General features: G+C 44.2%; 1 protein-coding gene across 3 annotated transcripts; it reads left to right on the top strand.

Annotated features, from left to right (window-relative positions):
- Positions 1–1,172: 1,172 nt before the first annotated feature.
- LOC141121744 (uncharacterized) lies at positions 1,173–54,020 on the top strand. Of its 3 annotated transcripts, none has more exons than XM_073611452.1 (10): positions 1,173–1,239; positions 4,884–4,998; positions 5,126–5,260; positions 5,347–5,470; positions 5,587–5,684; positions 5,764–5,982; positions 48,208–48,435; positions 48,512–48,718; positions 49,861–49,996; positions 52,297–54,020. In XM_073611452.1, the coding sequence occupies exons 2-10, from the start codon at positions 4,903–4,905 to the stop codon at positions 53,418–53,420; spliced, it is 2,367 nt and encodes a 788-aa protein (XP_073467553.1). In that variant the 5' UTR covers positions 1,173–1,239; positions 4,884–4,902; the 3' UTR covers positions 53,421–54,020. The 3 variants fall into 3 exon arrangements, with proteins under 3 accessions (XP_073467553.1, XP_073467554.1, XP_073467555.1); XM_073611453.1 differs by lacking the exons at positions 1,173–1,239; positions 4,884–4,998; positions 5,126–5,260; ... (1 more) ...; positions 5,587–5,684; positions 5,764–5,982 and adding exons at positions 29,937–30,018; positions 40,345–40,461; positions 46,319–46,419; ... (1 more) ...; positions 47,780–47,903; positions 48,020–48,117; XM_073611454.1 differs by lacking the exons at positions 1,173–1,239; positions 4,884–4,998; positions 5,126–5,260; ... (1 more) ...; positions 5,587–5,684; positions 5,764–5,982 and adding exons at positions 29,941–30,018; positions 40,370–40,461; positions 46,319–46,419; ... (1 more) ...; positions 47,780–47,903; positions 48,020–48,117.
- The last annotated feature ends 7,788 nt before the right edge of the window (positions 54,021–61,808 follow it).

The raw sequence follows: 61,808 nt of genomic DNA, 5'->3' as shown, positions 1-61,808 counted from the left end.
TCTCCGACTTTGTGGTGTCTCGTAGCAGTGACACCTATGCCGAAATTAGGAGATGGGGTCTCCTCCAGCCCCTCCCACTTCACATTCCTCACCAGTCAGCTGCCCTTTAGTCTCTGCCCCCAGCCATGCCGTGAACTGAATGGGCAGCTGCGAAGAGGCTAAGTGGGCGGCCATGGGCTCCAGGAACAGCCCTGCTGGGCGGCTGCAAAAAGGTTGGGAGAGTGGTGCGGGATTCAGAAACAGCCCAGGATTCGGTGACCCCTGGCAAATCATCATTTGACCCCCAAGGGTGTCCCGACCCCCTGGTTGAGAACCACTGCTTTAGACCAAGTATAGGGAAAACTCACTCACTGCAGCCAGGAGGCGGAGAGTCTCTCTGTTCTATGGCTGGGCTGAGCTGTGCTCTCTCATCTCCCTCCATGTCCTCTCCTCTGTACATCTCAGAACTCAAAGAAGGCGGGCTGGAGAAGGGGGCGGGTTCAGCACTTTCCTATTGGATGAGAAGGCAGAAAAGAGTCTGTATATCAATCTGCCTGCCGGGTCTAGCTAAAGATCATTGGCTCATGTGGCCGGAGCCGCTGTATCCCTCCACAGGAAAAAAAGAGTCCCCAGGTTCCTGGCATCAGTACAGGATTTACAAGTAGAATACAATTTTAAAAAACACTGTGATACATACAAGAACTGGTATGTGAATTTTAAGGGTGCTGTGTGGGGTGCTTAAAGAATTTGTGAAGGTGCTTGAGAACCCCCAAACTCCTATCTGGCACCGCCCCTGAATCCAGGGACAAAACCAGGGACAGACTTGGTCCGGGGACAGTGTCCTCAGTTCGGGGACTGTCCCCGGAAACCGGGGATGTCTGGTCACCCTAGCCAAGGAGGAACTCTGCGTGAACCGCAAATCCAGGAAGTGTGGGTTGTCTGAGATGCCAGCAGGCTTGTGGCAGCATCCCTCTGCTCATCCTGAGCAGTAATATATTTCTATCCCCCTTGGTGGGAGTGGAGATGACTCCATCTATAAGGATATACAGTACATACACACCCAGCACAAGACCGTGTTCACACTACCAGACGTTTCTCAGAGCTGCAGTTCCTCTGAGCTCCACAAGATGGTGATCTCACTTTTACGGAGATAGAACATCTCTATGGAATACAGACAGGAAGTGGTGTCAGCTACAGACAGGAAGTTCCGGGTGAGAGGTGAGTTGAGAGGAGACATTGCTGGAACTGGCAGCAGAGGAGGTAATAAGATCTTATTATTATACAGGATTTATATAGCTCCAACAGTTTACAACATAAGGGCACACTGTACAATTACAATACAATATAATACAGTTGGAATCAGAGGACACTGCTATTTTTTTTTTATTTAAACCCAGTAACCCCCCCGTCATGTCCGTCCTCTTCCTCCATAGTCACTGTGATGTCTTTTATCTCCAGCAGATGATGATACACACATATATAGTGTGGAAACCTAGATTAACCCCTTCAGGGGCAGAGCATTTCCCCACTTTACTCCAGTCTCTTGTAACGAGGGATTCGGGTTGTGCGGAACTTGCCAGGATTCTAATTTTGGTTTGAATTTGTGGAGGATTAGTTTCGGTGCTCAGGTTCAGATCCGTATCATGATATGAAGTGAAACAAAACAATACATATACCCACAAAAACCCTCCCATCATTACCACCCACATGTGTTGACATCATCAAGTGCAAAGATCAGAGTCCCAGCTGAAAAGTGGTGGGCAAATGTCTGCATTGAAAGCACTGCAAGATTATTATTATTATTATTATTATTATTATATATTTTCAGCAGTTTACACAGCTCTTTACAATGTAAAAAGGGAGACTGTAAAGTTACAATACAATGAAAAACAAGAGGGTTTGGAGGGCCCTGCTCGAAAGAGCTTACAATCTAAGAGGGTGGGGCAAGAGGTACAGAAGGTTATAATAACTATGGAGAATGAGCTGATGGAAGTAATAAAGGCATGATAGGCTTCCTTGAAGAGGTGAGTTTTCAGGTATTGCCTAAAGGCAGCCAGAGTTGGAGGTAGCCGGACAGATTGAGCTAGAGAGTTCCAGAGGATGGGAGAGTCATGGAAACGAGCAAGGGTGCAGGAGGTCTTGAGAGGACTGTTTGGGTGATATTTGAAGAGTAGGTTAGTGATGTAGCTTGGGGCCGAGTTGTGAATGGCTTTGTATGTTGTTATTAGTATTTTGAATTAAATTTGCTGGGCAATCGGAAGCCAGTGTAGGGATTGGCAGAGAGGGGTGGAGGGCACTGAGCAGAGGCCAGTGGAGGGATTGGTAGTGGGGGTGGAGGACACTGAGCGGTGGCCAGTGGAGGGATTGGTGGAGAGAGGTGGAGCACACTAAGCGGAGGCCAGTGTAGGGATTGATGGAGAGGGGTGGAGGTAGGGTTGCCACTAAGGATGAGTGTTCGCACACTCCACGTGCCGAGCCCACCAGGAAGTCGGCACGGTGATGCGCTAATCACAGGCAGTGAGACATTTCATCCTTAGTTGCCACCTCATCCCTTTAAACCCGAACACATATGAATTACACAGATTCTGAAGCTAATGTAATGCAGATAAGGCACCTAGTGAGTTTAATTACCACCTTAATCAATTACAGAACCTGTGTAATTAATATGTGTTCGGTTTTAAAGGGATGAGGTGGCAACCCTAGGTGGAGGACACTGAGCAGAGGCAAGTGGAGGGATTGGTGGAGAGGGGTGGAGGACACTGAGCAGAAGCCAGTGGAAGGATTGGCGGAGAGGGGTGGAGGACACTGAGCAGAAGCCAGTGGAAGGATTGGCGGAGAGGGGTGGAGGACACTGAGCAGAAGCCAGTGAAAGGATTGGCGGAGAGGGGTGGAGGACACTGAGCAGAAGCCAGTGAAGAGGGGTGGAGGACACTGAGCAGAAGCCAGTGGAAGGATTGGCGGAGAGGGGTGGAGGACACTGAGCAGAGACCAGTGACGAGAGGTGGAGGACACTGAGTGGAGGCCAGTGGAGGGATTGGTGTAGAGGGTTGGAGGACTCTGAACAGAAGCCAGTGGAAGGATTGGTGTAGAGGGGTGGAGGACACTGAGCAGAGACCAGTGAAGAGGGGTGGAGGACACTGAGCGGAGGCCAGTGGAGGGATTGGTGTAGAGGGGTGGAGAAAACTGAGCAGAAGCCAGTGGAAGGATTGGTGGAGGGGTGTGGAGGACACTGAGCGGAGACCAGTGGAGGGATTGGTGGAGGACACTAGGCAGAAACCAGTGGAGGGATTGGTGGAGGACATTGAGCAGAGACCAGTGAAGAGGGGTGGAGGACACTGAGCGGAGACCAGTGGAGGGATTGGTGGAGGACACTGAGCAGAAGCCAGTGGAAGGATTGGCGGAGAGGGGTGGAGGACACTGAGCAGAAGCCAGTGAAGAGGGGTGGAGGACACTGAGCGGAGGCCAGTGGAGGGATTGGTGGAGAGGGGTGGAGGACACTGAGCAGAGACCAGTGAAGAGGGGTGGAGGACACTGAGCGGAGACCAGTGGAGGGATTGGTGGAGAAAACTGAGCAGAAGCCAGTGGAAGGATTGGTGGAGAGGAGTGGAGGACACTGAGCAGAGACCAGTGAAGAGGGGTGGAGGACACTTAGCGGAGACCAGTGGAGGGATTGGTGGAGGACAATGGGCAGAAACCAGTGGAGGGATTGGTGAAGGACACTGAGCGGAGACCAGTGAAGAGGGGTGAAGGACACTGAGCGGAGACCAGTGGAGGGATTGGTGGAGGACACTGAGCGGAGACCAGTGGAGGGATTGGTGGAGGACACTGAGCGGAGACCAGTGAAGAGGGGTGGAGGACACTGAGCGGAGACCAGTGGAGGGATTGGTGGAGGACACTGAGCAGAGACCAGTGAAGAGGGGTGGAGGACACTGAGCGGAGACCAGTGAAGAGGGGTGGAGGACACTGAACGGAGACCAGTGGAGAGATTGGTGGAGGACACTGAGCAGAAGCCAGTGGAAGGATTGTTGGAGAGGGGTGGCAGACACTGAGTGGTTGGGTAAGGTAAATGAATCTGACAGCAGCATTCGTGATAGACTGAAGAGGGGATAGCTTGCAGAGAGGTAGGCCTATGAGAAGGGAGTTGCAGTAGCCAAGGAGAGAGATAACAAGGGAGTGAATGAGTAGCTTGGTGGTTTCATTAGTTAAAAAGATAGTCATAAATCAAGGATGGAGCCAAATCCAGGCACTAGACATGTGCAATTCACTTTGTTATGAATCAAAATTCGGATGAAGTTTTCATTATTATAAAGATTACGAAATAAATTATAACAAAAAAAAATAATAATTCATTTGTTTCATTTCAGAGACATGATGCAATCATTTGGGCCTTTTGTTAATGTTTGAAATAACGGAATAACAAATGATCCAAATTGATTCTGACCCATTTTGTTTCTATTCTAGTGAGTGTAGAGTGAATATCCTAATAATATTTTTTTTTGTATTGAGGTTGAACTTGAAAGACCACTCATTTAATTTGTATGTGCACAACCCATTAAAATTGCTTTTATTTAAGTTTGTTATTTTTATTTAAAAGAAAACGACTTTACAATCACTTTAATTCGGATTCATTTGTTTTACCCTTAACTCATGGTTGAGGCAAGCCAGAATCTCATCCCTATATTTCAGTTCAGAGATCAGACAGACTTTACTTGGAAAATGTAATTTCTAATCAGACAGGTAGGACAGGATATAACAGGTGTGCAGGGTGCGAGAAACCCAACAAATACAAAGTAATCCAATCTATATGTACTACTGGGGGCAGCCTGCCTGTTATCCCTTTATATTTTCATCCTAATATTGTACAACCAATACAGTCCAGATCATTTTCCACTATCCATCTACAGAAAAACCCGCACAGATCACATGACCATATCAGTGAGGATGGAGGAGGACTGGAGTCACATGACTGAGAAGATAATAAACCTCACCCTGGAGATCATCTACCTGCTAACCGGAGAGGTGAGGAGGATTCTGGGAAGTCACATGACATCACTCTTATCACTACTAATAAAACACAGACCTGACCGGAGAGGTGAGGAGGATTCTGGGATTCTAACATGACATTACTATTGGTTCTCCAATACAGAGATTTCCTCTTATGAAGTCAGGTGATCATATGACCATCACAGTGCCTCCATGTGACTCCCTAAAACCTGAGAGACACAACATGCAGAAGATTCTAGAAGTCACCAAGAAGATGATGGAGCTGCTGACAGGAGAGGTGAGCGGTGCTGGGAATTCTGGGACATTATCCAGTAACAGACAAGGGATGTGTCTGGATGGTGACTGTATCATTGTGTGTGTCAGGTTCCTATAAGGTGTCAGGATGTCACTGTCTATTTCTCCATGGAGGAGTGGGAGTATTTAGAAGGACACAAGGATCTCTACAAGGACTTCATGATGGACAATCAGCCACCCCTCACATCACCGGGTAAGAGGAGACTTTATTGTAAAGGAGAGAGCAGTATGGAGGGTCCACCTAGATCCCCCATCATCTGATAAACACATAGAAACAATGTATTCAGTCAGTGTGTGTGTTTCCTACAGATGGATCCAGTAATGGGAACCCACCAGAGAGATGTCCCCGTCCTCTGTATTCCCGAGATTCCACACAGGAAGATCACACCATCCCTCACCATCATCAGGTAGATGAGGAACAATCACTGATAGTTATGATTTATACACAGCATGTTTGTTACAATAAATGTTTATTATATATTTTAGAGTGGACACTTTAGGGAGTTCAATATTGTTGTTAAAGAAGAGTATAAAGAGGAGGATGAGGAGTATGGAGTAGAGGAGCTTTCAAAAGGACACAATGATCTTCACAATGACATTATGATGGAGTCACCTAATACCAGGAACCCACCAGAGAGATGTCCCCGTCCTCTGTATTCCCGGGATTCCACACAGGAAGGTCACACCATCCCTCACCATCATCAGGTAGGTGGGATTGAGTGTCTGGAACATAAAGTGATTGAACACTCTGACATGTGGAGACAATATGTGGACTTTACAAGATGATATTTTCTTTGAGATCTCACATCATAAATACTTCTATTTTACTGATGTTATTTTCTGCCATTCTGTTGGTTTAGGGTGAAGATCTGATGAACATAAAAGTTGAAGGTGAAGAAGAGAGGTATGTGAGGGATGATGAGCAGTCTATGGAGGAGGATGGAAAATTGGGAACATTTGTAGAGGAGGACACTCCTACAGAGTTCAGCACAGGTGAGCCAAAATATATTCTTCTGTTTTCTCTAGGGCTGAAACAACTAATGGGCTTAATCAATTATGAAAATAGTTGTCAACTATTTTCATAATTGATTAGTTGGCCAGCTGATTAGTTGGCCTGCAAACAGAATGCATTATTTGTTTACATATCAGAAAAAAACAGTGCAACACACATACAGCTCAGTACACCCTCCATACATGCCAGTAAGTGCCTGAGAACTTGTGAATGTGTGAGGAACAATGCCTCATGGGACATGTAGTCCTGGGCAGGAGAAGGAAGTGAGGGATTCTATAGGCAGACGTTTTTTACCTTGCTATAGGAGAACTCTATACTATATTTTGTGGCTTCCTATAGGGAAACTCTATACTATACTTTGCAGCTGCCTATAGGGGAACTCTATACTATACTTTGCAGCTTCCTATAGGGGAACGCTATACTATACTATACTTTGCAGCTTCCTGTGCAATTGTCAGTTATAGTAACGCAGTGCCGTTTTGCAAAAAAAAGGCCTGGTTATGAAGGGGGGGGGGGGTAAACCTTCCGGAGCTGAAGTGGTTAGCATAAAAAGATTTATATCCCCCCCCCCCACCCCTCATATAGCTTTATGTCTGACTACCAGTTTAATTTACCCTGTATTTCCTACTTCTGGGTATATTTATATATATTATCTGTTATTCTCAGAGTGGATTCATTATTTTGTTCTGTAACCATATAGCGGGTTACTTATATTTACCACTGCATATAGGTATTCAAGAACAAATTGTCTTTTTTTTTTTAAACTATTTGGATTCGGCGTCAAACATATACCCATGTTCACCATAATCTACTTAAACCAAACCCCAGTGTTTTGTCTCATCCCTACTATCAATTATGTTTTTATCTTTTTCCAGGACATGCCATGGAGAAACCCTCAAAGGATCATCTCACTTTATCTCTAATCTGCAAAATGGAAGCTGAGGACATCACAAGAGATTGTGCAGGAGAAAAGACAATGAGCTCAGCTATGGACGGAGGACTTCACAGTGTGGATAGTCCATGGAATCCCTCTGACTCTGAACAACCTCGTACTGTGAGGGATGGTGCCGGAATTCAGGGGGAGGAGAAATTTTCCTGTCCTGAATGTGGGGAAAGTTTTATTTCTGAATCAAGCCTTACTGTACATCAGAAATCTCACACGGGGGAAAAGCTTCATTCCTGTTCTGAATGCTGGAAATGTTTTACACGGAAATCAGAACTTATTAGACATCAGAGATCTCACACGGGAGAGAAGCCCTATTCCTGTGCCGAGTGCGGAAAACGTTATACACAGAAATCAGCTCTTGTTATACATCAAAGATCTCACACCGGTGAGAAGCCGTATCCTTGTCTAAAGTGCGGAAAATGTTTTTCCAAGAAGGCCCTTCTTACCGCACATCAGAGGTCTCACACAGTGGAGAAACCGTATTCCTGCCATGAGTGCGGGAACAGATTTTCACAGAAATCAGACCTGGTTGCACATCAGAGACTACACACGGGGGAGAAGCCGTATTCCTGCCCTGAGTGCGGGAAATGTTTTCCATGGAAATCGCAACTTGTTATACATCAAAGATCTCACACAGGGGAGAGGCCATTTCCATGTGCTGAGTGTGGAAAATCCTTTTCACAGAAGTCTGGTCTTAATAAACATCAGATATGCCACTCACAGGAGAAGCCTTATTCCTGCCCTGAGTGTGGAAAATGTTTTTCAAGGAAGGCCTATCTTAATGAACATCAAAGAACCCACCAGAAAATTATTTCTATCTCACTCTAGTGTAGACTCCGCCTAATAATCAAGGATCTCTCATGTGGCAAGCCCACGTCAGGTTAACCTGGATCACCAAGGAAGTGGTTGCAACATAATAGACTCCCATGGGGAATCCTCTAAAATCGCTTTCCTATTTCTCTGGAATTTGTGGAATGGTAGGAGTATGAAAGGGGATTACATGCTTTCCCATTTCCGATGCATGGTCCTGGAAGCTGAGTGACCTAGCTTGGCCTGGGCTTGACAGCTGATTGGGCTAGCTGGGTTTGGACTTGACAGCTGATTGGGCTAGCTGGGTTTGGACTTGACAGCTGATTGGGCTAGCTGGGTTTGGACTTGACAGCTGAGTGGACTAGCCAATTCTGGTCTTGATGGATAAGTGAACTAGCTGGGCCTTGCCTTGACAAATGATTGGGCTAGCTTGGGTTGGCATGAAAAGTGGGGGTAAGGCTACCTGGATCTGAGTTCAACAGCTTGGGTGGGCTAGCTCGACTTTTGTTGGGACACCTAGACCTGGTCTTGGCAGTATGATAGCTGGGCCTGGGGGAGGCGCCGGGTGGGCCGATGTGCTGGTGGGACAGCCTAGACTGAGGGATGCTAATAAATGACAGTTGGCATCCTTCACACACAGGCAGGGAAGAGCGATTAGAAGAGGAGGATATGGCTATGCTCCACAGAGGAGGATTTTGTCTCTGTTGGCCACTGGCTCCCTCTGCTTTTTTGCTAACCCATCGCCAATGTACAGTCACTCCTGGGAAAGGTCCAGTGTGGAGCTGCTCCGCAATCATTACCCAGGCCGTTGTCTTCACTCAGGTAAAAGAACGATCTAGAGGCAGATGCATACATGTAGCACCCTGTCCTAAACAGGGGCTATTACCCAAAGTTTTGGCTGGGTGGTATTCAGCCCAGACTGATTTTTATAGTTTTTGCCTTGTCTTTCCCTAAGCTCAGTGGGGCTGTGATCTCACTGCTGCCAGTAGGTGTCACTGGTAATAGCATGAGATTCCACAACAAGACTGAGTTATGAATATTTATATTTCCTTCAACCAATCCAGCAGAAGATTCATTACCACTGGTGCATGCTGGAGGGGAAATAAATATTGGGGGACAGGCCTTGTGATCTCTCACTTTTTCCAGGCTGAAGTCTGAGGGGGTGCTGCTGGACTAATCTGTCTGTTAGACTCATAGCCTGTGTAGGGCGTGCCATGTACTAGGGATGTGGGCCTGAAGTGGTCCTGCCTGTCAATGGGGGATACCGAGATCCAGGCCTAGGGGAGGACCTCTCTGGAGAAAGCCAGGAAGAAGACTTCTTGCCTGGCCTGGTCACTTCAGGATGCACTGAAGCCTTATGCCGCGTACACACGACCGGACTTTCCGGCAGAAAAGGGCCGACGGAATCATTCCATCGGACATTCCGATCGTGTGTGGGCTTCATCGAACTTTTTCTTTTTAAAATTCTGACGGACCTAGAAATAGAACATGTTTCAAATCTTTCCGACAGAATCAGTTCCTATCGGGAAAACCAATCGTCTGTATGCTAGTCCGACAGACTAAAAACGATGCAAGGGCAGCTATTGGCTACTGGCTTTTGAACTTCCCTTTTCTAGTCCCGTCGTACGACATTGCGTTCTAAACGATCGGACTTTGGTGTGATCGTGTGTAGGCAAGTCCGTTTTAGCGGAGTTCATTCCGACGGAAAAAACGGTTGTGTGTACGCGGCATAAGAAACAGTACAGAGGGTACTGGAACCAGCAAGATAGAGGAAAAAATCATGTACCAGCTAGGATGCTGCCTACAGTGTTGCTGGTTTGGCTTAACCACTTCAGCCCCAGAAAAATTTACCCCCTTCCTGACCAGAGCACTTTTTGCGATACGGCACTGCGTCGCTTTAACTGACAATTGCGCGGTCGTGCGACGTTGCACCAAAACAAAATTGAACTCCTTTTCTTCCCACAATTAGAGCTTTCTTTTGGTGGTATTTAATCGCCTCTGTGGTTTTTATTGTTTGCGCTATAAACAAAAAAGAGCGACAATTTTGAAAAAAAAAGCAATATTTTTTACTTTTTGCTATATTTATCCCCAAAAACTATATAAAAAAACAAATTTCTTTCTCAGTTTAGGCCGATATTTATTCTTCTACATATTTTTGGTAAAAAAAAAAAAAAAAAATTATATATATATATATATATCTATATATCTCTCTCGCAATAAGCGTATATTAGTTGGTTTGCGAAAAAGTTATAGCGTCTACAAAACAGGGGATAAATTTATGGCATTTTTATTATTTTTTTTATCAGTAATGGCGGCGATCTGCGATTTTTATCGTGACTGCGACATTATGGTGGACACATTGGACACTTTTGACACTATTTTGGGACCATTGTCATTTATACAGCGATCAGTGCTATAAAAATGCACTGATTACTGTATAAATGACACTGGCACGGAAGGGGTTAAACACTAGGGGGCGATCAAGGGGTTAAGTGTGTCCTAGGGAGTGATTCCAACTGTGGGGGAAAAAAAAAAAAAAAAGTTGCTCGTCTTTCAAAGCACTCGTTAACCGCGTTACTCGTTAACCAAGGTTCCACTGTAGCTACTTTAATTTCCAAGGCTTTCTCCTTGTGTGATCTGCCATGGTATCTGAGACCCCTAACCCTCACCTCCTTGTGTGTGATGACCAATCAAATCCTTGAAAAGACAGAAAGCGACTGGTTCCCAATGTTGTTTTCAGTCCTCAAAAAGGGTTCTGTGAATCTTGTTTGTAATTCAGCAAAACGCAAACTTATAGGCAAATCCCATTGAAGTCTATGGGGGAAAGGGTGGGGGGTGGGGGGTGATTCTTCTTTATAAATTCTGGCTGTTTTAAGAGGTAATAGACAAACTACTGTTTAAAGAAATGCATGGTAAACTGGATGCTACCATGAGGGACATCTACCAATGCAAACAGAGAAAAAAAAACGTATAGCTTGGAGAGAGACTTTTTACGCATCTTCGAGGGAAACATTGAAAATACATCAATCCTTAAAAGGCGGTGTTATGGAGCAGTATGGATTTAACCTAAAATATAGGACCTATCAGCATAAAGTAAAACCAATATAGCCCCCAAAATACCCTCCTTCAGGAAAGGTGAATTGTTTTTGTCTCAGCAGCTCATCAGGATGAGCGATCTTAATGAGGTTGGTTCGACACTTCTGGATGAAGCGAATGAGGATGAATTTACATTGTGGGACTTTTTTTGGTAAAGAACTTTATTATGGTAAGTGTGTTTTTTTTTTTTTTCCCCCATCACAAATTCTTTTTTGATACTTATTTACATGGGAGAGGCAGCTGTATGCCCCCCCCCCCCCCCCCCACACACACACACACAGATTTCCACATCATTAAGGGTACCGGATCTGGGGATGAGGCCCTTATCCCTATCAACATGGGGACATGGTGGCCTCCCCCCTGGCAAGCTGCCCTTGCAATGTTGAGGGCATGTAACTTGGTATGGTTCAGGAGGGTGGCGCACACTTGCCGAGCCCCCCTTCAATGGCTGCCAGACTGCATGCATCCCATTTTTTTCGCATGGGGCTCCCCCTCAAAGCAGAGTTCCAGCCAAAATATATATATATTTTTTTTAAATCAGCAGCTGCAAACACTGTAGCTGCTGACTTTTAATAAGGACACTTACCCGTCCAGGGAGCCCGCGATGTCGGTCCCCCAATGCCGATCCGTCCATCGGATCGGGTGCAGGCGCCGCCATTCCAACTAAGGGAAACCGGCGGTGGAGCCTTGCGGCTTCACTGCCGCTTTCCGACTGCGCATGCGCCAGTCGCGCGGCGCTTTGTGAATGGCCACCTTGTCTTCTGGGACACACACAGGTCCCAGAAGACAACGGGGGGGGGGCTCACCGCAGGAGAGGATGCGATGTCTTCGGCCGCGGCCCGGCTGGATCAGAAGTACTCATAGTACTATTTTGAGAGAAAATAGTTACGAGAGAAAGAAAAAAAAAATTTAAATATCCAAAAACGAGGGGTGGAGAGGTGGTCTTTCGTTTAAGACCACCTCTCAAAATTGGGTGGAACTCCGCCCCAAAAATGGAACTTCCACTTTAAGTGCTGGTGACCCCCTGACATTTGGCATGTCATTTTTTGGGGGGAGGAGTGGGTACCCTGTTTTTACAGGCACCCAGCTCCCACTTCCTCCCCTAGCGTCGGAAGGAAGATCACCTCCCCCCCCCCCTCACTTCCTGCATTCTTCTAGGCCACGTCACATCGCGCATGCGCACTGCGCGCCCGGCTGTGAAGCCACAGCCGGGTTCCTGCAGTTAGAATGCCAGCGCTGCAGAGAGGAAGGAGAAAGGAGCGAGGCTTTGTGTGCCCACATCGTTGGACCGTGGGACAGGTGAGTGTCTGATTATTAAAAGATAGCAGCTACACTTTTTGTATCTGCTGACTTTTAAATGGGTGGAACTCCGCTTTAAATTCCTTACTAGTCCCTCATCAAAGGTAAAGGCCCGGTATGGATTTTTGGGGGGGCGGCGTGCTGTTTTTTTATGTTTGTCAATCTTCTGTAAGACATACACAAGCAAAAGTGGCATTTTACAAAGAAAAAAAAAACATTTGCCAGTAAATTACATTTCCATGCTGGCTTCATTCTTTTTTTTTTTTTTTTTTTAACAGCATTAGGCTCCCCCTCCCCACATACCAGACCGTTTCTGCTAGACATGTGCACTGACAAAAAATTTGTTCATTTTCATTTCATTCGTTTTTTTTTTTTTTTTTTTTCGGTAATCCAAAAATTCGGATTTTCAAATTTCCGAATTTTTGAATTCCGAATTTTTTGGAATTCGGAAATTCGAAAATCTGAAAAAAAGAAAGAAAATCAGTAAATTTCGAAATAATAACGAATAATAACTAACTATAAAATTATAGGTATTGGAATTTCCTTTCAAATTTGGCTGATTGTGAACGTAACAAATACAAATTTACCTGAAGATACGAATTATCCGAAATAACAAATCCCGCATCTAAACAAATGGAATGGAACAAATTAATAATAATAATTAAAAGGTTTTATTATTATTATTATTGTTTATTATTATTAGATCGTTACATTCCATTCGTTTAGATACGGCATTCGTTATTTCAGATAATTCTACTTTCAGTAACAGCTAAATTTGAAAGGAAATTCCAATACCTATAATTAAATATTTTTTATTAGTTATTATTTCGGGTTTTCAGATTTTCATTCTTTTGAATGTTCAGATTTTCATTCTTATTTTTGGATTTTCAAATTTCCAAATTTTTGAAGTTAACGAATTTGTCATATTTCGTTAAAAAACTAATTTGGAACTAAACAAATTGCACATGTCTATTTTCTGCCTTTATACAGGCCTGCTATGTATTTTGGGGGGTCCCCATACAGTTTTTCCCTTCTAATGTTATTGCTGTAGTGCATCGTACAGATCGTACTCCAAACATGTTATTTAACCACTCCAAGACTGGAATGCAGGCCATTTTACATGTTTCAGCATTAGGATAGTTTGACTGACAGTTGTTTGTTCATGCAACACTGTACCCAAATGATTTTTTTTGAGACAGTTATAAAGCAAAAAATATAGAAAAAAAATGAAACGTGCCCCTTAGTATCTGTTGTAACTTTGCAAATATTTAATCTTTCTTCATAGATTTAGGCCAGAGTGTATTCTGCTACATTTCTTTGGCATAAAGATCCCCCCCAAAAAAATCAGTGTATATTATTTAGTCTGTGTGGAAGTAATAGAGTCTACAAACTATGGGATAGATAGATACAGTGGCTTGCAAAAGTATTCGGCCCCCTTGAACTTTTCAACCTTTTGCCACATTTCAGGCTTCAAACATAAAGATATAAAATTTTTATTTTTTGTGAAGAATCACCAACAAGTGGGACACAATTGTGAAGTGGAACGAAATCTTTTGGATTTTTGAAACTTTTTTAACTAATAAAAAAATGAAAAGTGGGGCGTGCAAAGTTATTCGGCCCCCTTGCGTTAATACTTTGTAGAGCCACCTTTTGCTGCGATTACAGCTGCAAGTCGCTTGGGGTATGTCTCTATCAGTTTTGCACATCGAGAGACTGAAATTCTTGCCCATTCTTCCTTGCAAAACAGCTCGAGCTCAGTGAGGTTGGATGGAGAGCGTTTGTGAACAGCAGTTTTCAGCTCTTTCCACAGATTCTCCGTTGGATTCAGGTCTGGACTTTGACTTGGCCATTCTAACACCTGGATACGTTTATTTGTGAACCATTCCTTTGTAGATTTTGCTGTATGTTTGGAATCATTGTCTTGTTGGAAGATAAATCTCCGTCCCAGTTTCAGGTCTTTTGCAGACTCCAACAGGTTTTCATCCAGAATGGTCCTGTATTTGGCTGCATCCATCTTCCCCTCAATTTTAACCATCTTCCCTGTCCCTGCTGAAGAAAAGCAGGCCCAAACCATGATGCTGCCACCACCATGTTTGACAGTGGGGATGGTGTGTTGAGTGTGATGAGCTGTGTTGCTTTTACGCCAAACATATCCTTTTGCATTGTGGCCAAAAAGTTCGATTTTGGTTTCATCGGACCAGAGCACCTTCTTTCACATGTTTGGTGTGTCTCCCATGTGGCTTGTGGCAAACTTTAGACGAAACTTTTTATGGATATCTTTGAGAAATGGCTTTCTTCTTGCCACTCTTCCATAAAGGCCAGATTTGTGCAGTGTACGACTGATTGTTGTCCTATGGACAGACTCTCCCACCTCAGCTGTAGTTCTCTGCAGTTCATCCAGAGTGATCATGGGCCTCTTGGCTGCATCTCTGATCAGTCTTCTCCTTGTCTGAGCTGAAAGTTTAGAGGGACAGCCAGGTCTTGGTAGATTTGCAGTGGTCTGATACTCCTTCCATTTCAAAATGATCGCTTGCACAGTGCTCCTTGGGATGTTTAAAGCTTGGGAAATCTTTTTGTATCCAAATACGGCTTTAAACTTCTCCACAACAGTATTACGGACCTGCCTGGTGTGTTCCTTGGTCTTCATGATGCTCTCTGCGCTTTCAACAGAACCCTGAGACTATCACAGAGCAGGTGCATTTATACAGAGACTTGATTACACACAGGTGGATACTATTTATCACCATCAGTCATTTAGGACAACATTGGATCATTCAGAGATCCTCGCTGAACTTCTGGAGTGAGTTTGCTGCACTGAAAGTAAAGGGGCCGAATAATTTTGCACGCACCACTTTTCAATTTTTTAATTGCTAAAAAAGTTTAAAATATCCAATAGATTTCGTTCCACTTCACAATTGTGTCCCACTTGTTGGTGATTCTTCACAAAAAATTAAAATTTTATATCTTTATGTTTGAAGCCTGAAATGTGGCAAAAGGTTGAAAAGTTCAAGGGGGCCGAATACTTTCGCAAGCCACTGTATATATATATATTTGAAAATGTATCAATCCTGCCGTGCTGACATCATGTCTCATTTCCTGAGGCCCTAAAATGTCAGGACGGTACAAATACCCCCAAAATGGCCCCTTTTGGAAAGTAGACATAGACAGTCCAAGGTATTTAGTAAGAGACATGGCGAGTTTATCGAAGATGTAATTTTTTTATCACAATTTTTGGAAAATGAAGACAGTAAATAAAATCTGATGTTATAAAGTTGTCATTTTAGAAAGTTATTTCTCACACACACCACAGACATACTTACACTGTACAATTACACCCCAAAGCACATTCTGCTACTCTTCCCTAGTATGGTGCTACCACATGCTCGAGGCTTTTTCACTCCAGAGAGGGCCCAAAATCAAAGGAGCACCTTCATAGAAAGAAACAGAAAAATGCCTCTGTGTGCAATGTTTAATGTGCAGTAGTATAAAATATCCAACACTTACATCAAGGTAAGGAATGGTGTGCTCATGGGAGATCATATCTCCTGGGATCGTCTACAGCGTCGATAGCGTGTCCTGGGTGAGCAGTGAATCCAGCTGCAGGAGCTGCGATGAACCAGAGAGGAAGCCAGCTGATCCTTACGGATGGCTGGAGGAGATGGAGATGATCAGCTCAGGGAGCGACGCTTCTGGGTGTGTGATGTCAGCGGGGTGTAGAGGAACCACAACACGTTTCAGAGCATGCGCGCTCCTTTCTCTAGTGTAAATAGCTGGTTAACCACTTCGTTCCTACGTGTAAAAATCTAAAATTACTTAGAACCTCCAAACATTTTATATATATATATATATATATATATATATATATATATATATATATATATATATATATATATATATATATATATATATATATTTTTTTTTTTTTTTTAGCAGAGACCCTAGAGAATAAAATGGAGGGTCTTGCAATTTTTTTATATCACATGGTATTTGCGCAGCAGTTTTTCAAATTTTTTTGGAAAAACATTTTTATGAATTAAAAAAAAAAAATTAAAGTTAGCCCCGGCAGGTCGGGAAGATGAGCGCCCCCCCTCCTGAACCATACCAGGCCACATGCCCTCAACATAGGATGGTTCTTTGGGACAAGGGGCTTCTCCCCAAAGCACCTTGTCCCCATGTTGATTGGGACAAGGGACTCTTCCCCACAACCCTGGCCAATTGTTGTGGGGGTCTGCGGGCGGGAGGCTTATCGGAATCTGGAAGCCACCTTGAACCAGCGAGCCCCCAGATCCCAACCCCCCAGATCCCAAGTCCTTTTTTTTAAAAAATGTCTTCCAGTGTAGCTCCATCGTTGCCAGAGGTTTAGACATTAATGGCTGTGTGTTGAGTTATTTTGAGGGGACAGCAAATTTACACTGTTATACAAGCTGTACACTCACTACTTTACATTGTAGCAAAGTGTCATTTCTTCAGTGTTGTCACATGAAAAGATAGAAGAAAATATTTACATAAGTGTGAGGGGTGTACTCACTTTTGTGAGATACTGTATATATCTCCTCTACTGATGTGTCCCTACTGAAGGAACTCTCTGTCCATTCACCATCACCAGCTCCAACACACTGACGCTATGGCTGCTCTTACACCCAACTCTGGGTTTAGGGACATTCCCTGCGAGGCCTGAAGCTTCTGACTCTGCATTTAAGTCTATTGGCTCTTCATACAAACATGCATGACTCCAGTCAACGGACAAGAAAAAGTTGGAGCTGAAACTGTGCTGGTTCCTGTACACCATGTATAGCTTTAAGGCTTCCACCCAAACCTGTTATTTAAAAGATTTGTGTTTTTCCCATGTTCCCCTCAAAGCTGTGTAAGAAGGACCCCCCTAAAACCCTATAAAAAATTCCACAGCTAAAGTAGGTGCTACCTAAGCATACTGCTGCTTCTGATGTTCTGCATCCCTGTTAAAACTAAGCAAAAATAGTTCAGAAAACACCTGAATCACGCTAATATATAACCATAGAAAATAAATTAATAATCTCAACCCAAATTAGGGATTCCATATACCCCAGACTGAATTGCTGAGATGCATAGAGTCAAATGGGTATATATAATATATTACATAATGTAAATCTCTGTGATCGCTAATGATGTGATCTATAACCAAATTGGATAAATGATACACAAAATAAACCAAAATAAGTCTCTGAATAGGTGATAAAAAAATTGTCCACCTGTGCAAAACAAAAGAAACCGCATAAAAGTCCACAAAAGGAGGGTCTTCAACTGTTGTATAGTGTAGAAATGTGATCCACCACCAGTGTAGAAGGGGTTACTCCTTACCAGGCAGAGATCATCACCCATTACAGGGGATCGTGGAAGGCATGTCAGCTGTGATGGTAAGTGTATCTCCTGTGTTGGACTGCCGCTGTACCTCGGATCGTCACATTGAACAGATCGTCTCAGATGGAAAGCGTAGCATGTGACAAAAATGGGAAAACTCCGATCGTGTAAAACCTTTTACATTTATTCAGTATAAAAAGACAAAAACGGCCCCTGGATGACGTGACCTATCTCGAAACGCGTAGGGCAGAGCAGGACGACGCGCTGACGTCATCTCCAGTCTTTGCTTTTACTTCCAGCAGGACGGGTCTGTCCGTGTGTGTTCGGCCGACACAATGGACTTTAGGCTTGTTTATGATACAGCATCTGTAAGTGTGTTTTTGTCGTGTCTGATCTGTCCGCCATAATGTTGTAGTCCTGATAAAAAAAAAAAAAAGCCGCCATTAAAAATAAAAAAAAAAAAATATTATAATAAAAATGCCATAAATCTATTCCCTATTTTTGTAGACGCTATAACTTTTGCGCACTTATTGCGATTTTTTTTTTCTACCAAAAATATGAAGAATACATATCGGCCTAAACTGTGGAAGAATTTTTTTTATTTTTTTATTTATTATATCAAAAAGTATAGTTTTTAAAAAAAAAAATTGATGTTATTTTTTGTTTATAGCGCAAAAAATAAAAACCGCAGGGGTGATCAAACACCACCAAAAGAAAGCTCTATTTGTGGGAAAAAAAGGACGTCAATTTTGTTTGGGTACAACGTCGCACGACCGCGCCAGTTAAAGGGATGCAGTGCCGTATCGCAAAAAATGCTCTGGTCAGGAAGGGGGTAAATCCTTCCGGGGCTGAAGTGGTTAAACAGTATTTTAGAGTGGTTAAGCTTATCTCTAATGCACTAAAGCAGAACCTAAAGAATTCCTGTTTCTTTAACCACTTCCTTGCCGACCACAGTATATATAAATCACGTACTGGGTTCATGGTTGAGGCTACAACCGATGAACCCAATATAAATTTTTCAAGCCGCCGATTCTCTTTCATGTAAAAGTAATCCGAGCGGCTAAGCATCCGCTGGGTTATTTTACCCCACTCCCGCCGCCTTTCCAGGTTCTCCTGAATGATCGGGAAGCCTAGTAATGATGTGGCCGGTGGCATCCAGCTCCGACCTCACAGTGATAGGAACTGAAGCTGTTCCTCCCACTGTGTGATGTCAGAACATGGAAGTGACAACTGTTTCATCACTTCCGGTTCCGGCTCTTTGTTTACTGGCTGCATAATGGCCAGTCAAATAGGCAATCAGACCGATCTGTGTCTATTCGGCTGCATTGGAGCCCAAAGGAGAGACGCTGGGTCTAATAGACCCCCGATTTCTCCATAAAAGGTACCTGTCACTGCTATTGCTCTCACAAGGGATGTTCACATTCCTTTTGACAGCAGTAAAAGTGATCGAAATTATTATTTTTTTTTTAAAGAAACACTAAAAATAAAATAAACAATAATCTATTTCTTAAAGTGCCCCCATCTCCCTGTGCTTACACGCAGTGGCAAACACACGTGTCAGTACCGCATGCATAGGTAAACAGTGATCGCACCACACATATGAGGTATCGGCACGAACCTCAGAGCGAGAGCAATAATTCTAGCACCAGACCTCCTGTGTAACTCTAAACTGGTATCCTTCAAAAGGTGCCTCCATGGCAGCATACATATGATAATAGCCCCGCCTACTTCCGTCCACAGGACCAATGCATAACTATAAAAAGTTAACACCCACACAACAGCCCATTTCCCTTTTTTTGTCCTCATGGAACTCACAGCCAGTGTGAAGAGAAGAAACCCTTACCTGCCACTTTTGGTGGTTTTCCATACAGGTTAAGCCTCTCCTGTAGCGCAGTCCCTGACCTTGGGGCGCTAAATGCTCTGATAAGGCAGGGAACCCCTTCTGTGGATCTTTTGGGGTAAAAATTGGGTGCTAACTAGCCCCACATACAGCAGTGCAACCAGAGCTTTGTTCCTCACAAGAGCTGTCCATGTCTGGAGCCTGCCTCCCAGAAGTGAGTGGATCCATTGAACTGTGACCCTGCATTTCCAAGATAAGTATGTTTTCAAGTTTTTGGGAATTTATCTGTGAATCGCATAAGTAGTCTGTTACATCTCCTTTCAGGTGGGCTGCAGCTGCATCATGTTCCAGTATGCATTCTAGTAGTAATTGTGGAAGAGAAAGCTAGGTGTCTACATTAAAGGGAATGATGCATTATGCTGAACAGATTAAGTAGATAGAGTTTACATGGGACCATCTTTGTTTTGGGCAAGTACTCCTCCAGTGGCCATCTTGGAGTTGGGCAAAACTACCTGGAAGCCATCTTGGAAGTGGGTGAGGTGAGAAGTTTGCCAGGAGTGGGAAGCAGGCAGAAGAGTTGAGGAACACAGGGTTAAAGACCCCGCAGCTTACAGATAGGGTGTTCACATGATAGGACTGCATGCCCATAGCCGCAAAACCTGCATCAAGGGCCATTTCCTGTTGCCTAGTGAATAGATATGTCCTTACTCATGTCTCGGTGTGGCATTATTATTATACCTAACTAAATGTCAGTGTTCCATCTGCCCTGCACTATGAGCTCACTGCATAACAAAGATCCACATGGTTCCTATAGGTAAGGGTCATCAGACCAGGTAGGTATTTTGCTGCTAAAAGAGTGCATTCTTGGCTAAGGAGCCCAGCCTGTCCCACTGACAGGAATATGCATGAGAGGAGCACCAAAAATCCAGTCTAAAAGGTAGAGAAAATCCTCTTCCATACTCCAAACGCTAACACTATGCCCTGAAGAGGGCATCAGGACCACCTGCTTCTGAAGCAGAGGCTCTCCGGCTCATTATGCTTAGTCACGAAGAATTGCTGTGAATCCTGGGAGAAGCTGCATTTACAAAGTAAATAATGTGTCAAGATTGCCTTAGAGGGTGACAGAAGGTCTTCCACCCCAATATTCTTAGCCGCAAAGTATTGCTATGAGCCCAGATAAAGTTGCCTTTTAAAGATAAAGAGTGTGTCAAGATTGCCTTAAAGGGGAACAAAAAGGAAAGGGATACTAACTAGGTATCCCTGGATCGGACTTTAAAGGCATAAGAAACAATAGTGAAGTATGAAAAAATAACAATAGTTTTTGAAAAAATACACATGACATCAATAAAGCATTCAAGAATTAAAAATCATATAACATGATACAAAATATACAGTGAGCCCTTGTGCATCAACGTGTTTCACTGTTAGGCTTCTTCAGGACACATTCAAGGTTTCAAAGATAGCAAAAGAAAGAACGGATCTCACTGTCTGGAACAGAACATATTTGTTTTTTAAAATTTAATAAACACATATCTTAAAAAAGCACTTATCTGTGCCTTAAAAGGGGTAGACATAAGCTCTCCTGCCCACTATTCAAAGCCGCTAGGGGTGGGCGAACGGTTCAGCCCGAGCATAAGTTCGGGCCGAACTTTTGTTGTTCGGACATTCGGTGAACATCCAAACGGGTCGTTCGACTGTTTGTTCGACCCCTGAACCAACCAAAATGCATTGCGGCACTGAACAGTGTATTGCAAGCCCTGATTGGCTGAAGCAGTGAAAGCTTCAGCCAATCAGGGCACAGAGCACTCTCACAGTCATGATTGGACACTGTCATTATGACTTTATCCAATCATCGCTCATTCTCGCCCCACAGTATAAAAGTATTTTTTCAATGGCAGCCATTTTCAGTGTGATTTCAGCGTGGAGAGAGATAGAACAGGGCTCTGTTCAGTGCTATTAGTTAGTTAGTGTGCTATTTTGCTTCAATTGTCAGTGTAGAATATTAGTTTAGTATCAGTCTAGGGATAGTGTGAGTGTAGTGAGGAGGACCATCATTCAGCTTTGCATAGTGTGCAGCTAGAGTTTAATGCCATATAGTTTTGTGTGCATTACTGCCAGTTTAAAGCCATTTACTTCTGTGTGCGTTACTGCCAGTTTAAGGCTATATACAGTGGGGACGGAAAGTATTCAGACCCCCTTAAATTTTTCACTCTTTGTTATATTGCAGCCATTTGCTAAAATCATTTAGGTTCATTTTTTTCCCCTCATTAATGTACACACAGCACCCCATATTGACAGAAAAACACAGAATTGTTGACATTTTTGCAGATTTAGTAAAAAAGAAAAACTGAAATATCACATGGTACTAAGTATTCAGACCCTTTGCTCAGTATTTAGTAGAAGCACCCTTTTGATCTAATACAGCCATGAGTCTTTTTGGGAAAGATGCAACAAGTTTTTCACACCTGGATTTGGGGATCCTCTGCCATTCCTCCTTGCAGATCCTCTCCAGTTCTGTCAGGTTGGATGGTAAACGTTGGTGGACAGCCATTTTTAGGTCTCTCCAGAGATGCTCAATTGGGTTTAAGTCAGGGCTCTGGCTGGGCCATTCAAGAACAGTCACAGAGTTGTTGTGAAGCCACTCCTTTATTTTAGCTGTGTGCTTAGGGTCATTGTCTTGTTGGAAGGAAAACCTTTGGCCCAGTCTGAGGTCCTGAGCACTCTGGAGAAGGTTTTCGTCCAGGATATCCCTGTACTTGGCCGCATTCATCTTTCTCTCGATTGCAACCAGTCGTCCTGTCCCTGCAGCTGAAAAACACCCCCACAGCATGATGCTGCCACCACCATGCTTCACTGTTGGGACTGTATTGGACAGGTGATGAGCAGTGCCTGGTTTTCTCCACACATACCGCTTAGAATTAAGGCCAAAAAGTTCTATCTTGGTCTCATCAGACCAAATAATCTTATTTCTCACCATCATGGGAGCCCTTCAGGTGTTTTTTTAACAAACTCCATGCGGGCTTTCATGTGTCTTGCACTGAGGAGAGGCTTCCGTTGGGCCAATCTGCCATACAGCCCCGACTGGTTGGAGGGCTGCAGTGATGGTTGACTTTCTACAACCTTCTCCCATCTCCCGACTGCATCTCTGGAGCTCAGCCACAGTGATCTTTGGGTCCTTCTTTACCTCTCTCACCGAGGCTCTTATCCCCCAATAGCTCAGTTCGGCCAGACGGCCAGCTCTAGGAAGGGTTCTGTTCGTCCCAAACGTCTTCCATTTAAGGATTATGGAGGCCACTGTGCTCTCAGGAACCTTAAGTGCAGCAGAACTTTTTTGTAACCTTGGCCAGATCTGTGCCTTGTCACAATTCTGTCTCTGTGCTCTTCAGGCAGTTCCTTTGACCTCATGATTTTCATTTGCTCTGACATGCACTGTGAGCTGTAAGGTCTTATATAGACAGGTGTGTGGCTTTCATAATCAAGTCCAATCAGTATAATCAAACACAGCTGGACTCAAATGAAGGTGTAGAACCATCTCAAGGATGATCAGAAGAAATGGACAGCACCTGAGTTAAATATACGAGTGTCACAGCAAAGGGTCTGAATACTTAGGACCATGTGATATTTCAGTTTTTCTTTAATAAATCTGCAAAAATGTCAACAATTCTGTGTTTTTCTGTCAATATGGGGTGCTGTGTATACATTAATGAGGGAAAAAAATGAACTTAAATGATTTTAGCAAATGGCTGCAATATAACAAAGAGTGAAAAATGTAAAGGGGTCTGAATACTTTCCGTCCCCACTGTAGTTTTGTGCATTACTGCCAGTTTAATGCAATTTACTTCTGTGTGCGTTACTTCCAGTTTAACGCCATATAGTTTTGTGCGTTACTGCCAGTTTAACCTCCCTGGCGGTATTCCCGAGTCTGACTCAGGGTGGAATTTCAGAACCAAAAGCGGTAACCCCGAGCCAGACTCGGGATCGCATTGCAGGATCCAGGAAGAGCTTACTTACCTTGTCCCCTGGATCCTGCGATGTCTCCGCGCAGTGTGAGCGTCTCGTCCTCCGCTCAATTCATCACGGAGCCGAGCTCCGTTCCCTGCGAGTGTTGCGATGCACGGGGACGGAGAACGGCGTCAAATTCAAAAAGTGAAACACACACAATACATAACAGATTACATTACTGTATGAAATTATTTCACCTCCCTTTTGTCCCTAGTGGTTTCTCCAGTGCCCTGCATGCAGTTTTATATTATAAAAACTGTTCTTTCTGCCTGGAAACTGGAGATTGTCCATAGCAACCAAAACCGTCCCTTTACATCAAAAGGGGTTTTATACCAGCTAGAAAACAGCGATAATAAATTAGAATCACCCGCAGAATTGAGCAATAGTGATTTGTGGGGAGATCCGTCATCAAACACTGAAAAGTAATGACAGTGACAATTCTGCAACTGAGCAAATTTTAGTGTTTTTGATTTGATTACATTATTGAATACTTTATTATCATATTATTATTTGGTATAATTATTTATAGTTATTTATTATATTATAATTTATGATTTCATTTTTTAAACTTTATCATACCCGGGATGTCTATTAGACTCTTGTTCCTGACAGATTTAAGTGAGTTATTCCTAAGAATAACAGGCCTACAATATAAAACACCAAATTTCCATGCAAAATAAATGTACTGCTTTCAGCATAAAAAAACTGAAATAATCATACCGTCAGGGCGGTTAATGCCATATAGTTTTGTGTGCGTTATTGCCAGTTTAATGCCGTATAGTTCTGTGTGCGTTACTGCCAGTTTAATGCCATTTACTTCTGTGTGCGTTACTGCAAGTTTAACGCCATAAAGTTTTGTGCGTTACTGCCAGTTTAACGCCATATACTGTAGTTCTGTGTGCATTACTGCCAGTTTAACGCCATATAGTTCTGTGTGCATTACTGCCAGTTTAACGCTATATAGTTTTGTGTGTTACTGCAAGTTTAACGTCATTTACTTCTGTGTGCATTACTGCCAGTTTAACGCCATATACTGTAGTTCTGTGTGCATTACTGCCAGTTTAACGCCATATAGTTTTGTGCATTACTGCAAGTTTAACGCCATTTACGTCTGTGTGCGTTACTGCCAGTTTAACACCATATAGTTCTGTGCGTCAGCCGTAAAATCCACCTTACTGCTGACACGTAGTCCAGCAAGCATGGGCAGGGACAATATATTTAGTTCACAGCACACTGGGTAACGCTGCTTGCAACTCGAAAGGATGCAGGACAGGGCTCGGTGCTGCAGCTTGTTGTGCCCCCATGTCTCCATACAGCTGGTGGTGATGATGCCAGACCTGTGAGCTCTACCCCTCCTCCTCCTACGCCACCTCCATGCCCTCCTCTGCAGAATTGTCCTATGAACATCAGGTACCCCCTAAGCGTTCAAAGAGCTATTCCATGTGTCAGGCTAAAAGGTGCCATGCGGCTGGTGTGTTTAGGGGACAGGAACCACACTGGAGCAGAGATTCTTGCAGCTCTGCAGGGACAGGCCCAGAGGTGGTTCACACCATGCCAGCTGGAGCCAGGAATGGTGGTGTGTGATAATGGCTCAAACCTCCTTCCGTCCTTAGACAGGGAAAGTTGACACATGTCCTCAATTTGGTGGTGCAGCATTTCCTAAATACGTACCCAGGGTTGCAAGATGTGCTAAAGCTGGCCAGAAGAGTCTGTAGCCATTTTGAGGCGGTCATACACAGCCAGTGCTCAGTTGGCTGAAATTCAGCGAGAATTCCACCTGCCCATAAACCGCCTGATTTGTGACATGCCCACCAGGTGGAACTCAACTTTGGCAATGCTGCAGCGGCTATACATGCAGCAGAGGGCCGTCAACGAGTACCTGTGCGAGTACGGTATGACAACAGGCTCAGGCAGCCTCAGCTTTTTTCCCCCATGCCAATGGACTTCGAGGCTGCCTAGCTTTGAGGGTGTTCAATAATTTCATCTGGAACAATGTTTTTGGTATAGGTTTCATGAGCACAATTAAGACCCAAAGACCAATTTTTCAGCACCTGTTTGACAGGTGCATATCATTGCAATTTTTTCTCACCTACATGAGCATCGCCCCTCCAACTCACACACACAGGCCACCCATGGCACGCGCTTGAAGAATCATGGGGACAGGACAGGCTGGACCACTGGTGTCCCTAGGCGGGGGAAGGCCCAGGTGCTGCAGAGTCTGCCTCAACGGAGGTGTATGGTGACAATAGGGGCTGGAGCCTGGAGGAAGTCACTCTTGGGACAGCAATGGCAGTCACAGCAGCACGGGATTGGAATGAGGTTGCTTACACACAGGGGAGAGAGCCCTGGCTGCCCACTCCCACGCTACACCACTGGGCTGGCCCGGGGCGGATGACATCATCGACATTCGGCAGTCGATGGAAAATCACGAACAGGCTGCATCAGTTTCATTCCGGGACACTGTATTGTCCTGGAATGAGGGTGCCTGGGACCCGGGATAGAGCTACCAATTGCGGGAAGGTCCCAACAAATCAGGGACGGTTGGGAGGTATGCTGTAAGCAGTATCATACCCCCAACATTTTGAGATGGGAATGAGGGACACCTATTAGCAAAAGTATATGGGCATAGGATACACCCCCCTGATACACCCCCTTAAAGGGGAATTATACAAAAATAATTAGCTGAACACAGAAGTGCTTTTTTTAACCACTTTATACTGGCTCTTAAAATTCACAAATGAAGCAATTTAGAAATTGGATGAAAGGTTTAGCACTGGGAAACACTTTCTGAAAGATAAAAAGTGCATTTTATATACAAATATATAGATCAGACCAAAATGAGGGACAAATGAGGAGGGACAGAGGGACTTTGTTCCAAATCAGGGACAGTCCTTTGAAATCAGGGTCAGTTGGGAGCTATGCAGTATTCTAGCTAGCTGCACCTGCCTTCAAGTGTCCCAGTGCTGCAAGAGATTTTCACTTGCTCTCAGTTTCCTCCTGCTCGGGGAGTCAGAGGACCTCAATTTAGATAATGCCTGCAGTAGAACATCTCCGCCACTAGGAGCTCTGGTGAAGACCAGGCAATATCTTAGATTCTGTACCTCAGCCCATTTCAGGGCTCCCACCACTAAGCAAGTGTCCAGGCAAGTCCTCTGTGTCCAGTCTGTGGCTTTCACCACCATCCGCCCAGCTGCTGACAGGGCCTGGCAGAGCATATTAACCACTTGCCTACTGGGCACTCTACCCTCTTTTTGCCCAGGCCAATTTTCAGCTCTGTCACACTTTGATTGACAATTGCACGGTCATGCAACACTGTACCCAAATTACATTTTTATGATTTTTTCACACAAATAGACCTTTCTTTTGGTGGTATTTAATCACCACTGGGGTTTTAATTTTTTGCTAAACAATCATCATTGATGTCAGTGAGATAAAATAAGCCCCATCATTGGTGTCAGTGAGATAAAATAAGCCCCATTGGTGTTAGTGGGATAAAACAAGCCCCATCATTGGTGTCAGTGGGATAAAACAAGCCCCATTGGTGTCAGTGGGATAAAATAAGCCTCATCGTTTGTGTCAGTGAGATAAAATAAACCCCATCATTGGTGTCAGTGGGATAAAATAAACCCCATCATTGTTGTCAGTGGGATAAAATAAGTCCCATTGATGTTAGTGGGATAAAATAAGCCCCATCATTGGTGTCAATGAGATAAAATAAGTCCCATCATTGATGTCAGTGGGATTAAATAAGCCCCATCGGTGTCAGTGGGATAAAATAAGGCCCATCATTGGTGTCAGTGGGATAAAATAAGCCCCATCATTGGTGTCAGTGGGATAAAATAAGCCCCATCATTGGTGTCAGTGGGATAAAATAAGCCCCATCGGTGTCAGTGGGATAAAATAAGCCCCATCATTGGTGTCAGTGGGATAAAATAAGCCCCATCATTGGTGTCAGTGGGATAAAATAAGCCCCATCATTGGTTTCAGTGGGTAAAATAAGCCCCATCATTGGCGTCAGTGAGATAAACTTATTATTATACACGATTTATATAGCGCCAACAGCATACGCAGTGCTTTACAATGTAGAGGGGGGACATCACAATTACAGTACAGTTCAATATAGAAGGGACAGGAGGGCCCGGCTTGTAGAGCTTATATTCTAAAAGGGAGGGGGTGGTGGTACAAAAGGTAATATATGTGGGGAATGATTTGATAGGGTTGGCTCGGGGACAGTTGTTAGGTGGGTGTGGGATAGGCTTCCCTGAATAAGTGAGTTTTCAGGGATCTCCTAAAGGTGGACTGGTTAGGGGCTGATCGGATATACCGGGGGCAGGGAATTCCAGAGGATGGGAGAGGCTCTGGAGAAGTCCTGAAGGCGAGCATGGAAGGAGGTATCAAGGGAGCTAGAAAGCAGGGGGTCCTGGGAGGAGCGGAGGGGGCGATTTGGGCGATATCTGCAGATGAGGTTGGTGATGTAGCTGGGGGCGAAGTTGTGGATGGCCTTGTATGTTGTGGTTAGTGTTTAGAATTTTATACGGTGGTGTAGGGGAAGCCAGTGAAGGGATTGGCAGAGAGGGCAGCAGTCATGGATCGATTAGTGAGGTGTATTAGTCTAGCAGCAGCATTTATAATAGACTGAAGGGGGGATAGCCTGCGTAAGGGTAGGCCACAAAGGAGAGAGTTGCACTAGTCAAGGCGGGAATTAATCAAGGAGTGAATAAGTTGCTAAAATAAAATAAGCCCCATTGTTGGCATCAGTGAGATAGAATAAGCCCCACCATTGGTGTCAGTGTAGAATTGCCACCTCATCCCTTTAAACCCGAACACATGTGAATTACACAGGTCCTGAGGCTAATTTAATGCAAATAAGGCACCAAGTGAGATTAATTACCACTTTAATCAGCCACAGAACCTGTGCAATTAATATGTGTCCGGTTTAAAGGGATGAGGTGGCGACCCTATGTCAGTGGAATAAAATAAGCCCCATCATTGGTGTCAGTGGGATAAAATAAGCCCCATCATTGGTTTCAGTGGGATAAAATATGTGAAAATATATACTAAATATATTCGCTTGCGCTAATGGTGTATCAAACAAGTAAAGATTAAATAAAAAACACAAAATGCAGCTGCTACACACAAAGTGCTAATAACTTGAAACTTATAAATATAAATATAGTGCTCGCAAACACAATGAGTGAAAATATGTTGACTAACAAAGAAACAAAGTCCAAATAAAGTGACTAAAGGTGCTCCAATCCAAAGTGAAGGAAATGCAAGGTGCTTCAGAAAAATTCAGGTGAGCAACACCCCCTCATGTATCCCCACTCACCAGATCAGAACGACCCACAGCTTTTCAGTCTGGTGGGTCATTTAAAAGCTTGGTAAAGAAATCCTGGGATGGTGGATATGGTGATAGGTCATCAGGTCCAGAAATCCTTATGAAGTTTCTCAGCCAGAAAAAACAGGTACCCAGAAGTAAAAAAAAAAAGAAGAGAACTGATAGTGAAGTACCATTAAAAAAGGTTTTATTGTAAAAGGGAGTGGGTACTTACAACAAGCAAGATAAAAACAAGCCTCAAACATGGAGCTGTAGGTGTAAAAACGCCGTTCCTGGCGTCGTGGACGCTATTTCTGGTATCACTGACGTCACTTCCAGGTCCCGTGAAACGCACGCCAGGTATGGCGTTTTTATGCCCACAGCTCCATGTTTGAGGCTTGTTTTATCTTACTTGTTGTAAGTACCCACTCCCTTTTACAATAAAACCTTTTTTTTAATGGTACTTCACTATCAGTTCCCTTCTTTTTTTTTTTTTACTTCTGGGTACCTGTTTTTTCTGGCTGAGAAACTTCAGAAGGAATTATAGACCTGATGACCTATCACCATATTCGCCATCCCAGGATATATTTACCAAGCTTTAAACGACCCACCAGACTGAAAAGCTGGGGGTCGATCTGATCTAGGGTTGCCACCTCATCCCTTTAAACCCGAACACATATGAATTACACATATTCTGAGGCCAATTTAATGAAGATAAGGCACCAAGTGAGTTTAATTACCACCTTAATCAGCCACAGAACCTGTGTAATTAATGTGTGCTCAGTTTTAAAGGGATGAGGTGGCAACCCTAATCCGATCAGGTGAGTGGGATAAAACAAGCCCTGTGGGATATAAGGACACAATTGGGGAGTCGCCAAAATCCCACGACAGTCCCACAAAATGTTCTCGAGGCTCCAGTTCCTCTGAACTCCACAAGGTGGTGATCTCACATATTCTGAGATAGAACAGTCTCTATGGAATACAGACAGGAAGTGATGTCAGGTACAGACAGGAAGTTCCGGGTGAGAGGTGAGTTGGGAGGAAGTAGAGAGAAGACATTGCTGGAAGTGGCAGCAGAGGAGGTAATAAGATCTTATTTTCTATTTACGCCCAGTAACCCCCCCCCGTCATGTCCGTCCTCTTCCTCCATAGTCACTGTGATGTCTTTTATCTCCAGCAGATGATGATACACACATATATAGTGTGGAAACCTAGATTAACCCCTTCAGGCTTGTTGCAGGAGGAGCTAACAAGCAGACGCCGTAGTAGAGGAAGATTCTCAGGATTATCGGGTCTTCCTTTGTTCTCTGGAGGAGGGTTGGCAGTGACACAGGGAGGGAGAGATCAGAGTCTGGGGAAGGTGGGTCCGAGTCCTCCTAAGTCGTGATGAGATGAACATTCCTGGGTTTGGTTCCAGGTGGCTCTTTAAACCCGAACACATATGAATTACACAGGTCCTGAGGCTAATTTAATGCAGAAAAGGCTCTAACTGAGCTTAAAGCGGAGGTCCGCCGAAAAAAAAAAAAATAAAAGCCAGCAGCTACAAATACTGCAGCTGCTGACTTTTAATATATGGACACTCACCTGTCCAGGGAGCCCGCGATGTCGGCAGCCGAAGCCAAGTTGTCTGTCGGCTCTCGGCTGCCGCCATCCTCAGTAAGGGAATCCGGAAGCGAAGCCATGCGGCTTCACTTCCTGGTTCCCTACTGCGCATGTGCGAGTCCTCACTGGTCACTGCTGTGTTCTGGGACCTGTGTGTCTCCCAGAATACAGTGGGGGGAGGACAGAGTAGGCGCCCGAAGTGGCGTATGTGCCGAGGTGATCTATGCCAGGAAGAGGGAGCAAATACCTGTATTAGACACTCATAAATTACAGAAGAGTATGACTGGAAGAGAAAAATTTTAAAAAATGTAGAATGTTCTACAGCTGAGGAGAAAGCGTCCATCCTCTCAAGACACCAGCAAACGAAAGGTGCCAAATGTGACACCGGAGGGGGGGGGGGGGGGGGGGGATGATTCCAAAAAGTGGAAGTTTCATTTTTGGGTGGAACTCCGCTTTAATTACCACCTTAATCAGCCACAGAACCTGTGTAATTCATATGTGTTCGGGTTTAAAAGGATGAGGTGGCAACCAGAGGTGGCTCCACAGAACAGAACTAAAGTTCAGGTGCCAAAACTGAACCTCATTGAAGTCAATAGAAGCTGAACGCTAAAAAAACAAAAATCAGTATTGGACGCTATTTTTTTTTTTTTAGGCCAATAGGCAAGAGGTTGTCAGACAAATGACATGGGGGGGGGGGCAGGGCTAGGCACTGCTCTGGGGGACATGGACCAAAGCAGAAAAAAATAAATAAAAATGGTCTTACTGTTACAGAATTTTCCTAATCCAACAATCAGAGTAGCAGGCCAGTGGTCACATCTGGACTCTGAATAGAACACGCTTTGGAAAATCAACACCTACAGTAGATGCCAAGTTCCTTTCAAGTCCTGTAGACATAGGAGAGTTTAGCCATGGTGTCACCTTTTAATAAGGTTCCATTGTGTAACTCGTCATGCGACTTTGGGCTCTAAAGTCACATGACAAGTTGCACCCCATGTTTTTCAGTGACAGCCATTCAAATTTGTGCCACTTAAAGTGGTTCCTGCACTACTTTGGTCCGACTTTCATGCGACTTAAGTTCCATAGACTGCAATATAAACCCCAAAAAAGTCACATGAAAGTCGCACCTGAATGTTGTTCGTGTGAAAGTCGTGTAACAGTTGTCCATTACCATTAGTCAAAGCAAAAGTCGTGTCCATGTCACACCCATCCAAAGTTGCATTCCAGAGTTGCGCGGCTTTGGAGTCCTACAAGTGTGAATGAAGCCTAAGGCCCCTTTCACACTAGCCGTATACAAAGTTGAGTGATTTTCAGTGTAACTTTAGAGTCTAATGCCACGTACACACGATCGGACTTTCCGACGGGAAATGTTGGATGTGAGCTTGTTGGCTGAAAGTCCGACCGTGTGTACGCTCGATTGAACATTTGTTGTTGGACTTTCTGCCAACAAATGTTGGCTAGCAGGCTCTCAAATTTTCCACCAACAAAACTTTGTTGTTGGACTTTCTGAACGTGTGTACACAAGTCCGTTGCACAAAACTTCACGCATGCTCCCAATCAAGTACGAGCCGGAAGCGATTGGTCTTGTAAAACTAGCGTTCATAATGGAGATATCACATGACCATTGAACTTCCTTTATATCGGCTCGTCCTACGTCTTGTACGTCACCATGTTCGTAATTGTCGGCCAACATTTGTGTGACCGTGTGTATGCAAGACAAATTGGAGCCGACAACCTTCGAACAAAAATCCACGGTTTTGTTGTCGGTAAGTCCGATCGTGTGTACGGGGTGTAAGTTTAAGTGACTTTGATAAGTCCTTTAGCCCAGGTTCACACTTACTCTAAGTGTGAACCTGGGCTAAAGGACTTATCAAAGTCACTTAAACTTAGTATGGATTGAAGTGACTTTGTATGGATTGTATGGATCGCGGTGGATGGATTGTATGGATCGCGGTGGATGGATTGTATGGATCGCGGTGGATGGATTGTATGGATTGTATGGATCGCGGTGGATGGATTGTATGGATCGCGGTGGATGGATTGTATGGATCGCGGTGGATGGATTGTATGGATCGCGGTGGATGGATTGTATGGATCGCAGTGGATGGATTGTATGGATCGCAGTGGATGGATTGTATGGATCGCAGTGGATGGATTGTATGGATCGCAGTGGATGGATTGTATGGATCGCAGTGGATGGATTGGATGGATTGTATGGATCGCGGTGGATGGATTGTATGGATCGCGGTGGATGGATTGTATGGATCGCGGTGGATGGATTGTATGGATCGCGATTCCTGTGCGAATTACATGCTTTCTCTGGCACTGCATACTGTATGCAGTGCCAGAGAAAGCACGTAATTTGCACAGGAATCACGAATTACATGCAGTGTCTATGGGGTGCGATTTGAGCCATGGATTTGTATGGCTCAAATCGTACCAAACTCGTGCAGGATCCTTTTTTTTTTGTCCGCACCAGAATTGGATCTCATTGGTGCTCACACGGCATTTTGCAAACCGATTTCGGGGGTGTTGTTAACTTAACATACACTCCGCAATCGTTTTGCATGAACGGGTTGTGATTTTGATGCGGTGCAGAATTCGCAACGAATTTGCACCGCATCTAGTGTGAACCGAGGCTCAAACACTCTCTGGCATTGAAGTCATGTTAAAGTCGGATCAAATTAGTGCAGGAACCTTTTTTTTGAAGTCGCAACGACTTCAGTAGTGTCAATTGGAATGGCTCTCTTAGAGATGCATGGGATGTCACGTGTCCTGTGACTTTGGGTCTCACAGGTGTGAAAGGAGCCTAATCCTCAAAATGAATTTGTAGATGTATTGACTGTGATCCCAGAAGGTTTCTGCACCTCGAGACCCCATGTTGGTCTCTCTTTTAGATCAAAGGGATTATATTTCTACTTAAAATCCAATACATGGCGGGTAAAATAAGTATTGAACACGTCACCATTTTTCTTTGTCAATATATTGGTAAAGGTGCTATTGACCTGAAATGGTCACCGCATGTCGGTAACAACCCATACATACAAAGACACCAAAACAAATACGTTCAGAAATGAAGTTCTGTGTAATAGAATGGAATGACACGGGGGAAAAAGTATTGAACACGCTAACTGAACCGTATTGAATACTTGATACGAAATCCTTTGTTGGTAAAAACAGCTTCAAGATGCGTCTTTTATGGAGAAACTAGTCGCATGCATTGCTCAGGTGTGATTTTTGACCCATTCTTCAAATCTTGAAGGTTCTGTGGGCCTGTTTTATGAACTCTGATCTTTAGTTCTTTCCATAGATTTTCTATTAGATTCAAGTCAGGTGATTGGCTGGGCCATTCTTTGAAACCAATTGAGAGTTTCCTTGGCTTTGTGTTTGGGATCATTGTCTTGCTGAAATGTCCTCCCTCATTTCATCTTCATTATCCTGGTAGATGGCGGCAGATTTTTTATCAAGAATGTCTTGGTACATTTTTGCCATTCATCCTAAAAATGATATGAAGTTTGCTGGTACCGTATGCTGAAAAACAGCCCCACACCATGATGTTCCCACCTCCAAACCTCACTGTTGGTATGGGGGGGTGACTTTGGGGTGATGTGCCATGTGACCTCCAAACATGGTGTGTATTATGGCATCCAAAGAGTTCAATGTTGGTCTCATCTGACCAGACTATATTCTCCCAGTATTTTACAGGCTTGTCTTAGGCCCCATTCACACCTGAGCGTTTTGTAGCTTGAAGCCTCAAGCTACAAAACGCTGGAGGGGAAAAAAAAAAAAAATTATTCTCTATGGAGATGGTTCACATCTCCGCTCCAAAACGCCTGAAGCTCTAACAAGTTCTGGAACTATTTTTTTTTTTTTTTTAGGCAGATTTGGGCGTTTCTCTGCATTTTACATTGGTGACCTTTTGACTTCAAACAAGTTCTGGTACTTTTTTTTTTAGACAGATTTGGGTGTTTTTTTGCTTTTTACCTGTACAAAATTGCGGTAAAATCGCGCAACTTTCTGCAACCGATACGCTCAGGTGTGAATGGGGCCTAAATGTTGTGCAGCAAACTTTAAAAGAGCTTCACCATGCTTTTTCTTCATCAATGGACTCTTGCATAGTGAGCATGCCTACAGGCCATGGCGGGTGAGTGCATTACTTATTGTGTACCTGCTAAATCCAGGTCTTTCTGAAGCTCTCCACAAGTGGTCCTTGGCTCTAGGACAACTCATCTGATAATTCTTTTCACGCCTCTGTCAGAAACCTTGTGAGGAGCACCTGGTCGTGGCCGGTTTATGGTGAAATGATGTTCTTTCCACTTCCAGATAAGGTTGAAAAGATCTTGAGAGCGCTCTTTGCTTTTACCCATCATGAGATGTTTCTTGTGTGACACCTTGGTAATGAGACACCTTTTTATAGGCCATTCGTTGAGACTGAACCAGCTGATATTCATTTGCACTGAGAAGGGACAGGATTGCTTTCTAATTACTGATAGATCTCGGCTGGTGTCTTGGCTTTCCATGCCTTTTGGCACCTCCATTTCTTCATGCGTGCAATACTTTTTCCCTGTGCCATTCCATTTTATTACACAGAACTTCATCTCTGAACTTATTGTTTAGGTATCATTGTATGTATGGATTGTATAGGTTGTTATTGACATGTAGTGAAAATTTCATGTCAATAGCACTTTTAGGAATTTTTACCTTGAAAAATGGTGACGTCTTCAATACTTATTTTACCCGCTGTATATAGTCACATGGAGATGAAAATTCCTTCTAATAATAATAATAATAATAATAATACCCATTGCGGGCTAAGTGATTATTTAACTCTTTCAATACCGAGCACTTACACCCCCTTCCTGCCCAAGCCAATTTTCAGCTTTCAGAGCTGTCGCTGTTTAAATGACAATTGCATGGTCATGCAACACTGTACCCAAACAGAATTTTTATCATTGTGTTCCCACAAATACAGCTTTCTTTTGGTGGTATTTGATCACCTCTGTGATTTTTTTATTTTTGCTAAACAAAAAAAGAATGAAAATTTTGAAAAAAAAAAAAGATTTTCTTTTGTTTCTGTTAAAAATTTTGTAATTAAGTAAGTTTTCTCCTTCACTGATGGGCACTGATAGGGTGGCACTGACGGGCACTGATAAGGCAGCACCAATGAGGTGGCACTGATGGGCACTGACGATGGGCACTGATAGGCGGCACTGATGAGTGGCATTGATAGGCGGCACTAATGGACACTCATGGATGGCACTGGTAGGCGACACTGATGGGTACTTATGGGTGGCACTCATAGACGGCACTGATAGATGGCATTGATAGGTATCACTGATGGCACTGGCAGGCATTGGGGATGGGCACTGATTGGCAGCTGCCTGGGCACTGATTGGCATTTCGCTGGTGGTCTAGGGTGGTGCCAATCCCTGGTGGTCCTAGCGGCATCCTGGTGATCCTGGGCGGGCATCCGAGGGGGGCTGCGCTGACAAACAATCAGCACAGACCCCCCCTGTCAGTAGAGCAGCCGATCGGCTCTCCTCTACTTGCGTCTGTCAGACACGAGTGAGGAAAAGCCGATCAACGGCTCTTCCTGTTTACATTGTCACCAGCCGTGATTGGACACGGCTGATCACGTGGTAAAGAGCCTCCGTCAGAGACTCTTTACCGAGATCAGTGTAGCGGTGTATCAGACTGACACACCGCACCACTGATGCCGCAAAGCGCGCCCCCGGGGGCGTGCGAGAGCAGGCGTTCTGGGCGCTGTCATATGACGTCCACCCAGAACAAGAGCCGCCCCGCCGTCATTTGACGGTGGGCGGGCAGCAAGTGGTTAATCACTTATAACGAAACAACGTACCTGTACGTCATTTTGAGGAAGTGGTTGTACCGGGTGATATGCAGCTGCGGGGATCATCACGGCTGGCGGCCGGCTTTCTGATGATAACAACCGATGTGGCTCAGCAGCCGCTCGGCCGTTATCATAAGAAGCGGGAGGGGACGTCGCCTTTCCGCCACTCCGCATGTCCGCTAGCTGGCCGGAGGCCCAAACAAAGTCGGAATCGCTTCAATCAGGTCTCCGATTTAGTAACCCGGATGCTGCATCGCAAAGTAATTTCCGGTAAACTTGGCTGCCAGTGGCGCCGATTTAACCACTTGCCGACGAGCCACAGTATATATATATATATATACTGTGGCAGGTCGGCTCTCCTGCGCAAACTGACGTACCCGTACATTGGTCCATGCATGTTAAACTGCGCCCACTGCATGCCGCAGGAGCACGCCCACGGGTCACGTGGACGCGATGTCCGCCGGCCACTCGCGATCGCGGTGAGGAGAGACAGAATGGGGATCTACCTATGTAAATAAGGCAGATCCCCATTCTGTCAGGGGACAACTCCTGAGATCTGCTGTTCCTAGTGATCGGGAACAGTGATCGCTTTGTTGTCCCAGGCAGCCCATCCCCCACACAGTTAGAACACACTCAGGGAACACAGTTAACCCCTTGCTTGCCCCCCTAGTGTTAACCCCTTCCATGCCAGTGTCATTTATACATTGATCAGTGCATTTTTTAGCTCTGTAATTGATGTAATAATGTCCCCAAAAAAAGTCTCACTTGGGATCAGATTTATCCGCCACAATGTCGCAGTCCTGCTAAAAATCGCAGATCGCCACCAAGTCCATAAATCTATCCCCTATTTTGTAGACGCTATAACCTTTGCGCAAACCAATCAATATACGCTCATTGCAGTTTTTTTTTCAACCAAAAATATGTAGAACAATACATATTGGCCAAAACTGACGAATAAATTTGCTTTTTTTTTTTTTTTTATATATTTTTTTTTTGGATATGTATTATAGCAGAAAGTAAAAAACATTGTTTTTTTTTTTTTTTTTTTTTTTTTTTCAAAATTGTCGATCTTATTTTGTTTATAGCGCAAAAAATAAAAACTGCAGAGGCGATCAAATGCCACCAAAAGAAAGCTCTATTTGTGGGGATTTTTTTTTCTATTTGGGTACACAGCGTGGCACGACCGCTCAATTGGCAGTTAAAGTAACACAGCGCCGGGAAAATGTCCAGAACTGCCATTTGTTCGGCAACCCCCTATCTATAGCTGTAAATCAGCCATAACTGTAAGCAACAAGTGTCCGAAATAGGCTTGGTCCAGAGGTGGTTATATATAAATTGGTGTCCCTCCATTGTACAGTCACACATAAGCCGACGGTTATATGGAGCTGGCTCACAGCAGTCAAGCGGCACATTTGTGTCGGAAAACCCATCCTGAGCTTCGTCGCCAGAAGTAATGAAGAGGGGGGGGGGGGGTACAATTAACCTTGGGCCACATCAGAAGGTAGAGCCTGCCTACACCTGGTGTCTGCAGATTTGTGTGCGTGTCCAAACAGAACAGTCAGCTGACAAACTTCCAGGTGGCGGAAGGCTATTCTAAGGCTCCATTCACATTAGCGATTTCCAGTACAACTTTGGAGCGACTTTTGGAGCCATAACTGCCATTTATTTGGCAACCCCTTGCCTGTTATCACAGAAAATGGACAGAATTGATGTTTAAGTTTTGGCTCCGGTTGACTTCAATGAGGTTCAGATTCAGCACTTGAACTTCTGTAATGTTGAGTGAACCTGCCCTGAACCAAACGCAGGTAAATTTGTCTCATCCTTATCCTGCCTCAATCAGGATGCCTGCCTCTGTTACGTGGTCGGTAAGACCCCCACCCTTGACTTTAGGTGGTGGTCTTGGGATATCGGAGTGTGTGCTGTTTTGTACATTTGTTACCTGTCCCCAGACTGGGGAACTTCGGGTTCTGGCAACGTGCTGGTTGAAATATGAGGACGTGCAACAGATGGCGATTCCTTGCATATGGGCCAGGCTCCCTCATCCCTATACCCCTGTCCATGACACCCCCCCCCCCATATCACCCTTGTGCAGAGATGAGGACTTCCACTGCATTTAGTGAGAGGGAAAACAAAAGGTCTGTCCTCTTCTACCTCCAGCAGGGAAGAGACACTAGGGGAACGTGGGGTGACAGTGTGAAGGAACCGCCCAACTGTCTGACATTTGTAAACAAATCCCTCTGATTTATATGTGAGGGTGACAGGGACAAACAAAAGAGAGCCGGCTGGAGGACACCCGTGCTGTAAAAGGGCTGCAATTGCAGCCGGAGAGCCCCACCCAGTATACAAAGGTAACTGTGATTGGCTGCGGGGCAAGACTGTGTAAAGGAAGTTTGTAAGTTCTGTATATAATTGTATTGTATTTTGTATGTATTGCACTCTGCCCTCACTGTGCACACGGCACTAATAATGTTTTCATGACATGTTTGCATTCTTTCGAGTCCTGATTAGAATTAGCCTGCCTATGTTACGCCCCTTGTTGCCATAAACGTACAATTGTAATATTAATGTGATACCTACGTAATCATGTGTATAAAAACCTTCAAATGCGTCATAATAAAGCAGAACAGTTATTTGGAAAGATGCGGAATGCATCTTGTGTGTCTGTTCCCTACTGCAGTAGTTATTATTAATTTGGAACCACTAATCAATATGAGGATAGGAGTTGCCTATCTATAAATTCCCATGTCAACTGTAAGGAGCTTCCTGGAACTGTGGGATATGTAGTCCCCAGGAGACTGCTTCTATTAAGTTGAGAACTGTGACAACAAGTCCCAGGAGGACAGTGTGCTGCAGAGAGGAAGAAAATGAAGGAGAAGCCTGTGCTCTTGGCAGGCCATGTGTGGGGAGTGTAAAGTCGTGAAAAGTCGGAGCTTTTGCTAGAGCACAGTGGGACTGTGCTGCCGCATTTGCACAGGCACCACAGCGTATCGAAAAGATCCTGTGGGCTGGAGGATTAGGACTTCACTGGTTTTGTAGGAGATTGACGCTGCAGGGTCCAGAGTCACTGCCAACGCCACAGGTTCCTGTCGTCAATGAACAGGAGGAGGCTTCTTAATAGACTGCATAATGATAAGAGGCTACTGGCTTCAACCTCCTTAATCTTCTCTTATAGGGACAGTGCTATTGTAACTTTACTGATCTGAGCTCTCCAACGCAGCACCATGGGCCCCTACATTTAATACCAAACTGACCAGTAGAAGGGGTTTTGGAGAGGCTTGAAGACCCCTATAGCTTCTAGTACCACATTTAGTTAGGACCCCCCTAGATTTAGGGCTCAGGCACGGGGTTACTTAGTCCTCTCATTGTTGCTGGAAGCAGGGCGACCATCATGACTGTGTGTTGCAAAGCAGTGGTCAATGCACGATAGTACTACATATATGCGATCGCAGCTATTCGCTGGCGCCCCCTGCATTAATCTGTGTTTACATCACAGCTTTCCTGGTCCGTGTGTGTCCTCTTCGATCACACAGAGGACTCCCCTCCATATTTCTGTGGATTTGCCTGGTGACTTTTCTTCATGCCTCTCTGGAGCTTTAAGAAAAGTGCTGGTCCTTAGAAAATCCCCCTGAAGAAGCCTATGTTGGCGAAACATGTTGGGATATAACATCAAGTATTGATCACCCTATATAGTTGGACACCAGTGACCATAAATGTGATATGTATCATACTCTGATTTTTTTTTTTTATTGAACCCAATTATTGTTTTTATTTTTATGAATAAACGTTTTAATTTTTATATAAAATGTATTCCTTATGATTGTGAGCACCGCTATAATCCCAACCATCCTGTTGCTGCTATTTCCTCTCATTGTTTGTTGCGTTGTACAGATTTGTTTATTTCTCTGTTTTTGTTTATTGTTGTTGCCATGGTCTTATTGTCGCTTTGTTGGGTGTGTAGCCCAAATAAATTTGTTATTTTCCAGCCTTGGCGTGTCTCAGAGGGTGTGGCATTGCCGCAACGGTCATTGTCATCCAGAATCAGGGGACGCATCCATCACCGGCTCCTTTTTTGGAGGTAAGTGCTATAAGGGGCTGTAAAGGGGAGGGGTTTGGCCAGTATAAGACCAGAGAATGAAGGAAGTTTTGGGCCGCCATGAAGTGTGCTGAGAAATACGCTACAAATCGCGGAAAAAGAAAGGCTCAAGTGGAAGTATGCCTTTTAAAACCTTAAGTGTTTTTTAGGGGGGGGGGGGGGTTAACCTGGACTTACAGTATGATCCAGATTTTTAAGTGTATTTTATTATATTAGTATTAGATTAATTTATGTGTAGCAATCTTTAGTCCAATATTTAGCAGAAGAAATGCAATATGTGCATTTTTGTAGTTTGATTTTTATTTTATTTTTTTCAATCGTCTTATTTATTCAATGCATTGTTGAATGCTATGTTTATTCTAGTATAGTGTTTTATTTGAATTTATGTTATTGTACATAATAATTTGATGTTAGTGGTGACTTATGTTTTGTTGTTCTGTTTTTGCTTTATTCTTTTGATTATGATTGTATCTTAATAGTTTTCTCTTTGAGATTAACCACTACCATCCTGGGCCAATTCTGGCATTCCTCTCCTACATGTAAAAATCTTAAATTTTTTTGCTAGAAAATTACTTAGAACCCCCAAACATTATATATCATATTTTTATTTAGCAGAGACCCTAGCTAATAAAATGGCGATAGTTGCAATTTGTTCTGTCACATATTTGTGCAAGGAATTTTTCAAAGAGTTTTTTAGGGAAACAAAACACTTTTACGAATTAAAAAAAAAAAAAAAACACAGTATTTACCCCAATTTTTTTACCCCAAAGATGATGTTATGCAGAGTAAATAGATGCCTAACATGTAATGCTTTAAAATTGCACACACTCGTGGAATGGCTTCAATATACTTCAAAATCTCCATAAGCTACGCTTCAAATTTTTTCACAGGTTACAACTTTAGTGTTACAGAGGAGGTCTTGTACTAGAATTATTGCTCTCACTCTAATGCTCGTATTGATACCTCACACGTGTGGTGCGAACGCCATTTACATATGCGAGTGCAACCTATGTATGCGTTCACTTCTGCGTGCGAGCACGGGGGGGATGGGGGCACTTTCATTTTTTTATTATTTTATTTATTTTTTTCATCCTTGCGCTGATGTCCCTTTTTTATTTATTTTTTTTTTTTATCACTTTTTTTATTCCTAATACAAGAAATTTAAAAATCCCTTGTAATAGAAGTAAAGGTATGACCTGGTCCTCTTTGGAGATATCTGGGGTCAATTAGACCTCAGATATTTCCTCTACCCTGGAAAGCATGATGCCATATGACTGTCAGAAACCATGAAATCAGACCGAGACAGAAGTACAAGAAGTAAAAGAACAAACATAGTCAAAACATAGCCAGAGTTTAGTAACCGGAACAGGTAGTCAGCCAAGCCAGAAGTCAGGGACCAATGTAGTGGAAGCAAGATCTGGAGCCAGAAGGGATGTCAGCAAAGCAAGTCTTTAAACAGGAACGCAGGAGATGGTTTCTTGTAATGTTGACCAAGGCGAAGGCAGAGCTCCTCTGGGCTGGACGGCTTAAGTAGGCAGGACTGATGAGCAGGATATCATCAACAGAGAGATGGGAGCCGGCAATTAGCCGACAGCAGAGCGGCCAGCTCAACTAAAGAAGGGATGAGCCCAGCCATGACAATGACGTCCTACGGACGGGAAGTGTTTAATAAAGTATTCTGAATCTTAGCCAATGGAGTGCTAAATTACTAGGAGAAGGCAAGAAATCGTGCAGGGTGCTATATTTGAATTGGTGAATGGCACCACCTTGCAATCATAGGAACTTCACCAGCACACCTTGGTATAGTGATAACCTTCTCCTTTATTACCAGGCATCACCGGCAGCCATTTTGGAATCTGTCATTTACAGGGGAGAATAGGTGCAGGAACCCACCCTCCCCAGCCCCGGAAGATTTTACCCCCTTTCCTGACCAGAGCACTTTTTACAATTTGGCACTGCGTCGCTTTAACGGACAATTGCGCGGTGGTACGACGCTGCACCCAAACTAAATTTGCATCCTTTTTTTCCTCCCACAAATAGAGCTTTTTTTTGGTGGCATTTGATCACCTCTGCGGTTTTTATTTTTTGCGCTATAAACAAAAAAAGAGCGACAATTTTGAGAGAAAAAAAACAATATTTTTTACTTTTTGCTATAATAAATATCCCCAATTTAAAAAAAAAATTCTTCATCAGTTTAGGCCAAAATATATTCTTCTTCATATTTCTGGTAAAAAAAATCGCAATAAATGTATATTGATTGATTTGCGTGAAAGTTATAGCGTCTACAAACTATGGGAAAGATTTATGGCAGTTTTATTATTTTTATTTTTTTTTACTAGTAATGGTGGTGATCTGCGATTTTTTTTTTTTTTTTTTTTTTTTTTTAGCAGTACTGCGACATTGCGACGGACAGATCCGAGACATTTGACACTTTTTTGGGACCATTGGCATTTATACAGCAATCAGTGCTATAAAAATGCATTGCTTACTGTGTAAATGTCACTGGCAGGGAAGGGGTTAACCTTAGAGGGCGATCAAGGAGTTAATTGTGTGTTCCTTCAGTGTGTTCTAACTGTATGGGGGTAGGACTGACTAGGAGAGGAGACATATAGTTTTTCCTACTTAGTAGGAACAAACGATATGGCTCCTCTCCTCTGACAACACAGGGATTTGTGTGTATACACACACAAATTCCCGTGCTGGCGCTCGTGCACGCCATCGCTCGTGGCTGGCGGCGATCCCCCACGCGCATCCAGTCCCCCCGCTGTGCAGCGGGCACGCCATGCTCCCTCTGCTGGCTGAAAAATTGGTAGGACGTACCCATACAGGATTTCGCCCAGGAGAGCCATTGTGCCGCAGTGTATCTGCACGTCGGGAACCGGTTAAAGAGAATCTGTCACCAAAAAAATCATCACATAGGGGACTTTTTGCCCATATGTGATGGAAAAAAAATTAAATAAAAAAGCTAAAGGAAAAAAAAAAAATTTTAAAATAATAAATCAAAAAGGCCCGGTTCACACTGCCGCGACTTCAAAGCCGGCATTCCAGCGTGACTTTGGCACGACTTGCATACGACTTCTTTAATAGAAGTCAATGCAAGTCATGCCGAAGTCGGACCAAAAGTAGTGCAGGAACCTTTTTCTAAGTCGGAGTGACTCAAGTCGCTCTTATTAGAACAGTTCAATCGCACTTAATGGGCCACGACCTTTCATGTGACATGTGCGCTCAACGTCGGAGCGCATGTCGCACCAGTGTGAACCGGGCCTTAAAGTTACATCCAAGCACAAATTTCCCACCCCAAACATTTTTTGAGGCCACCCCCCCATCCCCAAATACACGCATGTACGAATGTAAACCCACGCTGCAGGGCGCCTACACCTGAAAACATCAATTGCGATATTTCTAGCACCGAACCTCCTCTGTAACACTAAACTGATGGACCTATAGGTTTTTTTTTTTTAAAGCGTCGCCTATAGAAAATATAGGGTACAGAAATTTGTCGCCGTTTCACGGGCACACACAAATTAAAATTTTGACATGTTGTATGTCTATTTACTCATTTTTTATATTTCACCAAAAAAATTGGGTAATTTTTTGCACTTGTTTGCCCTAAAATCAAGTTTAGTTAATTAACCACTTACGGACCACCGCACGCCGATGTACGTCCTAAATTTGAAGAGGAATATCGTTGCTATGGTAGCAGCTAGCTGCCATAACCCCGGTATCCTCTTCTTTGACCGGCGGTCCGGTTTCCGATAATAGTGGTCTCTGCGGCGGATTCGCCGTGAGATCTCTTTTATCGGTGCTGGGAGAGGGCCCCCCCCCCCTCCCGCCGCGCTCCGGTGCCCTCTGCTACTTACCTGAGCCGACGGCGGAGACGATCGGATCCTTCTCCTTGCCGGGTATGGAGACAAGTGAGGGAAAGATGGCCCCCACCTGTCTCCATACCATTGCAGGGCGGAAGCGACGTCAAAACATCACTTCCGCCCATAGCTCTTAGAGGGCCATTTTGTTTTGTTTTTAAATGACAATTTTTTTTTTTATTGCATTTTAGTGTAAATATGAGATCTGATGTCTTTTTGACCCCATATCTCACATTTAAGAGGTCCTGTCATGCTTTTTTTCTATTACAAGAGATGCTTACATTCCTTGTAATAGGAATAAAAGTGAAAAAATTTGTAAACGCGCCCCGTCCTGACGCGCTCACGTGCAGAAGCGAACGCATACGTGAGTGGCGCCCGCATATGAAAACGGTGTTCAAACCACACATGTGAGGTATCGCCGCGATCGGTAGAGCGAGAGCAATAATTGTAGCCCTAGACCTCCTCTGTAACTCAAAACAAGCAACCTGTAGAATTTTTTAAACGTCGCCTATGAAGGTTTTTAAGGGTAAAAGTTTGTCGCCATTGCACGAGCGGGCGCAATTTTGAAGCGCAACATGTTGGGTATCAATTTACTCAGTGTAACATTATCTTTCACAATATAAAAAAAATTGGGCTAACTTTACTGTTGTCTTATTTTTTTTAATTCAAAAAAGTGTTTTTTTTTTTTTTTTTAAAAGTGCGCTTGTAAGACCGCTGTGCAAATACGGTGTGACAGAAAGTATTGCAACGACCGCCATTTTATTCTCTAGGGTGTTAGAAAAAAAATGTATAATGTTTGGGGGTTCTAAGTCATTTTCTAGCAAAAAAGTTTTTAACTTGTAAACAACAAATCTCATTTCTAGCATAAAAAAAATATTTTTAACTTGTAAACAAATCTCAAAAACAGGCTCGCCCCTTAAGTGGTTAACTTTTATTTTTTTTTTATTGAAATTTTCCAGTAATATTGAAAATTTTTAACTACCACTATTTTACTCCTAAGGGTATCTGCTTTTCAGAAAATATATCATGTTTGAGGGTTTTCAGGTCTAAAATTAATTTTTTTAAGCATGTGTGCAAAAAAATGCAAAAGCGGCTTTGGCGGGGAAAGGGTTAAAGCAATTTTGTATTTTTCTTATGTTTATCTTTAAAGTGGAAGTCCATGCAAAAACTAAAATCCCTGCATCTATAGCCGCCAACATTCTAACACTAACCAATGAAAAAATCTGTATACATACCTTTTCTACATGCGATCCGACCCGATCTCCTGCGACGGAAGCTCTGATCCCACGCTGAGCGCTCAGCCACGGTTTCGCTGTGTGGGCGGGTGCAGAGGACACGACCGTCAACGGAAGCCCCATAGTAAATCTGTGGGTGACGTCACTTCCCATTCATTTCACAGCAGTTGTCGGACGTTTACTCAGCAGAGCTTCCGCCGTTGGAGATCGGGTCGGTTCGCCTGCAGAAAAGGTATATATACTGATTTATTCTTTACAGCGCTAGATAGGTTAGTGTTAGAATGTTGGTGGCTCTAGATGCAGGGATTTTAGTTTTTGCATGGACTTCCACTTTAAGCATTACTGAAATCACTCCCCACCAAAGAGGGTTTTTAAAAAATGTTTTTCACTTTGGTTCATGTTCATTAGGACAGCTTCCTTTTTGACCCCAGAGACTTCAATGGGAATGCCTGAAATGAGCTAAAAAAAAAAAACTTTTTTATCCTTCTCGAATTTTGCTTTCCATTGACTAAAACTGAAATGTTCAACCCTGAATGCACCTGAATATGCCTAAAAAATGCTTTAAAACGCACACAACTAATCTCCAAAATTGCCTTTAAATACTCACCATGTGCTGTAAATGCAGCCGTCATGACCCAATCTACCAGTGCCTATTCCCTGCCTATTAACCCCTTCAACCCCCCTTTCTAATATTGTACAACCAATACAGTCCAGATAATTCTCCGCTATCCGTCTACATAGATCACATGACCACGCCAGTGGGGATGGAGGAGGACCGGAGTCACATGACTGAGAGGATACTAAACCTCACCCTGGAGATCATCTACCTGCTGATTGGAGAGGTGAGGAGGATTCTGGGAGGTCACATGACATCACTCTTATCTCTAATAATAAAACACAGACCTGACCGGAGAGGTGAGGAGGATTCTGGGAGGTCACATGACATCACTCTTATCTCTATTAATAAAACACAGATCTGACCGGAGAGGTGAGGAGGATTCTGGGAGGTCACATGACATCGCTCTTATCTCCAGTAACCACTTCAGCTCCAAGCTTGTTTACCCCCTTCATGACCAGGCCATTTTTTCCGATACGGCACTGCGTTTGTGCACTATAAATAAAAAGAGACTGACCATTTTGAAAAAAAAAAACATAATTTTTTATTTTCTGCTATAAAACATACCCAGTAAAAAAAATCTAATTTCTTCATAAATTTAGGCTAATATGTATTCTGATACATATTTTTGCTAGAAAAAAATCCCAATAAGCGTATATTATTTGGTTTGCACAAAAATACCATCTACAAACTATGGAATAGTTTTATTTATTTATTTTTTTACTAGTAATCGTCAATTAGCTACTTTATAGTGGGACTACGATATTGCGGCGGACAAATCTGAAACTAATTAATACTTTTTGGGGACCCGTGACACTAATGCAGTGATCAGCGCTAAAAATATGCACTGTCATTGTACTAATGACACTGGCAGGGAAGGGGTTAACATCAGGGGCAATTAAAGGGTTAAATGTATTCCTAAGTTGTGCTCTCTAACTGTGGCGGAGGTGCTTTGACTAGGGGAAGACAAAGATCCGTGTTCCTGCTTAGCAGAAACACAGGATCAGTACCTTCCCCTCTGACAGAACGGTGGTCTGCCTTGTTTACATAGGTAAGACTGCCAGTCTGCTTTTTTCCCAGACCATCGTTGGGTCCTGGCGGACATCGAGTCTGCCAGACTCGCTGATTGGCTCCCACTGTGTCCAATCACAGTGGGAGCGGGTCAGCGGGTCGCCGGCGGTGCACGCCCCAGACCCAGAAGTGATGGGTCACGTACTAGGTACGTGATCTGGCACAGAGCAGCCGCCCTGCCGCAGTAAATGTACATGGGGCGGTCTGCAAGCAGTTAGTAAAACACACACCTAACCGGAGAGGTGAGGAGGATTCTGGGAATGTGACATATATTACTGTTTTTGTTGAATACAGAGTTTTCCTCCTGTGAAGTCTGGAGATCATTTGACCATCACAGTGCCTCCACCTCACTCCCTGACACCTGAGATAAAAAGCAATAAGAAGATTCTAGAAGTCACCAAGAAGATGATGGAGCTGCTGACAGGAGAGGTGAGCAGTGCTGGGAATTCTGGGACATTATCCAGTAACAGACAAGGGATGTGTCTGGATGGTGACGGTATCATTGTGTGTGTCAGGTTCCTATAAGGTGTCAGGATGTCACTGTCTATTTCTCCATGGAGGAGTGGGAGTATTTAGAAGGACACAAGGATCTCTACAAGGACGTCATGATGGACAATCAGCCACCCCTCACATCACCGGGTAAGAGGAGACTTTATTGTAAAGGAGAGAGCAGTACGGAGGGTCCACCTAGATCCCCCATCATCTGATAAACACATAGAAACAATGTATTCAGTCAGTGTGTGTGTTTCCTACAGATGGATCCAGTAATGGGAACCCACCAGAGAGATGTCCCCGTCCTCTGTATTCCTGGGATTCCACACAGGAAGATCACACCATCCCTCACCATCATCAGGTAGATGAAGAACAATCACTGATAGTATCATTAGGATCTGTACATTATCTGCATTGTTACAAATTATGTCATTTTATTTTCTATATTTAGAGTGGAAACCTGAGAGATTCTAAAGTTGATGTTGAAGAAGAGATAAAAGAGGAGGACGATGAAGATGATGTGGTAGTAGTGTCAAAGTTTCCAGAAGAACACAAAGATCTGTACGTGGACAACATGGTGGAGTCACCTAATATGAGGAACCCACCAGAGAGATGTCCCCGTCCTCTGTATTCCCGGGATTCCACACAGGAAGATCACACCATCCCCCACCATCATCAGGTAGATGATAACAATTATTGGTAGTTTTGCTTTATACACAGGCATTTTTATAATTATTGTTTTATTATTTATCCAGAAAGGAAACATTGGGGATACTCATGTTGGTATTAAAGAAGAGTATAAAGAGCATGATGGAAAGTATGGTGCGTTGGAGGAGTTTTCAGAAGGACACAAGGATATGATGAAGCCACCTAATACCAGGAACCCACCAAAGAGATGTCCCCGTCCTCTGTATTCCCAGGACTCCACAGAAGACGATCACACCATCCCTCACCATCATAAGGTGGGTGGAGTTGAGGGTCTGAAACATAAAATGATTGAACACTCTGACATGTGGAGACTATGTGTTGACTCTACTAGGTATGAGCTTTGGGTTAGGTTGACCACAAGTTTGACACAAACCCAACTTTCAAATTTGGCCAGTTCGCCTGCCAGCCAAACCTCCAACTGCTGAAGCCCAAAGTAATGAATTTGATGGCATTCTAACTATTGCCACTAAATATATACGAGAACCCCCTAACGGGGCTTTAAAGCAGCCAATGAAATGCAGTATCGGTAGTTGAAAAAATTCAATTTTATTGGTACAAAAAGTTTTTGCACTTTATGGTGTGTGCGGCCTACCTGTCTACACTTATGTGAGTGCTTTATGCTGTTTCTATTGCCACTAAATGTTCACTTCCCCCTCAGGGCCATGGTTGGAAGGATTCTGGCAGCCACCGGTATTCTAGCACAATGATGCCCTGCAAACCAGCCACCCGCATCGTAGCAACCAATGACAATGTGTGGATCGCACAGAGTCTTTGGTCTTTGGTTGATAAGACATAGACAGTCACCTATCCTTATTGGCTGTTATGTTGCATGCACTCTCCAGCATCCTAGCAACCAATGATGGGTGTAACTCGTTTGCTATGAAGCAACAACAGGAGAAGATCACTTGTCAGAAGGAGAAAAGGAAGCACACACCGGGAAACTGCCTGATCAAGTGTATGATAATTAGGCTTCAACATGTCTCCTCCAAAGCCTCGCCCCTCTAATGCGTTTCACCCTCTTACAGCAGACTTAATCATAGAACGCTACCATTAACTCCATGAGAGGGGCATGGCTTGGGAGGAGAGAAGCTAAAACCTATTTGTCCTGTTGTGTGCTTCTGCTCCACCTTTTGAAAGGTTGCCTGATCACCCTGGACACCCTGTTATAACCTAGCACCCAAAAGTGTCTGGAGTCACCATGTTGATACACTGGGGCTTAGAGTGGCGTTTTTATGTTTATATGGGTCACAAGGAGAGGATCGCTGTTGTGTGGGTTGTCGTGTTTGTGTCAGCAAGTCAATGAGGTGTCACTATTGAATTTACATTGTGGGACTCTTTTGGGATATATGCTATAAGGCAATTCCGGATGTTATTTTCTGCCATTCTGTTGGGTTAGGGGGAAGATCTGCTTAACATGAAAGTTGAGGGTGAAGTAGAAGAGACGCATGTGAGGGATGATCAGCAACATGTGGAGGAGGCTTGGATGACAAGGATATTCAAAGAGGAGGACACTCCTACAGATATCAGCACAGGTGAGCCATATTATATTCTGTTATCTCTGCTTTTTAATAGGCCAGTAAAAGGTTTTGCTGGTTGTAGCTCCACCCTAGGGTGAGGTCCACTTTGTGGGCTTTCCTATGGGGGGGAGCTACAGCCGGCACTGCAGCCACTTCCCTATCTGTTCTGCAGCCCTGTGCCTCCTCAACTCTACTCCGCTACTACATTTGTACTGCACAGCTTTAACAGTAGACGAACTGTAAAAGGGCTGAGCCCAGACCCAGCCGCCCAGCTATTCAAGGGAGAAAAACTAGTCTAGAAGCTGTGCACTTATGATGTTTTGAATGTTGGCATATGGAGACAATTGCTGTCTTCACAAAAACACAAGCCCACAATAACACAGGCTATCTACTACACTAGTCTCTCTTGAAAAACTGAGCCCAGACCTGCCCACCATCTATATCAAGGAGAGGGACTAATGTAGTAGCTGGCGTGTGTTTTTGTGAATGACAGCGATCTTGTCCAGCTGTCGTCAGTTACAATACAAGCTGACAGTTACTACTCTGCTCCCTCTTCAATGAATCAGGTCAATGTGTCTTGGCTCAGTTTCTGGTCTTAAATAGCCGCCAGCTATTCCAGTGAGAGAAACTAGTATAACAGCTGTCGACTTATGTTGTTTTGAATGATGGATAGTGAGACGATTGCTGTCTTCACGAAAACACAAGCTTGCTATTAGGGTTGCACCAATACTGATAATGAGCATTTGCACGAGTACTTGCAAATGCTCTGATGCTTGATCCGATACCTCCCGGCAGGAGGCCAGTGCACCTGGCGTCCTTAGCGTAGCGGGCGGGCCGGTCAGCTGATCGGTGCGGCGGTGGGGGCAGTTACAAGCACTGAGCTCCCTGTATAGTTTTTCTGACAGCTGCTTCTCCTCCTCTCCCTCCCGTAGCTGTCAGCTGCTTTATTGAAAGCTATACAGGGAGATCGGTGCTTGTAACTCCCCCACCACTGCACTGACTGTCCCCTGTGTCCTCCTCTGGCTTTCCGGGTCCTCCTCCGATCCCCCCTCATCCTGGATCTATCAAGATGGAGAGCAGAGGAAGGAGGCGGTAAATCTGTCATTTACCGCCTCCTTCCTTTTCTGAATGCACAGAGCCAGTGACCACTGGCTCTCCATTCATAACTGAGCATCAAAAACTGTGTTTCCTCTGCTTCAGTTTATGAATGAACAGGAGCCTCTGTGGCTGAGGCTGCTAGAAAGGGACGGGAGAATGTGTGTCCTCAGTCCCTTTCCCTGTTTCAAAAGGGAAATGTCAGGGGTCTGTTTGACCCCTGATATCTCACCAAAGCCCCCCCCCCCCCCCAGAAAAAAAAAGAAAGCATTGTAAAAACAAATAAAAAAAATACATTGTAAAAATAAAATTGTAAAAGTAAATAAATAAAAACTGATACAGGCTACGCCTCATCAGTGGCCATCAGTGGTGCATATTAGTGCCACCTCATCAGTGCCATCTATCAATGCCGCATATTAGTGTCACTGTCATATGACATATTAAAAAAAAATATCGGTATCAGCGAGTACTTGAAGTAAAGTATTGGTACTTGTACTCGGTGCAACCCTACCTGCTATTACACTAGTCTCTCTTGGAAAACTGAGCCCAGACCTGCCCACCAGCTATATACAGGAGAGAGGCTAGTGTAGTAGTAGTAGGCATGTGTTTTGTCAGCTTGTGTTTTTGTGAATGACAGCGATCTTGTCCAGCTGCCATCATTTACAACAATACAAGCTGACAGTTACTGTTACTCTGCACCCTTTTCCCTGAAGCTGGTCAATGTGTCCTGGTTCAGTCTCTGGCCTTAAATAGCTGTCAGCTATTCCAGAGAAACTAGTATAGCAGTTCTTTTGAATGATAGATAATGAGAAGATTGCTGTCTTCACAAAAACACAAGCCATACACTATTCTCCTTTTGTAAAACAGCCCAGACCTGCCCACCAGCTTTATCTGGGAGAGAGACTAGTGTAGTAGCTGGCATGTGTTTTGTCAGCTTGTGGTTTTTGTGAATGACAGCGATCTTGTCCAGCTGCCTTCATTTACAACAAAACAAGCTGACAGTTTCTACTCTGCTCCTTCTTCCCTGAAGCAGGTGGATGAGTCTGGGCTTAGTCTCAGGTCTTAAATGGGAAATAATTGAGGAGCACATATTTGAACAGTGAAAAATAGTGCATTGTGTCTCTTGGAGGTTTTTTACAAGCTTCCTCATCCTCTGGTAATACTTCTTTGAGTAAACTAACCCTGTCATGTTGATCGATCTTGTTTTTGTATATTTTCAGAACACGCCAGCGAGATACTCTCCAAGGATCGTCTCACTTTATCTCCAGTTTGTAAAATGGAAGATGAGGACATCACACCAGATTGTCTTTTCTCCTACCCAATGAACTCAACTATCAACGATGGCTTTCACAGAGTGGATAGACCATTGAACCCCTCTGCCTCTGAGCGGCTATATATTATGGGGGATGGTGTTAGAATCAAGGGGGAGAAGAATTCTTATCCTGATTATGGGGAAAATTCGAATTCTGATTTAAGTCCTAATGCGCATAAAAGCTCAGAAGAGCTATATACCTGTTCTGAGTGTGGGCATTGTTCACAGAAATCAGAACTCGCCATTCACTACAATTCTCTGACAAAGGAGAGGTTATATTCCTGCCCTGAGTGCGGGAAAGATTTTTCAGAGACGTCCCATTTTCACACAGAGAGGTTTCAAATCGGCGACAAGCCGTTTTCCTGCGCTGAGTGCGGGAAATGTTTTTCAGGGAAGGCCTACCTTCTGGTACACCTGAGATCTCACACAGGGGAGAGGCCTTTTTCCTGCACCGAGTGCGGGAAAGGGTTTTCACGGAAGTCCATTCTTAACATGCATCGGAGATCTCACACAGGGGATAGGCCATATGCCTGCCCTGAGTGCGGGAAATGTTTTTTACAGAAGAAACATCTTAACACACATCAGAAGTCTCACACGGGTGAGAAGCCGCATTCCTGCCTTGAGTGTGGGAAATGTTTTTCGGAGAAGTCACCTCTTCGTAGACATCAGAGGATTCACACCGGGGAGAGGCCATATTCCTGCCCCGAGTGCTGGAAATCTTTTGCACAGAAATCAGACCTTGATAGACATCAGAGGTCTCACAGAGGGGAGAAGCCGTATTCCTGCTCTGAGTGCGGGAAATGTTTTTCAGAGAAGTCCAGCCTTAACAAACACCAGAGGACTCACTTGGGTGAGAAGCCATTTTCTTGCCCCGAGTGCGGGAAATGTTTTGCACAGAAATCGGATGTTGGTAGACATCAGAGATCCCACAGAGGGGAGAAACCGTTTTCATGCCCTCAGTGCTGGAAATGTTTTTCACAGAAGGCCAATCTTTATAAACATCAGAGGGCTCACTTGGCTGCGAAAATGTAATCCTGTTCTGAAGTGTGTGAATTGTTTGTTTTTGTTTTTTTTTTTTTTTTTTTTTTTTTTTTATAGACATCTTAACTTTCTGAAGATCAGAGATTTTACACAGGGGAGAAGCCACATTTCCTGCCTTGAGTGCAGGAAATGTCTTCTTTTCTGAATCATATTTTGCTGTACATCAGAGATCTCATACTGGGAAGAAGCACACCTTCATACAATATACACCTCAGAAAATACGAGTGCTCTTTCATTCTTCATAATATAAGACAAACACTTTGCAAGACAACTGACATAGCTTGCTAGGAAAGAGGAAAAGGGGGTGTGTCACTACTGGATGTGTTCCCCCTGCAGTGTAGTTTGATCTCCCCTGCTCTTCTGTAGAATCATCAATTGCTAGATATTGCTTATGAATAAAGAGTAAAGGGAGTCCTAAACAACAGGGTGGCCAATTTCAGTACAAGAGTTGTGCTATCAACAAGCACAGGCAGTTGTATTTACTTAGAGTGCCACCTGCTGGCTGAAAGTGGTTTATATGACTTTTTTTCAGATGTAACTCTTCATATTCAAATAAAATAAACAATATATACCCTAAGGGAAGTGAATATCGATATCCTCCAGAGTCCAACGTCACATTACTTAATTGCAACAATCAAAAATCATTCTTTACGTTTGTAACCTCCAGGTATATTTGAAAATTTCCAAGCAATCGTTTACTTACAAAGGAATATCACCAATAAACGTGCGGTCCTTTGGTACTGAATTTAAATTTGGACAAATTGGGATGTATTCGAATTTCCAAATTACAATGGTAACAAATTTTAAACAAATTCAAAATAACCAATCAGAATTTTGTACGAAATTCTAGTAGTTTTCGAATTGTTTTCAAACCGAATACAAATAAAATAGAATAGAAAATAAAGGAATAGAAAAGAATAGGAAATAAAATAACAGAATACAATAGGGTAAAATAGAACAGAATAGAAAAAAATAGATGAGAAAAAAGGGATAGAATAGAAAGGAATAGAGTAAAACAGTACAAAATAGAATAGAAAATAAAACAACAGAATAGAAAAGATGGAAATAGAGGAGAGGCCCTCAGCGGCCTCAGCATTAGAGGAGACCACAAGGGGTGAGTCGACCTAGCTGGCAGGGGTAATGATGGGGGAGGGGGACCGCGACTCTTACTCCAGGGGGGCATTGCTTTCTAACTTGCATATGTGTCTCTTATAGGGGAAGACGGTACTGCCCAGGTGGTCGGCAGCCATCCTAAAGCCCCTTCCCGCTCTAAGAGATGCGGATATTGTAATGATAAATTACCACAGGATCACTCTAAACCTTTTTGTTACAAGTGTATTCACAAGCTAGCGGGGAAGGAAACCTCTCAGGTAATGAAAGACTTTCTCTCTGTTCAGTCGGAGATGCTGTCAACCTTTAAAGCCTTCCAAGCAACCCTCAAAGCTAGGGACCCTGAACCCCACACTAGTAGAGAGGGTTCTTCCCCCCGGGAGGGTCCCTCCTCTAACTGAGCAGAGGGTAGCAGAAATAGACATTTGGAACCCCTGAGACCTCTCCCCTCTCAGGATTCTGAGGAGGAGGAGGTTGAATCCCCTGATCAGAGTGGTTCTGATGAGGGCATTGAGAACGGTCAGGAGGAGGAGGAAGACTCCTGACCAGGCAGACATATTTTTGCCGACGATGATATGGAGGGCCTTCTTAGGGTAGTGTATGCATCAGAAGAAATTCAGGAACCCGCAGCAAAGGTTATCCGCACAAGATAGGATGTATAGAGGCTTGGTTAAGCCCCAATCCAAGGTCCTCCCGATCCACCAGGCCTTTAAGGATATTATCCTGAGGGAGTGGAAGGAGCCTGAAAGAAAACTTTTGAAGTTTAAAACATGGAAACGTAGGTGCCCTTTTAAGGAGGAAGTGAGACTCTTTAAGACACCTTAGATTAGATGCTTCCCTGGCCCAGGTGTCCAAGCAATCTGACCTCTCATTTGAGGATGCGGGCAACATTAGGGACCAGATGGATCGATTAGCTAAGACCCTCTTGCGCAGGGCCTGGGAAGCCAATGCAGCGTCCTGCCTTGGCTTGGGCTTTTGTGGCGAGGAACGCAGACATGTGTGTCACCAAACTAATGGATCATGTGTCACGAACCTCTAAGTCCAAACACCTCTTGAACTCTTTAGAGGTGATTGGTAGGGCAGTAGCCTACCTGGCAAATGCAGCAGTGGAGATGGTGCGTACAACTGCTAAGACTGGTGCCCTTTTGAATTCCACAAGGAGAGCCTTGTGGGTCAAGACCTGGGATGGGGACAGCACTTCTAAGACTCGGCTGTGTGGTCTTTCATTTGAGGGTTCCCTGCTCTTCGGCACTGGGTTGGATCAGGCCCTTTCTAGGTCTACAGAGAAAGGCAAGAAATTTCCCATTAAACCTAAGAAGGACAGGGGAAAAAAATTGCGAGGCCCCCAGTCTAAAAAACGGTTTAGAGACAAAAAGGAAGGTACCATTACCAGGTGTTGGGGGGTTGGCAAAGGCAAGCAGAAGGGAGGTCTTATCTTCCCCAGCCAGAAGTCTGCCGACAAGGATACCAAGTGATATAAAGGATAGGGGGAAGACTTTCCCACTTTCACTCTCAGTGGGAAAGGCTTACTCAGAGTACCCACATCCTTCAAAATTTGTAAGAGAAGGTTACAGATTGGAGTTTCTCTCCTCACCTCCCCCAAGTTTCCTTCTAACCCACTTACCCAGGGACCCTCAGAAAGCAGTGGGTCTCTTACACAGTGTCAGACAGCTGACAGAGCACGGGGTCATAGTGCCAGTCCCAGCAGAACAGTGTGGGCAGGGATTTTATTCCCACATCTTTTTAGTCCCAGAGCCCTCGGATCCACATACCTCTAGGATCTATTCCCTTCCATTTACCCCTATACACACCTCCGGGATCTATCCCCTTCCATTTACCCTTCTATCCCCTATGCACACTTCTAGGATTTACTTCCTTCCATTTACCCTTCTATCCCCTATACACACCTCTAGGATCTACTTCTTCCATTTACCCTTCTATCCACTATACACACCTCTAGGATCTACTTCCTTCCATTTACCCTTCTATCCCCTATACACACCTCTAGGATTTACTTCCTTCCAATTATTCTTCTATCCCATATACACACCTCTAGGATCTATTCCCTTCCATTTAACATTCTATACCTATATACCCACCTCTAGGATCTATTCCCAGGTGCCTGTATTTCTCATTCTCAGTGTGCAGGTTCCAAAGAAGGTTGTTTCACCCTTCACCACCTCCTACTTTGGTGTATGAAACCCCTTCCTTCCCGCATGCCTGCTCCTCAGAGGTTACATTAAAAACACACAAATGTCCAGGCGCGTGAGCCATTATCCAAATAGCAGAATGCATCAACTAAAGGTCACTGCTAATCCCAATACTCATAACCAGTGATGAAAAAACAAAAAATGGGAAAAAAGTGCTGTGTCAAAGTAGAGTTATAATGCCATTCCTCAATAAAAGCATGAGAGTTTATTAAATACTGTAAACCAGGGCATACAGAGACAAGGGATGGCTGTGTGGAGCGTCACCAACCCAAATGAAGTACCTGGAAGTGGGAACTGCAAGAGTACTGGTGGTAGTGATGTAGTAGTGGGTAGATGATTATTATTTAATTTTAAGAAATTTCCCACAGCAATTGGTTCTTCCAAAGAATGACATTTATTAGGACTTCCGAAAATCCAACAGAGGTACAGATAATATTGATGACCAGATTCATGCAACATTCAGACACCTTCAGAAGAACCCAGTTTCTCCTGTCAAACTTTAGCCAAAGAGGACCTTCCCTCTAATACACATTTTCTTCCCATGGGTGATAAAGACAGGCAATTCGATTGGCCAATTCTATTAGGCCTTTGATCTGCTTTTTGTCCTTCAGAATGACTGATAATGACCCATAACGTGGACATCTGTGGTCATAAACTAATAATTAGGTTGACCACCCTTGAGGCGGTCTTTTATTAACATTAACATAGCACAGAGTCACCATCTGTCCAAATTCTGGCCTGGTCAATAAGTCAGTACTATATTATAATAGTATTATTGCCCCCAACACCCCCCAGTTCTTGACGTCATCCCTGGGCGACGGATCTTGCTGCTCGGCCGTCAGTCCCGGGCGCCCCGACCAACTCCACCAGCCATGGTGTCCCCAGGCGGCCGTTTTCTAAGCACAGGAGTCGTTCCTGCCATCAGCTTCCAGTGGACCATCGGGACGGGTCATGGACCCCTCCCCCGGGAGTTTGGCCATGCATACTTTCCATCTGACAGCCCAGCTGATTTTCATTAGAAGCAGGGCTTTTTTTCAGGGGGAAGTTGGTGGAACTCAGAGGTGGTGGAACTCAGTTCCACCACCTCTGGCTCAGACCCTTCGGTGCCTGCTCACCACAATCACTTGTAAACACAGAAGTCTGGTTTCTGAGTTGACAAGTGACAGCTCTGCACTCTGTATGTAATTCAATCCTGGTATTTAATGCCCCTTTAAGACCCTCCTACTGTTTTCATGAAATTTGACTGAACACACCCACTATTTGATGTGATTTGGAGGGTGTGTGTAGGGGGAGGGGTTTTGTGGGGCCGTGGTTAAGTTCCAGCACCTATTGTTTGAGAAAAAAAAGCCCTGATTAGAAGCAAAGCTGAGCCTTCCTAAACTGTATGTCTAAAATTACCCAAATTCATCCCCCAAACCTCCCAATCCCCAATATTAAAAATGTTTCCCTTGTCTTGGTAAAAAAAAATACCTTTAATATTCAATGTGATGTCATCATCAGACTTGCAAGTTTTTTGCAGGAGTAGCTGCAGGGAGGTCGGTTCCTACTGGCAATGTCACAAACCCAGAACTACATCTCCAAAGAGTCCTTTCCCTATACAATGTGTGAGTGTGGCTCTTGAGAGTCAAAGCAGCAGCATTTTTGGCTAGGAAAGAAATGTATGCATGTGGAGGGGGACAGGGAGAGGCGGCAGAGGGACAGAGAGAGGAGTAGGAAAAGGGACAGAAAGTGGTAAGGGGGAGAGAAGGCAGTGGAGAAGGACAGGGAGGAGCAGGGGATGTGCAGGATGAGGGACAGAGAGAGATGGGGATAAACTAGAAGTGGGATAGAGAAGGGCAGCAAGAGGAATATGGAGGGGTGGGGGGAGAGACAGAGAGGGTCAGGGTAGGTGTGGAGAGAGTGGTGTGGAGAAAGGCAGAAAAAGATGGGTATAACCTGGAAGTAGGGCAGAAAAAGTTGGAGACAGGCAGGGAGGGGTGGGTATAGGCGGAATTCTTTAGTCCAGCAGGAAGGGCTGATAGCACTGCTTTGGATTTAGTCCAGCAAAAGCCATAATAGAACATGGGGTGTATTTCTTATTTAACCATGTAAGGACAGGAAGATCAGCCCCCTTAATGACCGTGCCATTTTTTTGCAATACGGCACTGCGTCGCTTTATCTGACAATTGCGCGGTCGTGCGACGCTGTACCCAAACAACCTCTTTTCTTCTAATTTTAATGAGTGGCCACGAGTCTTGTTAAACTCCCTTCCGCGAAAAAGTTTTATCCCTATTGTGGGGTCACCATTACGGTATTTGTACATTGAAATCATATCCCCTCTCAAGCGTCTCTTCTCCAGAGAGAATAAGTTCAGTGCTCGCAACCTTTCCTCATAACTAAGGTCCTCCAGACCCTTTATTAGCTTTGTTGCCCTTCTTTGTACTCGCTCCATTTCCAGTACATCCTTCCTGAGGACTGGTGCCCAGAACTGGACAGCATACTCCAGGTGCGGCCGGACCAGAGTCTTGTAGAGCGGGAGAATTATCGTTTTATCTCTGGATCACCTCTGCGAATTAATTTTTTTGCACTATAAACAAAAAAAAAAGCATCAATTTTGAAAAAAAAGCAATATTTTTAACTTTTTGCTATAATAAATATTCAAAAGAAAAATGTAAATAAAAACTAATTTCTTCATCAGTTTAGGCCAATATGTATTCTTCTACATAATGTTGGTAAATAAAATAGCAATAAGTGTATATTGATTGGTTTGCGCAAAAGTTATAGCGCCTACAAAAAAGGGAATAGATTTATGGCATTTTTTTTTACTAGTAATGACAGTGATCAGCGATTTTTAGCGTGACTGCGACATTGCGGCGGACAGTTCAGACACTTTTGACACTTCTTTGGAACCACTGACATTTTTTACAGCGATATAAAAATGCACTGATTACTGTGTAAATGTCACTGGCAGGGAAGGGGTTAACACTAGGAGGCGATCAAGGGGTTAAATGCGTTCCCTGGGAGGTGTTTCTAACTGTGGGGGGAGGGGACTGACTAGGAGTACAGAGAGATCGCTGTTTCTGATCACTAGGAACAGACGATCACTCTGAACTCCTCTGTCAGAACGGAGATCTGTTTGTTTACATATCCCCATTCTGGATCTTTGTGGAGTGATGCGCCACGCGCATCAGCTCCCTGGCTGTGCCACCCGCTGTAGCTGTTAAAGGTACCGCTACAGCGATTCGCGGGAACGAGCTGACCGGTGGCTGGTCAGAAAGTGGTTAAAAACTGCCTACCTCACATATACTGTGGCAGGGTGACTCTATTGTGTGAAACGACGTACCTGTACATAATTTCGTGCAATAGATACTGTTAGCGGGCACGCCTGCCCGCCCATTGGACAGAAGGGGAGCCAATCAGCGGGTCCGGCAGACCCGATGTCCACCGGTCACCCGCGATCGCTTCCCAGAGAGGCAGGACGGCGATCTGCCTATGTAAACAAGGCAGATTGCCATTCTGACAGGGGAGGACACAGAGATCATGTGTTCCAGCTAAGCAGGAACACAGATCTCTGTGTTCCCCCAGTCAGTCTATCATCCACACAGTTAGTAAGCACCCGCTAGGCACACAGTTAACCCTTTGGGGAAAAAAGGACATCAATTTTATTTGGGTACAACATCGCACGACCGCACAATTGTCAGTTAAAATAACGTAGTGCCATATTGATTTGGCTGGGGGAGGGAGAGTTGAATGAGACGCACACACTTCTGGGACCATCACAGGTCCCAGAAGATTGCCCGGCTGTGCAGGACAGCGCAGTGAGACATGAGCACCCGGCTGTGAAGCTGCAAGCTTTCACAGCCGGATGCCCACAGTAGTATTGCCAGCGCCGTGGACAGGCAGGGGAGGGAATGGAGGGTTCGGGTGGCCACGTCGCTGGATTGTGGGACAGGTGAGTGTCTTTTTATTAAAAGTCAGATACACTTTTTTTGTAGCTGCTGACTTTTAATAAACAAAAAATTTACTAGGCGGCCCCTCCCTGCCAGCGATCTTCTGGGACACAGGTCCCAGAAGATTGGCTGGCCAATGGCAGAGCGCAGTGCGCGCCCGGCCGTGAAGCCGTAAGCTGTCACGGCCGGGTGTCACTGCCCACAGTAGAAATGATGGTGCTGAGGAGAGGAGGGGGAGAGGAGCGGGGCTCCGTGCGGTCGCATCGCTGGACCGTGGGACAGGTGAATGTCTGATTATTACTTTTTGTAGCTGCTGACTTTTAATAAACTAAAAAAGGGGTGAAACTCTGCTTTAGGGAGTGCACTAATCCGGTGCACTACAAGGTACAGGAATTCACACACACGGCTGCTGGGAGGTCAGGAGGGATTAGAATCCACAACTGACAAACAGCCCTGTGAAGTTCCCTGTACTGTCTCTGTGATGACATTTCTCTGGGCTCCCTCGTTTGCACCTTCCAGCACACTAGGAGTTAACACAGTGGAGTGTGCAAAGGGGGGGGGGGGGGCTGGGGAAATGTCAGCACAGAGCACGTGTAGGAGCCAGTGTAAGTAGAGTACAGACACATTTGTACTCTACATACAGCTGTAAAAAATACCTGCATGGTAATAACTGCAATTATAATCCATTAAGTGGCCACCGCTGTATGTACATTTTAAAATATATGCAGCTTCATACCTCATTTCTTAGTGTGTGTGTAACTGTATATTCCGCTCATGTGACTGCTCGGTCCGGCCCGCCTCTCTCCTCTCAGTTTTACATCTCTCGTCTCTCCTGACGTCAGTGGGAGTTCTCAGCCCCGCCCACCGACTAGCTATCAGATCAGAAGAGAGGCGGGCGGGGCTGACGTCAGGAGAGACGTGAGAGGAGAGAGGCGGGCCGGACCGAGCAGTCACATGAGCGGCATTATACAGTTACACACACACTAAAAAATTAGGTATGAAGCTGCATATATTTAAAAAAAAAACACATACAGCGGTGGCCACTTAATGGATTATAATTGCCTTTATTAACAAAAGCCATTTTGACAAAAACACTCAGAGCACTCTTCCGGGAGGGGCGGGGCAAGTCG

This window comes from Aquarana catesbeiana, unplaced genomic scaffold (assembly GCF_042186555.1).
Source record: "Aquarana catesbeiana isolate 2022-GZ unplaced genomic scaffold, ASM4218655v1 unanchor229, whole genome shotgun sequence".
Classification (NCBI taxonomy): Eukaryota; Metazoa; Chordata; class Amphibia; order Anura; family Ranidae; genus Aquarana; species Aquarana catesbeiana.
The sequence above is the reverse complement of the archived record's forward strand: the minus strand, read 5'-3'. Positions and strand labels throughout refer to the sequence as shown.

Excerpts from the sequence above, each read along its gene's own strand:
- LOC141121744 (XM_073611452.1), top strand. The coding sequence starts at position 4,903 with ATGACCATATCAGTGAGGATGGAGGAGGACTGGAGTCACATGACTGAG. Across the intron at positions 4,999-5,125 it reads TCTACCTGCTAACCGGAGAG|AGATTTCCTCTTATGAAGTC; the intron begins GTGAGGAGGATT and ends TCTCCAATACAG. Across the intron at positions 5,983-48,207 it reads CCATCCCTCACCATCATCAG|AGTGGAAACCTGAGAGATTC; the intron begins GTAGGTGGGATT and ends TTCTATATTTAG.